Source organism: Lissotriton vulgaris, chromosome 11 (assembly GCF_964263255.1).
Source record: "Lissotriton vulgaris chromosome 11, aLisVul1.2, whole genome shotgun sequence".
NCBI classification, from domain to species: domain Eukaryota; kingdom Metazoa; phylum Chordata; class Amphibia; order Caudata; family Salamandridae; genus Lissotriton; species Lissotriton vulgaris.
In genome coordinates, this window is record NC_141699.1 from 380,908,742 (window position 1) to 380,980,830 (window position 72,089).

At 44.5% G+C, this 72,089-nt stretch overlaps 1 protein-coding gene across 2 annotated transcripts; it reads left to right on the plus strand.

Annotated features, from left to right (window-relative positions):
• The first annotated feature begins 21,334 nt into the window (after positions 1-21,334).
• Positions 21,335-55,201, plus strand: LOC147679819 (uncharacterized). 2 transcript variants are annotated; one of them, XM_086943372.1, is made up of 4 exons: positions 21,335-21,590; positions 44,683-44,820; positions 53,277-54,331; positions 54,453-55,201. In XM_086943372.1, exons 1-3 carry the CDS (start codon positions 21,588-21,590, stop codon positions 53,523-53,525), a joined length of 390 nt encoding a protein of 129 aa, XP_086799498.1. In that variant the 5' UTR covers positions 21,335-21,587; the 3' UTR covers positions 53,526-54,331; positions 54,453-55,201. The 2 variants fall into 2 exon arrangements, with proteins under 2 accessions (XP_086799498.1, XP_086799499.1); XM_086943373.1 differs by having other exon boundaries at positions 21,342-21,590; positions 54,458-54,665.
• Positions 55,202-72,089: the final 16,888 nt, after the last annotated feature.

The following is a 72,089-nucleotide window of genomic DNA, read 5'->3' on the forward strand; positions in this document are numbered from 1 at the left end:
AAGATTGGGAAAAGCTACAACAAGTACTCGCTGGACAAGGACAGACCCAAGGGGCTGCTATGGACAAACTTACCACAGTCCTAGGACAACAAAGAGGCCCTACAACCCTACCATCGGTTGTACTACAACGATACGTAGCTGGAGAAGATCCTGATTTCTTTTTCAGTAATTTTGAATGCATGGCAAGTGCAGCCTCATGGCCCGCAGACAAATGGGGTCAGTATTTGGGACCACTGTTATCAGGAGACCTACAAGCCGCCTACCAAGCTGCCACCCTCCAAGGAACAGTTCTCTATGCAGAGATAAAAAAATGTATTCTAGAAAGACTGGGAATAGACGATGAAACCTATAGAATAAAATTAAGGCAAATGAAAGAAGGCCCTCAGGAGACGCCGCGCGCCCTGTACTTTAGGGTAAAGGACATGGCGGACCGTTGGTTAAAACCTGGCGCTACAGATATGGATGGGATCATGGCAAAAATCTATCTTGAACAATACCTGACATCCCTTCATCCCCCCATTCAACGTTGGGTCCGACAGCAGGCTAACCTTACCCTAGAAACAGCAGTAGAAATAGCTAGTGCTTATAGCAGGGCACAGGACTTTCAAAAGGGAAGAGAAGAAAATGCAGGGAAAACCGGGGGACACCCACTCCATAGGCCGTCAAGACCTCCTGTATTCAAGAAACCTGAACCACTTGCTCTTGTTCCCAGTGCCCCTTTGCCTAATATTCCGTTCATCAGACCCCCTGTGACGGGACCCCAGTGTTTCCAATGTGGAGGGATGGGACATATAGTTAGATTTTGCCAACAAAGAGAAGATCCTATGGAAATAGGGATGGCTCGCAATTACTTTTGTTCTCTCCCTGACAATAAACTCCCCCCCTTACAAATGCACGGGGTGTTTGCATAGTGTAGTCAGGCCTCAAGACTTAGGCAACAGTATAGGTCCCATAGAAGGTATGTAACCATTAAATGTGTACATGGGGACACCAAACCGTACCCCACTGCTAGGGTGCTCATTCAACATCTTCAGGATCAAGGTACATCCCTAACTGTAGGCCTGATACCCCGACTACCAGAACAAGCCATTCTAGGTAATGATTACGCTACGCTACCCCAGTTGCTGCAGGAGTCAGTTTCGACGGAAGAGGACGAATGGTTAGCCACAGCTTCTTTTTCTAAAGACACGGAAAAAGAGTGGCTGTTTACTAAACCCCGGAAAAGCCGAAGACAGAGAAGGGCTGAAAAAGGGATAAACCCCCTGGTAATGTCAGTCGTTCCAATAGAAAACCCATGGGAAACAGACCGTAACTTTCATGCTGCCCAACGAGAGTACCCTGTACTTCAGGAGGCATGGAAAAAAGCGCTTGAGGAAGAAGACCCACAACATGTAGGTCCCTATTTTTTTACTAAGAATGGATTATTGTATCGGAAAGGCAGTCCTGATCAAAAAGCCCAGTTGTTAGTCCCCGAAACCTTTCGAGAAAAGGTATTATATCATGCACATAGTCACCTTTTAGGGGGTCATTTTGGTGCTGATAAAACCGAGAAAACTATTGTAGAGAACTTTTACTGGCCAGGGATATATCAGCAAGTAAAGAAATACCGCAGGGAATGTCCTATTTGTCAGCGGCACAGATGTTATCATCCTCTTAGGGCCCCGTTGCTACCACTTCCCATTATCAATGACCTTTTTAGTCGAGTAGGCATGGATATTATTGGACCCCTGTTACCTTCTAGAAGTGGGTATAGATACGTACTGGTTATGGTTGATTATGCTACTATATTCCCTGAGGCAATACCACTAAGCCGACCTGACACCGCTAATATAGCCAAAGCCATGATTGGAGTCTTTTCCCGGGTAGGATTTCCCAAAGAGATCCTAACTGATCAGGGAACTCCTTTTGTCTCCAACATGATGAAAGACATAAGTAAGCAGTTAGGGATAAAACAAATTAGAACAGCCGCCTATCATCCACAAACGGATGGATTGGTGGAAAGATATAATACCACCATCAAAGCCACCCTAAAAAAAACTGTTGGATATAGAGTCACGAAGGTGGGAAGACATCCTTCCCTTGGCTCTCTTTGTCATCGGGTGTAAGGAACAGAAAAGTACTGGATACTCTCCCTTCGAGTTACTATACGGGCATAAACCCCGTACCCTCTTAGATATGGCTCGAGAACAGTGGGAAGCAGGACAAGACGATACCACACCCTTACCTGAGTATGTCTCGAATCTAAAAACACATTTAAGACAAATTCGAGACATAGTCAGAACCAATTTAGAAGATGCACAGAACGCCCAAAAGATCCAGTATGACAAAGGGGCCAAACTGAGAACTTTTCAGGTGGGGGACCTCATGTTACTCATGATGTCCTCTTCGGATCAAAGATTTTTGGGGCAGTGGCAGGGACCCTACACAGTACTCCAACAAGTCACCCCTGTAACCTACCGTATAGAAGTAGACAGTAACAAAAGAATCTTGCAGGTTTATCATGTGAATCTGTTAAAGAAATGGGAGGGACCGGCTCCGGTAGCTATTCATAGCATAGAAACTCAGGAGCCACTGTTTCATCAATGCATTGATCCAGAATTGCCCAAGACTTTAAAAGAGGGATTGATCCAGGTGTTACAACCTCTTGATTTGGTCTTTTCCACTAGTCCAGGGGTGACCAACCTTATTGAGCACACAATAAAAACTACACCTGGTAAACAGGTTAGACTAAGACCATATTGCATACCTGAAGCCAGGCGACAAACAATAAGGGAGGAAGTGAAGAAGATGTTGCAGATGGGAATTATAGAACCATCTAAGAGCGTATGGAATGCTCCCATTGTGCTCGTGCCTAAGCCAGATGGGTTGATTCGATTCTGTATTGACTTTAGGGAAGTGAACAAGATTTCAGAATTCGACATCTATCCTCTTCCTCGAGTGGATGAAATGGTGGAGAGAATAGGGAAAGCAAAATACTTCAGCACCCTAGATCTGTGTAAAGGTTATTGACAGATACCTTTAAAAGAAGAGGACAAAGAAAAAACAGCCTTTTCCACACCCGACGGGTTGTATCAATTTAGAATGTTGCCTTTTGGTTTACATGGGGCACCTGCAACATTTCAGAGAGCCATGAATACAATTCTAAGGCCTTATGATGATTTTGCTGGGGCTTACATTGATGATATCGTGATATATAGCGACACATGGGAACAGCACTTAACCCATCTCACCACAATCATCCAAACCTTAGGCGCACAGGGGTTAAAAATCAACCCAGCCAAAAGTCATCTGGCTAGCCAAACAGTTAAGTACTTAGGATACCTATTGGGGGAAGGCGTCATAAGACCACAGCCGTCGAAATTATCGGCCATTTCCCTTATACCGTTTCCCAAAACAAAAAAAGATTTGAGAGCGTTCCTGGGTTTACTAGGTTACTATAGAAGATTTATCCCTAAGTTTTCCCAAATGGCAGCTCCATTGACTGATCTTCTACAGAAGAACAGCAAAACTGAACAGATATTGCAATCCCCTCCTAGTGAAGTAAAACGTTCCTTTGAGACCTTGAAAAAGACTCTGACATCGGAGTCTGTCCTGGTTAGTCCAGATTATTCTCGTCCCTTTGTCCTGCAAACAGACGCCTCCAATCAGGAGTTAGGAGCGGTCCTTTCGCAAGAGACACCCCAGGGAGAGAAACCAATTTCGTACATTAGCCGTAAGCTCTTCCCTCGAGAGAAAAATTATGCAACAATCGAAAAGGAGGCCCTCACCATCAAATGGGCAATAGCAACCTTATGTTATTATCTGGAAGGAAGAGAATTCACTCTGTTCACAGACCATGCACCGTTAGAAGGGTTATCTAGGAACAAGGGCCACAATGAGAGGGTTTTGAGGTGGTTTCTATCGTTACAACCTTATAGATTCCACACCGACATAGAAAAGGGCGAGACCAAGGGAACGCTGACTATCTGTCTAGATATCCACAGTAGTCTCCACACCCTAGAAGAAAGACAGCAAGGGAAAGGGGATATGAGGAAGATGCCTTGCGGATCAAAACCCTTACCGAAGGAACAACAAGGGGAGGTCCACATTCATGGGTGATGGTTCCACAGAAATCAACAGAACCACGACATCCAGACACCTCTGCTCTATTTCCACAGGGACGCGGTCAGAGTCATGCCCCGGAAGTACCGCCCCCACAAACCGGAAGAAGAAGCCCGGGGCCAATAACAGGAGAGGAGAGTCAGTGTGAGGAGAGAGAGGAAGAACGCTGGAGAGGGATCGTCGAGAGAGAAGACGCGGGACCCGACCTACGGAAAGAAGACGCGGGACCTGACTTACAGAGAGAAGACGCGGGACCCGACTTGGTGAGAGAAGACGCAGGACCCAACGTGTTGAAGACTTGGATGCCAGGTAATCCCGAGGATGGTGAAGAAAGCTGGTCCGAGGACTGGTGGTGTCCGGAGGAGGCTGGGGAGTGGCCGTGACTCAGGAGAGTTACGGTGGAGCCAGGGGAGTGTTTGTGGCTCCGGGGTAACAGGGAGAGGGGCGGGGAATACCAGGGAAGGAGCGTAAACTGGAGGGTAGTCAATCCTGAAAGTGGTGGATCTCTTTTGTGAAATACACGCCTTATCAACAAGAGAACTTTGCTATAAGTCGCATGATTGTGCACCCTTCTTCTTTTCATCCTAAGCACATAATCCTAACTCCTACTACAGAGTTCACCGTTTTCTTTTCCCCGTCTTCATTTCCCTTATCTCCTTTGTTTTTCCCTTGGCTTTTGGTACTCAAGACTTTAGACTAGGCACACCAAAGAATCTAGCGCACCAGGGTGTGGTGATGGGAGTATACCCTAATTCGTGCCATACAACATTCTGACAGCTCCTTTTCCTCTCTTTATCCTCCTATGAGCCTCCGGGGTGACCACCGCGGTCAAGGGGAACCAGAAAGCGGAGCAACACCTTTATCCTCATCAGACCCTTCCAGCTCACGGGAATCATCGGAGAAAGAAGGAGACCGTCCAGGGACCCCATCTCAACAGTCTACAGTTCCCTCTTTTGTCAATAAATCATCTTTCAAACCTATACTTAAGCCTCCACGCCTGATAATCAAGCCTGCCCTCCCACACCCTGTTTCTGCTTTTTTGGCCAATTTTGTTTTTTGGTCTTGGGCTGATCGTCCTTCTCTGACTTCGGCCCTTGGGGTTGCTTTTTCTCCTTAGTGGAAAAAGGCTTGAGACCAACGCTATTGCGGCCCACGGTTTTATAAGCCGCCACAATAATCCTCAGTAACTGTCTGGGTTTGTTGGCATCGGGAACCGCCTGTAATGCATTGGACACCTGAAAGGTCACCGCATCCCCCCTGACATTCGCAAGTATGAGATCGGAAACGACATCAAAGGAGCCACATAGGCGCATACCCAATTCAACCGCTGCCTCAGGCCCTTGCTCATTTTGAACACGCTTTATGACCGTAGGAAGGACAGTCATGGATGGAGTGCCAAAGCACCTCGCATAAACTGCCGCAAAGATCTTTCCCCACGACTCACAGTCACCAATTTCTGGGGTCAAGTCCTTAGGCATGCTAATTGTTAGAATCCTGTGTTTTTCACCAGGAGTCGTGGTAGGAAATACTGCTTCCAGCTGGTCAAACTTCTCAGCAAGCCAGAAAGTAAATTCATCCTTATCCTGGGGGCGCTTGCCCATCACTGCGTTGACTATTACAGGGCTAAGTTTCATTCTGCCCTGTCCAGCAGGAAGCGCCGCACCTCCTGGGGCCCCGCCCGGGAGATTGCGGGTAATGTACTGCGCTAACGACCTACTTACCAGTATGTAACTGCCACAAATCAGCAACGCCATGTCGCAGGGATTCTGCTCCTATACAGAACTGTGCATAGAGACTTAGAACCTCAGTAAATTAGGGTGTGCCAAAACTCACCTTAGTATCCAAAATCCCCTACCAGACTAGCAATCAGTGTCTCATTGGAACTTACAAAACCCCAATGATTTAGACAACCCAGAACATGGACTTAGAACACCTCAGGTAACGTGGAACACATGAACACTCTTTCGTTATACTAACATATCAATCCAGAACCAGGAGTCAATGAGGACACGTGCGAGTTTGAAATGTTTGTTTCTAATGCAGAGTTCTCAAACGCAGTATCTTAGCTAATACAAGCAAACATATCATAAAGATCAAAACAGGTCTAAATAGAACCTCAGTTTACCCTCCCTAGCTAGTAATAATATATTATATCTACAGAAGGTCTCTTTGGGTTTAGAAGGGCTGGCCCATACCTTTAGGTTCAGTGGAAATGGATCACATCATCTCCTACACCAACACTCTGCATATGGATATTCATCAAGAGAGTGTCTCCTGCCTTGCGCAGTGCAATATCATTTGCGCCTAAAACCAAAGTTGGCCACAGCTGCATCCATATTATGTCGACTCTGTGCGCTGATCAACCCAAACAATAGGCGCTGTGTTGATATAACCTTGAAGGCCACGGCACTCACTGTACAGACATAGCTTACCAAGCAAGACTGACATTTATAAGCAAACATGTTATTCTCGTGTATAGCAAAATACCTAACTAGGCGAAAAGCATTAATAACAAAATTTGTCGTGTGCAGAGGCAGCAGGAAAGGAAAAATTACGTTTAAAACTCTAACACATGCCAACTTAACACAGTGCAAAGGTGAAACTAATACATAAGACACTTCATCCTTGGATTGTGGACTATTGCTGTACTTTTATGTTCATAGTTTAATGCATTGGTTGTGTTATTCTTCTGTTTGATAGGGAAGTGATAATGTAGTATTCTGATGTTATGTTTTTTCTCCTATGGTATATCCTATGTTATCTTATCCCTGGCTGCTCAGCCTGTGTGAGTGTTCTGAGTGGAATGTTGGTGTGTGAGCTATATGTGGAATGCCTGTGTTACTGGATGAGTGATAACAGTTGGTGAGAGGGGCTGAGCAGCTGGCAGGCTGCTCCTGGTGGGGCTGTTAATGATGACTTACAGGCTGTCCTACAGCATACATCCACCTGTTGATATGGACTGATGAAGATTTAGACTACCTGTGTACTTACCTGAAAAAACCTACTGGGATTACAACTTACCAGCGTGTCCTAATTACTACAAATAGTAAACAAAGTAAGATTGAAATCTCTAGTCCCAGAATGCATTTTGCTACTGGTAAAATACAGGGATATATTTGAAGGCAATGGGGCCTTTTTGGAGTAGTGAGAATACAAAGCCAATGGCTCTGAGAGCGACGGTGTAATTGGTGTACAGTTTACATGACTGTGGTGAGATGCTAAATCTTGTGATGAATTCTTGTGTGGAATGTTTATATGCACATGGCATTTGTATGGCTCGGAACTAGACAAAAGGCAATGGAGTAATGTACAATGTCAAAGGCAAGCATAGAGTCAAGAAGTAGTAGTAGAGGTAACTGGGGTCTGGAAGCAGAAGTGGTGTAGTGAGAATATAATCTCTCTCTACCAAGCTAAGGATTTTCTACCAGTATTAGACATTTAGTCAACTGGGAGAATAAGCTCAACTATTGCATCCGATGGCATGAGGAAATAATGTGTATCTAGCTTTGAAGGAGACACCTCACAGGAGTAGCCAACGGGTTCACAACTAAGCAAGTCACTGTGTCCCAGGCTTCCCATCAACTGTGCTGTCCCATAATGAAGGGGCCACGTTCTCCATCAGATTGGAATCATAATGGCGTAGCCCGCCCATTGACTCCGACTGCTGCTGGTAGAATTAGACAGCCTGCCTACCCACCCCTAACACTTGAATGGTTTCTTATAACTGTGGGTAGTTCTGTAACCCTAACTGTGTGGGCTCTAAAGCGTGCAAGAAAATGAGTAGAATCAAAAATGTCTCTAGGAAGCACTTAATTGTGTTATTAATGATGTGTCACTTAGCACATACTAAAAAACAGAATAGTGTGTAGACCTTACTAAAGTGTGGTCTGCATGTTTCACTGCCTAACTGAACTGGGCAGAATGTTAAGGCCCTGAGGATTTTAATATGAAATTAGGCGTCTGATGAAGTTAGAGAGCATGGTGTGTGTACCAAAGTCTAAAGCCACTTTGATAGGATATACGTTTGATTTCATTTAGAATGTTAGGCAGCAGCAGCAGGGAGCTCGTGTAAGGGCTCCATCTACCCCCGAACTGTCCCCATCCTGTAGCCCCCACTCCACTCCACACACCAAACATCTATTAGTTCATTCAATCTCAGCACTCCAGACCCCACCTAGGGCCGGACTGGCTACAGCGGGCGCCGGGTGTTTCCCCGGTGGGTCGCTAGGGTGGGGGCCGGTATTGGCCCTCTGGGGGACCGTTTTTGTTACAGGGGGCCTGCAATATCGGCCGCCTGTAACAAAATCGGTGAAACCGGATCGAGCAAACAGCTCGGCTGCACCCCCTCCACCCCCAGGGGGCCCGGCCGAGCAGTTTTCCAGGGCCGGTTTTGGTGTCCAGTCCTTCCTTGACCCCACCTCAGACAACAGGGGAACAGGGACACACAGGATACTACAGTGTCTTCGGGGGCACTTCTCTTGACCTATGTTCTCTGCATCTTGAGAAACAAATGATACAATGCCACCTAAATGTGACACTGAAATAACTGCTTATTTTTATCTACTGCTCTAAAAAGGGAATGCACCCAGAAACTTGCAATCAAGTGCCTTCCCGAAGTATCTTAAATAAAAAATGTGTGAAAAACATTGTGATTTCTGACAACCAATAAAGCTATGCCATTCTGTCATAATAAACATAATGTTGAAACTGTGCTCAGGTTTTTTGCTTTTATTCAGGCATAGTGTGGTTCACCCACGTATGCACTTGGTGTAATTTTTCTTACACTAACTACTAAACGAACACAATGCTGAATCTTTGGTCAGGATTATATGTTACCAATCTGGCTTAATTTGATTTATAATACAGACCCTCAGTGCAATAGTGTGACTTGTTGACCCAAAGTCAAATTTCCGCACAGATATTAGGCTGCTGCTCATGAGTCTACTTCAGTCTATGCTGCAAATACAGAAATAAAGGCTTCCAAGTGGCTCCTTACCTTGCATGCCACCTTCAACCATTCCTGGCTTTTTAGCCAACTACACTTTGCATAGTGAGACTATTAACACAATAATAACAATGGGAACATCAAAACTTTGAGTCCCAGAATGCATTGTGCCACTGAATTTAATATTACTCAATGGGATAAAGTCCCCGCCTCAGAGATCTATCTGCAGGTAGCCTCCATTCCACAGGGTAAAATCCCGGTCTAGCTAATTCAGCCTGTCCTCCTACTATTAGGTTGATCAAATGAACCATTTGTGTTTGGGATATTTCTCTTATAAGGTCATAAACAACTAGGTGACTTGCAATACCTTTTTTAAGTATGGCAGAGGGTATTTTATTCCTTATAACACATGGCCATACAATCAACTTTCCCTCAAACTACTTAAAGCCTTAGTATAGTGCTCTTTTCCTCGTTGTTGCAGACACAAAGAATAAAGCTGAATATATACTGCAAAATTAAACACACCAAAAAGCAATTAGTAACTTTTGCCAAAAGATATCAGAATCAGTTTTATGTAAATTGAATTAAAAATGCTGTTGCCCAGATTGTGTTGAAACATGCAGAAATTCTATCTTTCCTGTAATGACCTGTAACTTGGAGAGAAAATAAACATTGCCATATATATTTCCTTTCAGTTGATCGCTTTTCAATTTAAAAAACACAGATCATCAGATGGAAATGCAGTTCCTGTTTTGTTTAAACAGCAGCTGTAAGTAGTGTCCATGTCCTGCCCTATTCCTTGGCTGCTAGCAGCAACCATTGGACCAAGAGAACTCAACTGTAATAACTTATTAGCGGTTTTTATTTTTATACATGATTTTTATTGATTTCAATCAAGTAACATCAAGAACTTTTGAATGATGATTCAATCTGGCATTGTCATTACACAATAGCAATAAATTGAAATGGCAGTGGTGAGGATATAGGGAAACACTCATTTAGGAGACACAGAAGTCCACATTACTGGCTGGCATGCCGCCACACTCCGCAGCGCCGCATAACTAAAAAAACAGTCAATTAGATCAGGATTATCAAATAATGAGTCAGCCATCGTTCCCCAAAACACTTACACCTCTCAGTTACATACAACTGCAAGATAAGTTCGAACCTGAACAAAAGGAACACAGGAAAAAGAGATAGAAAGGGGGGTTATAAAAGAAATGGGAGGAAGAGAATGAAGGATAAGAAAAGGAAATTAAAACTGATCTCTTTGTGGAATCGCAGTTGCAGGTGTGTCTGGCAAATAAGTGTAGCAATGAGTAACATATATGTGGTTGCAGAGACGAGTTCGGTCATGCACTAATGTATATGCCAAGGGTAAGGGGAGTGATGGTGCGGGGGCCGGGAGAAGGAGGAGAGCGACGGGAGGAGGGATAGACAGTTGGAACGAGTCTAGGAGGGAGGGGGATGTACAGATAATTTAGACTCAATCACATTCATAAACTCCTGCCATTGCATAAGGATCTGTCTGTCGCGGGGTGCTGACGCATGTGCGGTAGTCTCTAGCTGATGTGTGTGCTCAGAGACCAATGCCCTACGAAGATCAAGCATCCATGCATTGACATTGGGGCACATTTGTGCTTTCCAGTCCATAGCAATCTTACATTTGGCCAGGCTTAGAGCAAGGTCCAGGAATTTGTTCAGGCCCTTGCGAGACGAGCTACGTCTTGTGACTCCCAATGAAAAGTGAAGGGGTTCCACAGCCACATGCCCCTTGCCTCTGCGAATTCAGTGGCTACCTCAAACCAGTATGTTTCAGTAACATTACAATTCCATACCATGTGTTTGAATGCAGCTTCTTGATCATGACATCTAGGGCATATGTCTATGGTGGTAGGAAACATGTGTGCCGATCTGTGGGGAGAGAGGTACGTGTGGTGCAAATAATTGAACTGGGTGTATTTTAGTCTGGAGTTGGCAGAAATAATCTTCGGGTGGTTAAGGCATTGTAGCCACTGTTTGTCTGAAAGGGTGGTGGACAGTTTGCCATGCCAGATCCCCCGTAGCGCTGTCAATGCGGGCGGGTTGTCTAATCTGAAGGAAATGTATATGGCTGTTACGGCATGGCAGCCGCAGCCGTGTGTGAGCAGTGTTTGTAATAGATGCAATTTGGTAGGTTCTGTCGGGTCATTATCCCACACTTGCCTGGATTGGCGCGTCAACAATGCATGCAGTAAAAAGGACCCTGCGGCACTCTATAAGTGTCTCCCAAGTCTTCAAATGATAGCAGTTGCGAGTCTGCGTCCATGTTGCCCCATGTATCCAACCCACTCTCTCTCCACTCCCCCAACCCCGGTCGACCATGGCAGGAGTACGGGCCTGGAAGGAGCTCTAGAGGCAGGCTGGGAGCGTAAGGCGCCAGGCGGGTCACGGACATCACATATCTGAACCAGTGCCGTCTTGCTGCTTCCATTAATATGTTGCCTCGCTGTGTTCGTTCCCGAAATCCATTCCAGTCACGTCGGAAGATCCCAAGTCATGGATCCTGTGGTCACTTCAGCGAGGTTGCTTTTACCAAGCCATCGCATTGGCCATTGTAATTGAGCTGCTGCATAATATCGCTCATAATTTGGGGCGCCCAGGCCGCCCTCTGACAATGGAGGATATATTTTATGTAGAGCCACTCTAGCTCTTGAGGCTCCCCAAATCAGGGAGACCAGTAACGATTCCAACTCCGAAAGATTCTCCGAGGTAGATGGTAGGGAAGTGTATATGTGTGCAGAGTGCAATGGTCAGTGTTTTGCGGGCACTGTGTGTGGTCTTAGTAGCATGTCCTCAGAGGACAGTCTTAAAGGCATCCCACTCCACTCCTGTTGATGAGGCAGTGCCCTCATTCTCCGTGAAATAGGAGGTGATAGAGGTTAGGAGGGCGACCCAGTAGGAAGAATCAGTGAGTGCGGCGCCAGGTTGAGATCACAGGGTGCTGCTCGCCCCAGACCAAGGTCCATTGTAACAGGGAGTGATCAGAAAGCGCATGCGCTAAATAGTCCGCGTGTACTACACTGTGGAGGGCGTTTTCGGAGCAAAATACTGCTTCTATCCGAGTATATAAGTCATGTAATGGCGAATAATGTGAATAGAAGCGCATAAGGGAATGCAGCCTGCGCCATACATTGTGAATCTGCCTATTGGACAACCATTCCAACGTGTTGTGCTAGTTTAATAGATTGCGCTCCAAGGAGAGGAGTTTTGTACAAAGGACGGAAGTGAACACCCTTCAACCTGGTTGGGATTGGGGTAGCAAATCATATACAAAAACCAATATCCCAACTGGTATTATTTTTGGACAAGTAAAAAGGATATCTATACAGTTTTATCCATCAAAGATCAAGGAAACTCTTTTTGATTTTCATATGTGCCTGAGGCATCATTTTATCAGCATTTATCCGCAAAGAATAGGGCAATTGTGGTTATAGTTAATATCAGCACTGTAATTAATAAATAACAAGTGACAGTCCAAATGGTGTACAAGGTGCACGTGTGCAAAAATTGAGTGACACTACGGCGCCACAAGTGACAGTGAAAACAGCGTGAACGGCGCAAGGTGTCAGGTGAAAAGTTATGAACAATGATTAAAAACAAAGTGGTTTATCATACAGTTCAATTCTGTTTTGCAATTTAAACAATTTTTACAAAAACCACTAAGGGGCGCCTAATGTCTTGCTGGTGAGTCGATGGCATTTCAAACCATATGAGTGAGGATCATCATCAGGACTGGGGGGCTGTAAACAGTGCGTTTGAAATTGCTGTTAGGAAGCAAGGATGAGGTTCAGGCGGTGGGTGAAGTCTCAAGGGACGCCACAGGGCTGGTTAAGTATTGTGCCTGAAAAAGTCGTTCAGATGCTTGGGAGCGCGGGGTAAATTCAAGGTAGTCCAGATCCGGGCAGGGTAAGTAAACGGTCCCAGTGACACAGAAGTTGAATAAATCTGTTCTTGAACAAAGGAGCGTTGTCCAGGGGGTTCAGTAATGTTCGGGACCTCGATGGGGTAAAGATGCTGGTCTCGGAAGGGGAAAAGGCAAATAAATCTGTCCTCACGTTTTCGGTGAGGGAAGCGTTGTCCGGGATGCGAATGAAGCACAGTCCGGGAGTCCGCGTGTACTACACTGTGGAGGGCGTTTTCGGAGCAAAATACTGCTTCTATCCGAGTATATAAGTCATGTAATGTTGAATAATGTGAATAGAAGCACATAAGGGAATGCAGCCTGCGCCATACATTGTGAATCTGCCTATTGGACAACCATTCCAATGTGTTGTGCTAGTTTAATAGATTGCGCTCCAAGGAGAGGAGGGCGGGAACGGTCCAAGTCAAGGTCCCGCACTCCATTGAAATCACTGCTCCAATACGTGGGGGCTGTTGATTCCGCCAGCAAGGAAGGTGTGAGTGTTCTTAAAAAGTTAGACTGCCCCGTGTTCGGGGCGTATAGGGAGACCAGTGCCAGGGGAGACCCATTTAGAAGACCCTCCATGGTGATGAAGCGGCCCTGCGTGTCCACCCTGGAATGTGTAATTTGCAGTGGAGTCCCCGGTGCAGCCCATATGAGCGCTCCCCGGGCATATTCAGAGTACATAGTGCCCAGAATTGTGCCCCTCCATCGCTTGCGGAGTGATGCAAGTGTTAGTGCCGTGAGATGCGTCTCCTGTAGCAGCACAAATGTAATCCTGTGACTGTGCAGGTATTGATATACTTTGTGTCTCTTAGCGCACCCCGCTAGGCCCCTCACATGCCAGGTTAGTAAAGTATATTTCCCAAGTGCCACCTGCAAGGTAGTATGATGTAAATATGGTATATAGCACGCACCCCCTCTTGCGCCTCATCGCCTCTATGGAATGGGACCCAAACGTGGTGCAGTTTCAGTCCCCATTGTCTGCAGACACACAAAGAGATACACAAAAAAATCCTAGATTTTCAACTCCCCACCCCAGGCCTGTTTGCCAGCGGGCAATGGGCCATTTGCACTATATTGTGGGTCAATCAAAACAACAATTATAACATAAAACAAACTAATACAAGTGATGTGCTAAATCAGCTACATATTGCACGTTGTGGAGGGCGTGGCCCAATCTGCGTGTATCGACCATGTCCCCTTCCGTAGCTCAGGTTGGCACTCAGTGAGCGTGTGTTGACGGTCTGGTCACTCTAATGGAAAACATCTCAAAGTCCGGAGGTATCAACCCAGTGCATTCACAGTTTGCGGGGTAAGGGCCAGGCCGTACCCTGACAGTGCTTCAAGTTGCGAGTCCGTAACATGTAGTGTTAGGACCATGGTTTTGTCAGAGTCTGAATCCTATTGAGGGGAAGAATCGGAAGATCCCAAGTGTTCCACCTACTTAATCAATCAATCAATCAGAGTACTTGTAGAGCGCGCTACTTACCCGTGAGGGTCTCAAGGCGCTGAGGAGAGGGGGGGGGGGTGCTGCTACTGCTCGAGGAGCCAGATCTTGAGGAGTCTTCTGAAGGCGAGTAGGTCTTGGGTCTGCTGTATGTGGGTAGCGAGGGTGTTCCAGGTTTTGGCAGTGAGGTAGGAGAAGGATCTGCCACCGGAGGTCGTTCGTTGGATGCGAGGGACAGCGGCGAGGACGAGGCTGGCGGAGCGGAGCTGGCGGGTGGGGGTGTAGAAGCTGAGTCTACTGTTAAGGTAGGCTGGTCTGGCGTTGTGGAGTGCTTTGTGTGCATGGGTGAGGAGCTTGAAGGTGATCCTCTTGTCGACGGGGAGCCAGTGTAGATCTCTCAGGTGGAGGGTGATGTGGCTGTGGCGGGGGACATTGATGATCAGTCAGGCGGAGACATTTTGGTTGCATTGTAGTTCTCGTAGGTGTTTGGCGGGGATTCCTGCGTGGAGTGCGTTGCTGTAGTCCAGTCAGCTGCTGACGATGGCCTGTGTCACCATTCTTCTTGTTTCTGTCGGGATCCACTTGTAGATCCTGCGGAGCATGCGGAGGGTTTTGTAGCAGGAGGAGGAGACGGCGTTGACCTGTTTAGCCATGGAGAGGGAAGAGTCGAGGATGAATCCTAGGTTGCGTGCATGGTCGGTGGGTGTGGGTGCTGTTCCCAGTGTGGCCAGCCACCAGGAGTCGTCCCAGGCTGAGGGTCCGAGGATGAGTACCTCTGTCTTGTCCGAGTTCAGCTTCAGACGGTTTCTCCTCATCCAGTCAGCGACGGCCTTCATTCCCTCGTGGAGGTTGGTTTTGGCTGTGTGTGGGTCCTTGGTGAGGGAGAGGATGAGCTGGGTGTCATCGGCGTCGGAGATGATGTTGAGGTCATGCTGGCGGGCTACTTGTGCGAGGGGGGTCATGTAGATGTTGGAACAGCATTGGGCTGAGGGATGACCCATAGGGGACGCCGCAGATGATGTCGGTGGCTTCGAATCGGAAGGGAGGGAGGCAGATGCTCTGGGTTCTGCCGGAGAGGAAGGATTAGATCCAGTCAAGGGCCTTCTCTTGGATTCCGGCTTCTAGGAGGTGTGTCTTTACAGACCCCCCAGGATATAGCGGCATGGATTAGCAAATTTAGCGGCACAAAAATGGAAATTTTGCGGCACAAATATGGAAATTTAGCGGCAATTTAGAGGCATTTTATTTGGCGGTTTTTCCTACAACAAACACATATCATCGTTTTTTTTGTTGTTTAACAACATGAAACTATGTATTTTTGGTTTATTTACAATGTAGACACTTTGTTTGGCTTCAAGGCTGCATATAGGACATAAACAAATGAATAAATGCCCCAAAGCAATCCCCCCTGGGCCCGCCGCTGAAAAGGGCCCTCTCTCAGTATAATTTTAGGTTTGTGAATAGGGGAAAAACAAACCATCAAACAAATATATACATTCATGCTTAACCTATCTATTTAATGAAGGTAGTCAATCCACAACGAGCACTGACCCAACTAAAGCATTTTAATTGCTTGTTAATAAATCCTTTTCAATTTCATACATTTTATAGTTTCATTCTTTTTTATACATTGTGCTTCAAAAACAATCCAACTTTACTTATCTATACACCCCAAAACTGGGTGATTTAGACAAAACAACTGCGATCATAAATACAGAATGATCGAACAACCACCCCATTTTCACTGACCCTCATTCATACAGGTCACCTCCTCTTATGCTCGCTCAAAACAAACATAACCCAAATTGATGGAATTTAATTGGCAATCCAGCATGGGGATCACTGCTTCAACATCTCCAATGTTGTGTCCAAGTCGGGGGACTCCCTACAACCTCCGCCAATGCACATTTCAGTGGAAATAGAGATTTCTTAACCACCTTCTTCAAGAGCTGTAACTATATAGCAATTCCGCCAAACACAGGAAGGGGGTACATTCTAATGGAAATAAAAAACCTTACAACGAGGGTCAGGATTCTACAATACATTTTTACACCTCATTTTATAAAACCTGTCTTATACTAAGAAAGCCCAGACTCCACCAAGTCACCACTATCATACCACAAATATCTGAGTAACACCAAGATTGTACCATAAAAGTAACAATGGATAACCACTGTCGCTAGCAATCCCATGACCAGTAGATCTTCACAGGATTATTAACAAAAAGATTTGCCATCACCAGGGTAACATCCAGTGGTGAACACTGTTATATTTGTTTGATGATTCAGTTAATTTTGTTAAAATCTTAAGATTATTGAGCGGATGTTGAATATTATGTGGCAAGGTTGGCAAATTGATAACAATTCGGAAATTGTAGTTATTGCAGAATCTCATAATTCCAGTGGCTCTACCTCCGACTGATAAAGTTGCATCTTTATGTGAATAATACTCTATCTAGTATTAATACTGGTTTGGTTGTCAAGCTAACTTGTATGTTATGGCAGAGGTCTTCAAACGTTTTGATCCCGAGACCCCCTTGTAAAACCTTTTTAGGCGTAAGGACCCCCTTCCGACAAAAGTTTCTAGAAACTGGTACTCCTCATCATCAACTTTTGACAACCATAAATGTGTCTGTTAGACCTCATCACATCCCTCCATCATTCATCCACCCACACTTTCAAACATCCATCCATCCACCTTTTCATCCTTCCATCCATACATCCATCCACCCTTTCATCCTCCCATCCATCCATACATACATCCATCCTTCATCCATCCACCCTTTCATCCTCCCATCCATACATCCATCCATCCATCCATCCATCCATCCATCCATCCACCCTTTCATCCATCCATCCACCCACCCTTTCATCCATCCACCCATCATTCATCCCCCCACCTTTTCACACATCCATCCATGCATCATTCATCCATGCAGCCTTTTATCCATCCATACATCCATCCACCCTTTCATCCTCCCATCCATCCATCCATGCATACATCCATCCTTCATCCATCCACCCTTTCATCCTCCCATCCATACATACATCCATCCTTCATCCATCCGCCCTTTCATCCTCCCATCCATACATCCATCCTTCATCCATCCACCCTTTCATCCATCCATTCACCCATCATTCATCCACCCATTTTTTTACATATCCATCCATCCATCATTCATCCATCCACCCTTTCATCCATCCTTCATCCGTCCACCCTTTCATTCTTCCATCCATACATTTATACTTCACCATGTGGTCAAGGAGGAGTAAACTCATACTGATGGGAATCATTTCACAGAGGGTGGTTTGTGTCCTCCGAGTAAAAGCACATAAGTTAAAGTTGGAGTGCTGTAGGTGACAATGAGCATAAGTAACTAGGCAACAGAGAACATCTTCAGAGAACATCAAAAGATGCATTTCTAATTATCTAAAAAGCAGACAAACAATACATATGAATGAAGAATATAACATAACTCTATTGTCATAGCCATCTTTCTGATGCCCATGCTGTGAGGCAGCATTCTTGGAAAACGTAGCATCTCCCGTTGAAGATTTCTATCGTTTTCGGTTAGTCTTCTAAGGCATGCATTTTGTCTCTAATCTTGTCTCAATAATGGAAATGCATATAATACAATTTTTTTTTGTTAAAGGCATTTTTTATACTGCGGAGAAGTTACTAATACCTTGCTCGCGCGTTTGTTGTCTTGGTGAGGCTCGGTTGTAAAAAGAGACCTGGTGTCAACCCTCATTAACTGAGATCTGATATTATTTGCATGGTTTGTTCAATAGAAGATTTCGTAAATTTAATCTGTATAGTTTGTGCTCTGTAGTGCAGTTGTATTGTTGGTTAACAGTCCGTTTCCCTCTTTTCAGAGTCGGGGAAGATAAGGCTCCAAGAGTTGTGGCTTACATCGACTGTCCTGATCGCCCGTGGTTAATTATTCCAGCCCTAGGCAGAGAGGTCAAAGAAAGGGTGAAACACAAAGACTCATTAACAAGTGAAAGGTCTTTTAAAGACCTATTAAGTACTTGGCTGCGGGTGGCAGCTAAAAAACTGACTGTCTGTGTGTCCCCGGGAAGCTGCTGGCACACACGAGTGGGGAGGGGCGCACAGCCAATTGCTGTCTCCTGCCGGTAGAGACACTTTTTTCTAAATATCGCGGCCAAAATGGTTATTATCGCGGCCATCGCGGTAGTCTGCCGATTTCGTGATTTTTTCGTGAATCGCGAAATCGCGATAAACCAGAGGGTCTGTCTTTAGAGTGCGATGGCAGACCGTGTCAAAGGCCTGCTCTCCTTTCTGGGCCACATACCTCGGCTCCTGCGTGAGTCAACTGTTGTCCATGCTTGAGGGGGGGCCCTTCGATGGTGTGGGGGGTTTATGAGCCAGGCCCTGTTGATTGATCTAGGTCCACACCTCGTTGGGGGTATTGCAGAAAACCGTGCCCACCTTATGACGGATGCGGAGACATGCAGGGAATTGGAATATTGAACCTCATGGTCCCTCAGACATTTCTTGACCTCCAGGTATGAGGAGCGGCGACATTTTACAGCCAGGCTGTAATTGTAATCCGGGTAGATGTGAACGGTGGCGTTGTCGATTTGCCAGGGACCCCTGACACGGTTGACTTGCAGCATGTGGTCCCTGTCACAGTAGTTGAAGAACCTAGCCACCACCGGTCTAGGTAAAGCACCTGGGCGTGGAAGACCCCCCTGTACTCTGTGCGCCTGCTCAATGGAGAAAAACTTTGACACCTTACCCGGCAGGATGTCTCGTGAGAACCACTCTTCCAGGAAAAGCTCCATGTTGGGGCCTTCCGCCCGTTCAGGAAGTCCCACAATGCGCACATTATTGTGGCGCAAGCGCCCCTCCTGGTCCTCCACGCGTAACTTGAGGAGGTCCACCTCTTGTTGAAGGGTTTGCAGTTGGGTGGCCATCTCCTGGACAGTGGGCCTTAGCGATGCCAAGGCAGACTCAGTGTTGTCCATCCGGCCTTTCAGCTTCTTGTGGTCCACCCGTAAGTACCCCATGTCGATGCTGAGGGAGTCAATCTTTGTTCCTAGGGTGGTCTTAATGTCTAGTATTACCTCCAGTAATTCATCAAAGAGATGGGAGTGGTCGCTACGATCCCCCTGAGCAGGGGGTCGTGAGGAGTCCACACTCCTGGACTCTGGGGGTGCTGATTCCACTTCCGGTGGTTCTGTCTGTGGCCGCTTTGTTCTGGGTTTACCCATTTCGTCGTCTGTGGGAAGTGGCAGGCCAAGTGTAAGTTCATGCCTCCCGTGGTGCGTAAGAGACAGCCAATGGTCGCAGATTGGGGTCTCCGTGTGGCAAAGGTGGAAGTGAACAAGTCGGGCTGGGAATATGTGGCCTGGTCAGGCTCTGTAGGCCTCTCCAACACCAGCCAATGGGACTGTGTATTATCTCAGGTATCCTTCCCAGCGTGTTGTGGATGATCAGTGGTTCACCAGGGGGGCACACCGCCCGCATATATTCCCGCAAGGGAGGGTCCCGGTCTCCCTGCACCCCGCTCACTCCCAAAAGTCACTCAGGGGGAGGGGGCCAGACATGCCTCCACCTCACACAGGAGAAGTACCCTAGGAATTAATCAGGCTCTCACGGGCTCCCCCGGGCTCAGAGTAGGCCGCCACTGGTGTCGGGCGCAATTGCAGGTGGATACGTTCTTGGTACAAAATGGTGGCCAGAGAGCCAAGGGACGCAGGCTTAAGGGTTCAGTCTCGGCCCACAGCGGTCCCACCAGCATACGGCGAGGATCAAGGGCCCAGGCGCTCACTCACCGCATTGCAGGGGAGAGTCCACAGTGGTTCGGCAGGCCTCCGCTGTCCTCAATGTTCTCTCTGCCCCAGAGCCAGCCGCTGCTGGTCATTCTTCGCTACTTAACTACCCCAGTTGCGCAATCACTGTAGATTGGAGGTCGCGGGCACTCCGGCGGCCTCAGTCTCTGGCAGCGGAAAGCACCGGAACAGGCAAGGCAAGTTTCAGGCTTGGAGGAGCCGGGAAGCGACCTGCGCTGAGTCGTCTCAATAGCTCCCGAGAGCCTCGGGCTTCAATGGTAGTGGAGCACCGTCAGCACGATCAGAGGTCGAAGCCCACAACGGTACCGTGGTTCTTCCCAAAACTTCTAATCAGCTTGGGATGGTGTAGCTGGCTGTCCGATGTTATATCCGTGCAAGATATGGGGCCAGGCCAGGGGGAATCAGATTTATTTTGGCAGATGCAGAGCAGAGCTTAGAGCTCAACGACCGCTCTTGCCTCCATCTTGGCTGCGCCCCCGTAACTTATTAGAGTTGAGTAGCCACATCATTTCTTTTAGGTGACAAGATATGTCACAAATCACCTATAAGAAGGAAATTTCAGATGGGCTTTTATATTGAGATTGCAGGCTCCCATGTATTATAAATATATATCCTGTGTGATGTTTGCTCCTTTCTGTACAGTGTTCCAGATGTTTGAAGTAGCTAATCCATTCAGGGCTTTAGTTTGCATACTGGGACCTGTAGCCCTAAATTAACAATTGAATAAACAATGCTACAAACATCAGAATGCAAAGATAAACGCCTGTCCTGGGTGAGCTGCTAATGCATGGATCTGAGAATTTTCAGAGCTCTGTTTTATTATGGGCACTGGGTTGACTAACCCCAAATCTCACCATCTTCCTGGGTCTCCACCCACCCTGCATCTTTTCAGTCACCTGCGGAGCAGCTGAGATTGCAAAGCAGGTTCCCAGCTATCGTAGGCGCGTGGGAATAGGGCCAGGATCCCATGATAAGCAAATAACTCTGGCAGGCAAGCATTAAAAAGAGCCTCCCAGCTCTCTGACCTCATTCTTCCTCGCCCCGCCCACCTGTTGCCTCTACAGGTGTTTTCATTTCCTTGTCGAACGAGCCCGGGCACAGGAGAGACCGGTAGAGGAGGAGGTGAGCAGCGGCTAGAAGCGTATCAAACCCAGGGGGAGAGCGGAAGGACGGACTGGCCCAACCGGACTAACGGGAAACTTGTTTGCCGTCTAGGGTCGGCTGCAAAGTGGGACTTCAACTACTAAAGACAACTAGGCCGAGGAAGAGCGTGAGCTTTCCAGCCGTGAGTGGACGTTCCTGAAGGGGAGGCGTAATCCGGCGGACAAAATGGTAAGGACAGGCATAGCTGACAACCGATCTGACGTCACTAGCGTGACGTGTCCCGGGTGTTTCACTCAACATTACTTGCATGTAGATATATGTGTACCTTTGCCGAATTTTGCTACAGTTATTGACGTCGTTCCCTTGATTTTAAGTTCACTAACTTCGGTTTCATATCTGGACAGTAACTTAAGTGCTTTAACGACAATGTTAGCGCTTTGGTATGCAAAGCAGCAAAGGGAAAAGAAACGAAAGGGCTCAGCCTTCTTTGTCGTCGTTGCAGTTAGGGCGCTGCAATGACCTTATCAATTTATTTTTAAAAGTCTTCGCGTTATTATGACTGCATTTAAGTGTGGAAAGTTAAATGTAACGCACCCGAATACCTCAGAGGCTGCACTTCTTCCCAGTGGCGTGAAGTAGGCCGCCGCGGTGTGGGGGGCACGGGGCTCCAGGGGGCCTTCTGAGCACGGTACCTTGGCCTGGAAGCCCCTGACTGACTCCGAAGCCCTCCCTGTACGTGACTCCGGAGGGGGGTACTTTGCAGGAGCCCCCTCAAGTTTCGTTACGCCACTGTTTTCATATTAGATGTGTCTAGATCTAGAACCACTGTACAGCGTCATTTTAAAAGTTACACCATCCGCAGCGATAGGAAGTGGTCTGCTTACTTGAGCGCTTTAGAAAAGAGAAACTCTTTCCATAGAAGAGTGAATAGAAGCGCCAGAAATGTCTTCATGGTGCATCGAATTTGCACGTTAGGTGAGGAAACATGTGTGTCTACTTAATAACGTTGTAATGTGTTTATGCAGATCTGGCTGTAGTGTATGGTACTGATACAAAAGGGGGTGGTGATGGACGGAGCATCTGAACCAATCAAACACTCACACCCAGTCAACAGATCTGGGTTGAATCCACCATCGTTCTTTAGCTCACTTCGCCACCCCAGTTCAGACATGGCCATATGCAAATCAGTCTGACCCTGTGCCTCATGGGAACAGTCAAGCCCGAACTGCAAAGCCATGCCATCCCTGGACCGGAAACAAGCATCCGAGGACCGGTTTCTGGCATTTCAGCCGTCTTCAGTCCGGCTTGCTTGAATCCAGTGGCAAAGTGAGCAAGGGACTCACGTCTGAGCATACCCTGTCAACTTATGGCGAACAAAGTGGTACAAAAGTGGGCTAAAGAACGGTGATGGATTAAACCCAGATCAGTTGACTGGGGGTGAGTGCTTGTATTGTCAACGCTCCTTCCATCATTTCCTTTGGTTTTTCTGTGTATAGTACTGATGTCAGCAGAAATGGCACTTTCCTCGTCCCAAGATTCTGTGCAAAATACTGTTCATCCCATCGTTACTCGTTTAATCGAGCCCCAAAAGAAGCAAAGGGTGGTTTCGCAGAAGTTGCAGACCTACGCACCGGAATTCACATCAGAGGCATTTACTGCAATCAGGGCTATAAGTGGGGAGTGGGGGCTGTGGGGGGCTGAGTAGGGTGACCAACTGGCATTGGTGCAAATTCAGGACGGTGAGTGTAAAAATTCAGGACAAGGGGTCAAAATTCAGGACACAAATTCAGGACAGGAGGTCAAAATTCAGGACAAAACTTCAGGACAATAGGTACGTTTTACAGACACATCAGAGGTCGCGCAATAGTATATAAGTAAGGCCAGCCATTTCCAAACATATTCAACCATTTGCAAACCTATCCATTATGTATCCTTCCATCTATCATTTCACTCATCCATCCCTTCATCCATCCCCTCATCCATCCTTTCACTCATCCTCCATTATCCATCCATCCACCCTTTCACCCTATCCATCTGTACACTTATCCATCCACTCTTCATCCCATCCATCCATTCACTCATCCATTCAGCCATTTACCCTTTCACTAATCCAGCCATCCTTTCACTTACTAATCCTTCCACTCATCCACTATTTTAGTCATCCATCCATCCTCCCTTTCTCTCTCCATCGACCCTTTCACTTAGCCATCCTTCCTTCCATCCATCCATCCATCCACCCACCCATCCATCCATCTACTTATCCACTCATGAATCCATCCATTGACCCTATCACTCATCCATCTATCATTTCACTCCTTCAAACATCTATTCATCCTTTTGTCCATCTACCCTCCCTTTCACTCACTCATCCATCCTTACATCCACCCTTTCACTCATACGTCCATTCATTCACCCTTGCACTTATCAATCCATCAATCCATCCATCATTTCACTCATCCACCTACACACCCATCATCCACCCAACCATCCACCCACCCACCTTCCACCCACCCACCCACTCGTCCATCCTTTCACCCACCCACCATCCAATCCACTGATCCATCTTTTCACCCACCATCCACCCACCCACTCATCCATCCATCCTTTCACCCACCCACTCATCATCCATCCATCCTTTCACCCACCGACTCTCCATCCATCCATCCTTTCACCCAGCCATCATCCATCCATCCATCCATCCTTCTCCTCATCCATCCATCCTTCCCCTCCATCCATCCATCCTTCCCCTCATCCACCCATCCTTCCCCTCCATCCATCCATCCTTCCCCTCATCCATCCATCCTTTCCCTCCATCCATCCATCCTTCCCCTCCATCCATCCATCCATCCTTCTCCTCATCCATCATCCTTCCCCTCATCCATCTTTCCCCTCATCCATCATCCAGCTACCCTTCCACCCATACATCCAGCTATTTACATTTTCTCTCCATCCTTCCCCTCACTCATCAATCCATCCATCCTCTCTCATTATACATTTATTCAATCTTTCATTCATCCATTCACCCTTTCACTAATTCATCCAGCCATTCACCCATCCCTTCACTTACTTACTCGCCGACCTTTCCATATAAATTTTGAGCTGAGCCCTTTTGAGAAGAGGCCCATCAAGAACTTCACCCTCGCGGCAGAGGCCGTTCCAGGACTGGGACAGAAGCCACCCAGGGCGGAGACAGGATTCATCACAGGCAGGGGGGGGGGGATGCTGGAGTCATCACATGGGGGGGTAGGAGCCATCACAGAAGGGGGAACATGATCCACCAGGGTGGGCACAGGGGTGGGCATGCAGTATTCTAGTATCATCTTGGGGTCCTCGCCCCCTCCTGCACAAGACAACGAGAAGACAGGCTCTCTGTCCAAAATGCCATCCCCCACTGTGATGTACAGTACTCGAAGGAGATGCTCTAAGAGAACTGATTGTCCTCCATACTTTGTTAATCAGTGTGGGTGCGATTGTGCCATTTCTTTATTTTCTTATATTATAGACTGCATGTTTGAAAAACCGAGGTTTGCTTACAATTTAGTGACAGTAAATACGCTCTGTGAAGAGAACCACGTGCTGCCTCGGTGTAATCAGGGGTGTAATCTGGCTGAGTCTCGGATGTTTGGGGCCCTGGGTAGAAATGGAACGTGTGAGCCCCTCTCTAAATAGCAGAGACATGACACATTCAGGGCTGTTTGCATGTGAATGGATGTCGCTGCTCCTGAAGCTGCAGCCCCTCCCTCTCAGTCACCTTCGAAGCACCTCTTAACAGGTCATCAAAGGCTGGAGGTGTGAGGGTTGCCATCCCGCTGTGCCTCTCCATTGCTGCGGGGCATCTGAGGAGCTTTGGTGCAGCATCGAAGTGAAGAAAAGAGGTGGGTGCAAGCTGTGCCGGCTTTAGGGTGAGGCAACCGGCGCCCTGTTAAAATGACGGACAAATGGCGTCCGTTAGAGATTCCTTCACGGACAACGGACAGACGGCCGAAATTACGGACTGTCCGTGAAATTTACGGACGGTTGGTCACCCTAGGGCTGAGTAAACCCCAGTTTTTCGGGGGGGCTCGAAAGGGGGCTCTAGGGGGCTCTATTTTCAGGCCTCAAAGGTCAAAGGTAGGGTGAGCAGATGTCCAGATTTTTGTTTGGTGTTACTAGTGTGGGTAACATGTCTTGATAGTGAAATACTGCCAATTTTGTTTTTCACAATTGAAAGGCTATCTTGCCCATAGGACAACAGGGGGAATGCTGTGTGACATTTTTACCTGCATATCTTCCCATAACGGCAAGATATACGTATAGAATCTGGTATCACTGAACTCAGAATTTAATAACACATCCTTTAGTGCAGATGGTTTTTAAATTCTAAGTTTGGAAATAGCACTTTTAGAAAGTGGCTATTTTCCTGTTCAGCCTTTCTGTCTGCCTCTGCCTGGTTTTGTATTGACTGTCTGGTTTGTGAGTGACAGGGGCTGGGGTGGCTCGAGGAGGCTGGCTGAGTCAGCACAAGACTGAATAGACCCATCTGCATGTAGAGTGGTGGGAAGAGTAGCACCTGGGTCTCAATAGTGCTGTGCCTGCCTGCCACAATGCTGGCTCCACCTCCTGTGGTGTGTCTGATGGCCCTGGCTCACACTCACAAAGGAAGAAGAGGTGCACTGGCAGAATGCACCCAGAACTGGTTTAGATTGGGTCCAAGACCCCTCACACAAGAAGAACAAAGACTTTTGGGGTATAAAAGTAGGACTGCAGCCCCAGTAAAAATAGATTAGGAAACTTTGTGATCAAGAGGGAATCCGTGCTGAGTGTCTGGGAGCTGACCTACAGTTGCTGTGATTGCTGAGGAAGGGACTATCTGCTGGGGGCTGTGTCCTCCTAACGTGAAGAGGAGCTGTGCTGTGTGCTTTGCCCCTCTGAAGCCTGTCTGTCTCCAAGGGCCTAAGAAGAGCTGGGAACTCAGGGATACAAAAGTTCTCCAGCACCCACCCTTCCAGCTGCTGTGTGGCTCTCTGCGCTGTGCCTTCCTGAAGCTGCCCCCCTGTGAAATCTGTCTCGGTGTGCTCATCGGCATACAGCTGGGGCATAAGGTTGTGAGGCCTGCTCTGCCTCAAACGTGATCTGCCCCAGGATTGAGTCCCTCGCGCTCTCTGTGTGCGGATTAATGCACCGCTGAGGAACTTTGGAGCGCCTACTTTGCCTCTGGGGCAGTGAGATAAATAACGGTGATGGATCAAGCCCTGATCTTTGGACTGGGTAAGAGTGGTCTGCTCAATTCAGACACTCTGTTCATCACCACCCCCTTTTGTAAATCGATTTTGGCCACTATAGGTGTGGCAGGGTATACTCAGACATGAGTCCCTTTCTCACTGCTCCATCAGGATTCAAGCAAGCCGGGCCGAAGAGGCTGAAATGCCAGAAACCGGTCCCCGGTAGCTTGTCTCCTTTCTGGTAAAGAATTGGCTTGGTAGTTTAGTCTGCCCTGTTCCCATGATGCACTGGGCCAGGGACAGACTGATTTGCATATAGCCAGGTTCTGAGCTGGGATGGGGCAGTGAGATAAATAACGGTGATGGATCAAGCCCTGATCTTTGGACTGGGTAAGAGTGGTCTGCTCAATTCAGACACTCTGTTCATCACCACCCCCTTTTGTAAATCGATTTTGGCCACTATAGGTGTGGCAGGGTATACTCAGACATGAGTCCCTTTCTCACTGCTCCATCAGGATTCAAGCAAGCCGGGCCGAAGAGGCTGAAATGCCAGAAACCGGTCCCCGGTAGCTTGTCTCCTTTCTGGTAAAGAATTGGCTTGGTAGTTTAGTCTGCCCTGTTCCCATGATGCACTGGGCCAGGGACAGACTGATTTGCATATAGCCAGGTTCTGAGCTGGGATGGGGCAGTGAGATAAATAACGGTGATGGATCAAGCCCTGATCTTTGGACTGGGTAAGAGTGGTCTGCTCAATTCAGACACTCTGTTCATCACCACCCCCTTTTGTAAATCGATTTTGGCCACTATAGGTGTGGCAGGGTATACTCAGACATGAGTCCCTTTCTCACTGCTCCATCAGGATTCAAGCAAGCCGGGCCGAAGAGGCTGAAATGCCAGAAACCGGTCCCCGGTAGCTTGTCTCCTTTCTGGTAAAGAATTGGCTTGGTAGTTTAGTCTGCCCTGTTCCCATGATGCACTGGGCCAGGGACAGACTGATTTGCATATAGCCAGGTTCTGAGCTGGGATGGGGCAGTGAGATAAATAACGGTGATGGATCAAGCCCTGATCTTTGGACTGGGTAAGAGTGGTCTGCTCAATTCAGACACTCTGTTCATCACCACCCCCTTTTGTAAATCGATTTTGGCCACTATAGGTGTGGCAGGGTATACTCAGACATGAGTCCCTTTCTCACTGCTCCATCAGGATTCAAGCAAGCCGGGCCGAAGAGGCTGAAATGCCAGAAACCGGTCCCCGGTAGCTTGTCTCCTTTCTGGTAAAGAATTGGCTTGGTAGTTTAGTCTGCCCTGTTCCCATGATGCACTGGGCCAGGGACAGACTGATTTGCATATAGCCAGGTTCTGAGCTGGGATGGGGCAGTGAGATAAATAACGGTGATGGATCAAGCCCTGATCTTTGGACTGGGTAAGAGTGGTCTGCTCAATTCAGACACTCTGTTCATCACCACCCCCTTTTGTAAATCGATTTTGGCCACTATAGGTGTGGCAGGGTATACTCAGACATGAGTCCCTTTCTCACTGCTCCATCAGGATTCAAGCAAGCCGGGCCGAAGAGGCTGAAATGCCAGAAACCGGTCCCCGGTAGCTTGTCTCCTTTCTGGTAAAGAATTGGCTTGGTAGTTTAGTCTGCCCTGTTCCCATGATGCACTGGGCCAGGGACAGACTGATTTGCATATAGCCAGGTTCTGAGCTGGGATGGGGCAGTGAGATAAATAACGGTGATGGATCAAGCCCTGATCTTTGGACTGGGTAAGAGTGGTCTGCTCAATTCAGACACTCTGTTCATCACCACCCCCTTTTGTAAATCGATTTTGGCCACTATAGGTGTGGCAGGGTATACTCAGACATGAGTCCCTTTCTCACTGCTCCATCAGGATTCAAGCAAGCCGGGCCGAAGAGGCTGAAATGCCAGAAACCGGTCCCCGGTAGCTTGTCTCCTTTCTGGTAAAGAATTGGCTTGGTAGTTTAGTCTGCCCTGTTCCCATGATGCACTGGGCCAGGGACAGACTGATTTGCATATAGCCAGGTTCTGAGCTGGGATGGGGCAGTGAGATAAATAACGGTGATGGATCAAGCCCTGATCTTTGGACTGGGTAAGAGTGGTCTGCTCAATTCAGACACTCTGTTCATCACCACCCCCTTTTGTAAATCGATTTTGGCCACTATAGGTGTGGCAGGGTATACTCAGACATGAGTCCCTTTCTCACTGCTCCATCAGGATTCAAGCAAGCCGGGCCGAAGAGGCTGAAATGCCAGAAACCGGTCCCCGGTAGCTTGTCTCCTTTCTGGTAAAGAATTGGCTTGGTAGTTTAGTCTGCCCTGTTCCCATGATGCACTGGGCCAGGGACAGACTGATTTGCATATAGCCAGGTTCTGAGCTGGGATGGGGCAGTGAGATAAATAACGGTGATGGATCAAGCCCTGATCTTTGGACTGGGTAAGAGTGGTCTGCTCAATTCAGACACTCTGTTCATCACCACCCCCTTTTGTAAATCGATTTTGGCCACTATAGGTGTGGCAGGGTATACTCAGACATGAGTCCCTTTCTCACTGCTCCATCAGGATTCAAGCAAGCCGGGCCGAAGAGGCTGAAATGCCAGAAACCGGTCCCCGGTAGCTTGTCTCCTTTCTGGTAAAGAATTGGCTTGGTAGTTTAGTCTGCCCTGTTCCCATGATGCACTGGGCCAGGGACAGACTGATTTGCATATAGCCAGGTTCTGAGCTGGGATGGGGCAGTGAGATAAATAACGGTGATGGATCAAGCCCTGATCTTTGGACTGGGTAAGAGTGGTCTGCTCAATTCAGACACTCTGTTCATCACCACCCCCTTTTGTAAATCGATTTTGGCCACTATAGGTGTGGCAGGGTATACTCAGACATGAGTCCCTTTCTCACTGCTCCATCAGGATTCAAGCAAGCCGGGCCGAAGAGGCTGAAATGCCAGAAACCGGTCCCCGGTAGCTTGTCTCCTTTCTGGTAAAGAATTGGCTTGGTAGTTTAGTCTGCCCTGTTCCCATGATGCACTGGGCCAGGGACAGACTGATTTGCATATAGCCAGGTTCTGAGCTGGGATGGGGCAGTGAGATAAATAACGGTGATGGATCAAGCCCTGATCTTTGGACTGGGTAAGAGTGGTCTGCTCAATTCAGACACTCTGTTCATCACCACCCCCTTTTGTAAATCGATTTTGGCCACTATAGGTGTGGCAGGGTATACTCAGACATGAGTCCCTTTCTCACTGCTCCATCAGGATTCAAGCAAGCCGGGCCGAAGAGGCTGAAATGCCAGAAACCGGTCCCCGGTAGCTTGTCTCCTTTCTGGTAAAGAATTGGCTTGGTAGTTTAGTCTGCCCTGTTCCCATGATGCACTGGGCCAGGGACAGACTGATTTGCATTTAGCCAGGTTCTGAGCTGGGATGGGGCAGTGAGATAAATAACGGTGATGGATCAAGCCCTGATCTTTGGACTGGGTAAGAGTGGTCTGCTCAATTCAGACACTCTGTTCATCACCACCCCCTTTTGTAAATTGCTTTGCCTCTGAGCGCTGTGTGCTTGAAAACACCCTGCCAGTATTCACCACCACCGGCCCGGGATATTCATTTTCGAGGCGCACTCAGATTGGTCACAGCAGCAAGGATTTCCCCCAGCAAAGCCAAGGTTCGTCAGGCAGAGCTACGTTGCGTCTGGAGAGGCGCAAGGCGTCCCCTAGCAACCGGGGTTCCCTTGCGCCTGTCATCGAGGAAAGGAGCTGCCTGAACCTGAGGCTGAGGCGCGTCCCACCGGCGAAAGCGACTTCACCGAAGATCAGCGCGGACCGCAGAGCCCCCTTCACATCCTAAGGTAACCGGAGTATGCACAGGGGGGAGATTATGATCATGGGTGCTGTCGGCGGGCCTGCCTTCTCTTTACAGGTTGATCTGTTGCTACTTACGTGTCAGTGGCGTAACAAAACTTGTAAATCTTTTGGCAGTAAATATTGCCCCATGTTATCTCGGAACAATCCATATTTGTTGTGTAGATTTCACAGTTCTCTACATATTCCTATATTTGCATACATTTATAAGTAGAAAGTGTGCCTTAGTATCAGATTGAGTCAGAGTGATGATTATTTGGAATGCTGATTTATTGTATCATAGAGTTAATTCATGCAGGAATTTCACCCAACCTGATTCCTTCAGTAATCCAGTGAAGGCTCCTAACCCTTAGTACTGGGTGATAGGCATGTGTGCGCTCTCAATCCCTCTCACTCACTGGGTCTGAGACCTATCATGACAGAGGGATGAGGTCTCGAGATGTGTTGCCGATTGCGAGCGAGGTTTCAGCACAATGAACTTAATTGCTAGTCCAACAAGGGCCTCTCTTCTTGTATAGACCATTTCTTCATGCTTATGGCTAAACCTCAATGGTCCTCCATTTGAAACATTTGACGCAAAGCTGTATGTAAAGAGTTGGCTGGCAAAAGGTAGAAGGTCTGCTGAAGAAAATTGTTATGAGAAACCCCAGCAAAATAAACACAGTGACTATCTTCAAGGGTTTTGGGAAATCCTGCAATAGATTTCTAAGTAATGTAAATAATTTTTACATGTTTTTTTTAAAGTGTTTGGTATTTTATGGCTTATACTTAATATACTTTTTTGCCTATTTTATTATCCTTTGTTGGATGCGGCTTCATGATTTTACTAAGCACACAATTCTAGTTATCTTGATTTAGACCACGCCCCTACTCGGATAGGCCACACCCTTTAAGAAATTTGCCCCCCCCCTTTTAGAGCACCCCCAGTTTTTTCCCCACTTAAAGCCCTGACTACAATAAAATGGAGAACAGTAGCATTTGGCAAAGGCAGCTAACACGTCTGTTTGGCCTGCAAAATGGAATAGGCACAGAGTGGCGCAACAATTCCATGCATGCTTCAGTGTGAACCAGAAATGTATCTGTAGCTCTTAGTGCCAATATAGGCAACTTACCCAACAAGAACATAGCATGCACATCAATAAATAAACACACAAGACATGTTTGTTGGGAAACATTTTGCTGCAGGATTTATTTCATACCAGAAATATGCCAACATGGTGTCACCTACCCAGCCGGACTTTGGACAAACTTTCCCTTCGTCTCTCCGCTGTATCTATACACTACCCCTTTTGCCCTCACCCCCTTTCCATTCCTCACCCCATTTTCCTTTTCTTCTATGCTCCTAAAAAGTTTTTTCTGGTATCTTTTGTAATTATTTTTCCCTCGTCTCTACGTCCTTTCTTCCTCCTATCCCCTTTACCTTCCTGCTCCATTCACCTTGTTCCCCTATGTTCTTTAAATGCTTTTGTTGATACTTATGTAACTTTTAACTGATGTAATTTGCAACATTATTGTCCCTCATATAAAGCGCTCTGATTACATTGGGTCTACCCATCGCTATATAATAACTAATTCATTAAATTTGTTCCCATTTAGTACTCTTTCTCCCTTTGTCTACCTCCCTAGCTCCTATCCTCTCTCCCCTGAATCTCTCACCTTACCTGCTAGTCTGCCTAACCCCCTGTCCTTTGTGCCCTTTGACTAATCATTCTTTCTCCCCTTGTTGGGGAAAGATCCAACATTTATACTCTGGAGTCTCAGCGTACCCGCTGAGAGAGTTCACTGCGCCAAGGGAGCCCCTCGCAGCTGAGGTATGGTATGGCACCCCTTGCCAAAGCACTCCCTCTCCCCTTTTTGGGGAAGGATCTAGTATGTAGGCCTGGAGTCTCAGAGACCCCTCTGAGAGAGGCCACTGCGTAAAGGGAGCCTCCTGCAACAGATAAAGGGAAGTGATACCACTTCTCCTGGGATCACAGCTTACTGGACTTTGGACGTTGCTTTGACTCGTCTACCGGTTTGTGTCCCCTTCGCCCTTCCCCTCCTCTTTCCTTGCGATGTCCTTCACCCTCCCCTATTCTTTCCCGCCTTCATTACCTATCTACTTCCCCAGCTCCTTCCCCCTCCCCTGAATCTTTCCGCTTGCTTGCTTTTCCCCTTTGGTATCTGTGCTTATTGTTTATCTTGACCTTACAAGTAACTATGTTGCCATGCTCTAATAACTGTGTAACCTTTGTAACGATGTAACCTGTAACTACGATCTGATACTCATGTAAAGCGCTCTGATACCTCTGGGTCTAGTCAGCGCTATATAAAACCTTTAAAATAAAATAAATAAAAATAAAATAAAGGACTAACTTAAGCTGCCCTGCCCGCCTGATGAGCCAACTGCCCTGTGGCCAACCCAGTCAGTGCTACCATTTTGTGGGGATTATCCCCCTTAAATACAGTGGACCACCAGTCCATCCATGTACTCGTGCCTTTTTAGGGGCAGAGCCTGTCCAGTCAAGCCCCTGGTTGCTCAGGCTTACAACTGCTCGAAGAACGAGTGAGGTGCTGATGTTTTTCTCAAGGGTCCTGCCGTAAAGACTCCTTGGGTTTTTTGGCTTCTGCACCCCTATTGTGCTCCTAAGAGGCTACCCCTATGTGCCATTCAGCCTCCGGATGGCCCTGTAACTCCGCCTGCAACACAAATTAACAAGTTAGTTCCTACCCTAGCTACGCACCCCAGCCAACAAGCCGGGTATGCGGCAGGGAGGGAGACGGCGTGACCAGAAGGCCCAAAAGGAAAGCCAGATGGGCAGGGGCAGGTATAAGTAGCTTGCCCCCCACCCTCTGATGTGCCGGAAGTGACACGTGGCCAGCGCCAGACTTTGGGGACTCCCAAAGGGTCCCAACACCTAGACATGTTGTTGTGGCTAATTTGGCACTAGGGTGGCCACCCTCCTGAGTGGTCACACTGCGTGTGCCGCAGGCAGCCTCTTTCGCCACAACATAATATTTTTCAAAGATCTGTGTAAACATCCAGGATATGCAGTGGCTCTGTATCTGCAGTATGGATCTAATTAGTATTACAAAAGACAGCAAAACTGCCTGCAGTCCTGCACTAAACAAACATTGGTAAATGCATTAGGTTTTGCCTATGTGATTATTAATAAGCTGTTTTTTGTTGTAAGCTGTAGCTTGCTGAGTAGTTGTACAATATACGTTACAGAAAGACTGTTAAAGTGTTATGACTTGTTTAAGTACAAAAAGGCAATATATAGTGCTGTTACTAGTGGTGCAGTGCGAGTAAGTAATAGCAACATTTAGAACAAGCATTTACAATGCAACGGTTTCGCCTTTGGAAAAGTTTGAGCTATTGGCATTGTGAATGACAAACTTTTTATTTATGTGTTTGTTTTGAAAACAGATAAATAAATGGCATGGTCATTTACAATGTCAATAGCTTAATCTCTCGCAAATGCGATTTGTATTGCAACTATTTCAGTTATCATTTTGCACTATGATGAAAACTGGCTTGTGCATTTACTCCTGCAGAAGAGTCTTAAGAGGAGAGTCAGCAGGCGTTCCTGTAGGAGGTAGTGTATTCAAGACTGTGCAATACAATATATGCTCCCTTCCCAACTCACTTGGTCTCAAACGCCCAGTCATACACTGCACCATCATACATTGAGACACAAATCTGGACATACATGAAAACGAAAAACCGCCTGTTTGTCTATAGTGGATTGCACTCGGTGGCCTTGAGAGCATAAGAAATACTATAGAGATGTGCAGATCTGTTCAAAGCTACCAGCATACTGAACTATAAAACGGCGCATCTGTCTCTCACACTTCATCATACACCACACTGCTATATGCTGCGTCAATAACACAATAACCGTACCCCTGTGGTTAATAAAGGGAATGGAAATACTTCGCACAAAAGATCAAAACAAAGTTTACATCCTTCCAGCCACACACACACACACACTGCTGTGTAGCGATATAAATGCTGCAGTACAATCACTAACCAACCCCTAACTGTGCGCCTCCATTTGAAGACCAAAGGGAAAAACCATCTTCAAACTAGTTCACAGTATCACAAGAGATCATGCGTCACCCCATCACTAGCTCCATTTTACTACAATACATAGGTAAGGGCTTTCATGGCCTACCACCTTACGCTGTTCATCACTTTACCTTCAAAAATTTGGATTCTGGGTAAATACTCCCCTCCCCCATCAAATGCAAATAAGACTTGCGAGTACGAGAGCTGCAACCCAAGACCTATATTATAATGTTCACTTTACAGAACACTTGGTCCGTCAGAAATATAACTAATCACATTAGTCAAATTCACAAACTCACAACCATAGTGACCTCAACCTACTGACATGCAGAGAAATACATTTGACACCTCGACTTCGGCACTAGAACTCCTGCGACATTAAAGCACTGAAAAACAGTTTCACTCATCCTTAAGTCGAAGGAAAAACCCAACCATGAGTTATCTTGAGAACTACAAACATGCCCTTCAGCAACCAAATCATCATGCCTCGACCCATCATGTTAACATATCCTTTTATACTTTCCACACAGACATTTAACGTCCACTACTACACATCTGCACCATTTTGTTTCATCTCGAAAAAAAATATCGCCAGCTTGACTGCGCATGTCTGTGCAGTCTTTCGCAGGCCGAGACCTAAAAACTGTAGGTGCTCAGCAATGGTGAGACCCGGTCCACTTCAAGCCCTGCTCAGAGGTCACCTGGGACTAGCAGAGTTCCTTAAGCACAAAAAGGCTGCGCTCCTTGGTAATCTATAGGGAAATTCAGCTGCCTTTGGCAAAATGCAACCATACACAACAATGGCCATTGAACACAATATCAGAACAATTATGTGTCTCCTAAGGTCGGAGCGACTACCGGTAGCTGCTGTCACAGGGCTCCCTTAGAAGAGCGCATGCTTTCATGCCATTGAGGGGTACAAGAATTGGAACATATTTTCAATAAATGTCAGGCACTTGTGCAATACCGATCTAAATATTCGTATATTAGTTCGTCCGGCGTGTATACTGTAAAGACATTTTGCCTCTATTGCCAGCTCTGGTAAATGAAAGGCTATGCTATAATATTCGTTCATTTTTTAAAATATATTTATTAGGATTGGGAGTTTTTTCTTTCGTGTTGGGTGGGTCATGCAGTTGTATATAGCAGGAGATCTCTCTGAATGATGTCATTTTTACTGTGAATGCATTGTTTCGTTTGCAGGGGACTACTAAGCAGCTGCACTCCTACACAGTTAGCCTGACGCACAAATCCCTCTTTCTATAACGAGCGGGGCATACGTTGACCTGCAATCACCTGGTAAAAGCCCAACTCTTGGCGCCCAGGACGTGCACTCCTGCACCAAGGTTTCCCAGTTAACAATCGGCTCCATTCGCGGAAAGAGAAGGCAGATTGGTGCATACATATTAAATAGCCACCCGCACAGAGTGCATTCCAGCGGACTGTTTACTGGTTCCGGTCCGGAACTCTAACAAAACTTGAAGGGGGCAGCAGGACACATACACTACCACACAGTCCTGCTGTGAAATGCAGTCATCGCTTGGCAGCTGTTTACGGAATCATAGTCAGGCCAAAGCATGCAATCTTGGTGTAAGAGCGTGCGTAGTGAGACGGAGGGAGGGGGAGGGTGCATTGCGATTCGTGTTACCCATGTGGAATCTCTCAGGCCTTCGGGGAGGGGGTGCGGGGGGGTGGGCACACGCAGTCCCAATCAGATAAGATGGCTCTTAATGGACGTCACAAGCTGTTCAGTGCACAATGCGCCAGATCAGGAATCTTCTGCTGTGGAACTAGTACTACACACAGCGAGACGGAGAGGCCGCCGAAAGGGGAGTGCTTAATTGTAAAGTTTCATTTCAATATGTTTTTCCAGTAATCTGGCTCCGGAATCCTATGAGTTTTTGGGAAGATTTTAATTAACCTATTTGCAGTGACAAAAGTTAGTGTTTTACCTCGAGGGGGAGGAGAGACGCTGACTCCGGGAACGGGCACACGGACAGCGGGAGGGGGTGGGGGGGGCGGGAAAGGGGAGGGGAGACGCTGACGACGGGCACACGGACAGCGGGGGGGGAAGGGGGAGGAGAGACGCTGACGGCAGGAACGGGAACGGCACACGGACAGCGGGAAGGGGGGGGCGCAGGAACGGGCACTCACCTGGACTTCTTCCGGCGGCGTTCGGCCTGGAATGAAGAAAGAAACATTAAAAAAAAAAAAACAACGCGCCCACCGCCGAGATGACGAGCACAGAGGGGCGGAGAGAGAACAAATTGCAGGAACGCCCACGAATCTGGTCCGGCCATGACGGACAGATCTCTGTTCCAATGGCTAGCCTTCATTAATGGAGCTAGCCAATGGAACAGAGGGCGGGACTAAGAGTACACTGTAAGAGACATAAGATTTCTCTGGGGGCGGAGCTAAAGTTCCGTGCCCCAGGCGAAACCTAAAAACGAAAGTGGGAAATAATAGGATTAATTGATGTAATAGCAATATTATGTGTTTAGAGTTCTGACAACTTATGGGCCCGGTGCCACTGCGCCTGCTGTACCATTCAAATCAGTCCCCTTTTAACTACAACATAACTGCAATTGTGTCTGCCAGAATAGTAGTCAATTATAGCAATATTAGGTGTTTAGAGGAGTTCTGACAACTTTTGGGCCTGGTGCCACTGCACCTGCTGCACCATTCAAATCATGACCCTGTTGTCTGCAAGGTAACTACGCTTGTGACTGCCTGTCTAGTAGTAAAATATAGCAATATTAGGTGTTTAGTGGGGTGCCTAGATATTTTAGTCCTGATGCTACTGCACCTGCTGCACTATTGACATCATAACCCTTGTGCTTGCTAGATAACTGCACTTGTGATTGCCTATTTAGTTGTAAAATATAGCAATATGTTTTGATTAGAGGACTCCTGATTTTTTTTATTTGCCTGGTACCACTGCACCTGCTGCACCAATCAAATCATGACCCTAGTGCCTGAAAGATGACTGCACTTGTGACTGTCTGTTTAGTTGTAAAATATAGCAATAATCAGTATTTAGTAGGGTGCCTGGAGCTTTTGGTCCTGGTGCCGTTGCACCTGCTGTACCATTCAAATAATCACCATGTTGCCTGCAAAATAACTTCACTTGTGACTGTCTGTAAAGTAGTAAAATATAGCAAATATTTGGTGGTTTATTTGAGTTCTGAAACCTTTTGGGTCCGGTGCCGCTGCACCTTTCAAATCATCACCTTGTTGTCTGCAAGGTAACTGCACTTGTGACTGCCTGTTTATTTTAAAATGTTAGCAATAATCTGGGTTTATTGAGGACCCTAGATCTTTTCGCTCCAGTGCCACTACACTAAGTATGGGCGAATTTTGTGGATCTGCGGTCCGCATATTCACGCGAAATTGCAAAATCTGCGAATTTGCGGCTTTTCCCACGGAATCGCAGATTTTTTTGCGATTTGCACCATACTTAACTGGAGTACTTTCTACTGACTAATCAGTAAGTGCTACCTCGTCGGGTAAATGTATAGTGCTTTTCCTACACTGCAGCTGCGTAAAGTTCCAGATGATTTGTCCCCAGTGACCATGTGTGCCTGTAAGTTTGCCACCGCGCCAAAAGGCGCTGAGGTCCCTTGAGTGAGCTGTCCATCATAGTTGGGAAAGGGCGGGAAAAACGTTTGATACTGCTAGTGTGTGGTGTGGGGTTTCTATGTGTGTGCACATGCCTCTTGTGTAAAGGGTCAGAGAGCAAGCAGGGCAGCAGGTGAGGAGAAAGCAGCCTCCTGGCCACAGGAACTACAAGGGGATCGCGCTCGAGAATCTAATGGATGCAAAGCCCTCCCTTGAGTATTACAGCTAATTTTCGACGGCAGATATGGGGTTAATGCACACTTGCCCAGCCTCGACCGTGCTCACTAATGTTTTGGGCTGATTAAAAACGTTACTGAATTTGTACTTCAACTCGAGCACCAGCTATATCTGTAAGTGCTTCCTGTTGAGGTTCAATTTTTGTGACAAGAGCCTCAGGCCAGAATGAATCCTGCCCTGCATAGTTATCCATGAAGATGCCACCGTTTTGTGCCATACCTCTACTCAACTGGACTACTGGCTAATCAGTAAGTGCTACCTCGTTGTGTAAATGTTTAGTGCTTTTCCTACACTGCAGCTGCGTAAAGGGCCAGAAGATTTGTCCCCAGTGACCATGTGTGCCTGTAAGTTTTCCAAAGCGCCAAAAGGCGCTGAGGTCCCTTGTGTGAGCTGTCCATCATAGTTGGGAAAGGGCGGGAAAAACGTTTGATACTGCTAGTGTGTGGTGTGGGGCTTCTATGCGTGTGCACTGTGCACATGCCTCTTGTGTAAGGGTCAGAGAGCGAGCAGGGCAGTAGGTAAGGAGAAAGCAGCCTCCTGGCTACAGGAACTACAAGGGGATCGCGCTCGAGAAACTCATAGATGCAAAGACCTCCCTCGAGTATTACAGCTAATTTCCGATGGCAGGGATGGGTTTAAAGCACACTTGCCCAGCCTTGACCGTGCTCACTAATGTTTTGGGCTGATTAAAAACGTTACTGAAATTGAACTTCAACTCGGGCACCTGCTTTATTTATCTGTCAGTGCTTCCTGTTGAGGTTTAATTTTTGTGACAGGAGCCTTGTGCCATACTTGTAACTATTCTCTGACCTTGCTTCGAGGGTCAGAGCAGGGTCAGAGAATAGTTGCAAGTAGGAAACGAGGCGCCGCTCAGGAAGCACTTACAGCATTACAGCAGGTGCCCAAGTTGAAGTTAATTTCGATGTAACCATTTTGTAAATGGTTACAAAGAAATTAGCTTCAACTTGGGCACCTGCTGTAACCCTGTAAGTGCTTCCTGGAAAAAAATATTCCCGCTCGCGGATTCGCAGATTTTTCTGCAATTTCTCGAGATTCGAGGATCGCGAAATTGCGGAAAATCTGCAAATTCCGCGAGCGGAACGAATTTTCGGTCCATGGTTACATTACACCTGCTGCACCATTCAAATCAAGTCCCTTTTGACTGCAAGGTAACTGCCTGTTGTAGTAGTCAAATATAGCAATATTATGTGTTTAGAGTAGTTCTGACAACGTGTGGGCTCGGTGCTACTGCACCTGCTCCACCATTCAAATCATGGCCCCGTTTTCTGCAAGGTAACTGCACTTGTGGCTGCCTGTTTAGTAGTAAAATATAGCATAACTCTTGTATTTTAACTTTATTTGTAACGTGAAATGTTTATAACAATATTTAGAATTTGATCATAAGGACAAAATAGATTAAATTGAAAACATCAATGCAATAATGAATACAAAGTGCAAAGCAAGGCACTGAGGCATGAATAAGAAATGCCACAAACGTTCAAAGGCAAAAGCATCTACTTTACACAACTAAGTAATAAAAAAATCAAGCATTCCAGCATACTTTTAGAAGCTGTCTGCCTTTTCCATGGGAAGAGATCTTATCTTGACAGTGAATGGGGCTTAAACCGTGTGAACCGCTTTAGTAGAAGTATCGTAAATGCATGCAGCCTGGGGAAGTTAACAAAAAAGAGTTCCACACAATAGCTAATGAACACATTAATTCAGCTATGGGAAGGGATAAGAACTCCCTTTTAAGATATATTAAATACCAGAGATTTCACAGGCGCAACACAAGCGCTGTGAAGGCAAAACCTAAAGAGAGAGTGCGCTGGTAGAGCTCCAGTGGCTCCGCATTGAACAACGGGTGCAGTTCAAGGCCTTTTCTATTGCTCATCAGGCCTATTAAAAATAAAGGGTTTCAGTAATAACAATCCTTAGTGCAGCCCCATACCCTTAGTAGGGTCCTCAGGTTGGCAAACGCGTAACTCAAGGCAGTTCAGAAAATTCCCATAGCAAAATAGGGAGGTCACTCCTCTTATCTGGCTCATATGTTATGGAACTCCTTGCCGATTAGGTTGCACCAAATGGAGCAAGAACTTACTTTTATAAAACTACTGAAAGCTTGGCTGTTTGGGAATTAGCTGACTTCCCAATTAATACTTGGATTCAGTGTTGGATAGCTGCTGGTGGGATTACAGTGCTGGGAAGTCTTTGAGTAGCGATGCGCTTTACAAATCCGATAGGGTAGAATAGAGGAAAATGCTTCAAAAATAGACACCCTTGGCACCTTCTATGGCCCATTTACAACCCCAGTTTTGTAGTGCTTATGTGATAAGGTGCTATAATACAGAATGATTTAGTAGTCTATGGGACAAAGATTGTGAGTTCTCAGAATTTCGTGGAAGCCTATGTGTCTCAGCCTCTTACTATGGCTTTGTTTGCAAGACTGTAATTCAGAGGTCTTGACAGAATGCTAGAATGTATCAATACTTTTCTGATGTATCTAATGTTTGTCTGAGTTCTCAGTGGGTTTGGATTCAGTGAAAAGAAGCGATGACAATAACAGTGGGTTTGAGCCGGAGAACCTAACAGGAGGGCCACAAAGCACCAGCACCATCAGCTGCCATTTTTAAAAGAGACTTAAACACTTTTCTGTTTGACTCTGAATAACTCTTATGGTAGTTTCCCTCTGATACCAGTCTTTGTAGCCTTTGGATGCCGGGGCGCTTTGGAAGGAAGCAGCCCTGCGCTTTACAAATGCCTTTGCTTGATTGATTGAAAGCACACAGATATTTTAACCGCCCTTAAATCCACCCCCGAAGTGAAATTACGTTCATTCCTAGCGAAAAATTCCGTTTTTACAGTGCCCAAAGAGACTAGCCTGGAGTTTGTGCCTAGTTTGAGTGTCTTTTGGCGGACCAGTGTTCGGTGAGGGGCAGCATTGAACATAGTTCAGTGGGTTACTAGCTGCTGCTCCACCTTGCCTCAAAATGAAAAGTTTATGTAGGGGGGCACTGAGCAGTAACTGAAAGGACACCCACATTTGCTCCCCACCCTAATGGTATCACATTTTAGGGGTTTGTTTCTTGTGAACAATTGGTCTTGATAACAAATGTCTGGGTAGTCGGGCCCCAGGGATCTGGGCATCCACCAGTTCCTTTATGTAACTGGGGTTTCAAAATTGTGGTCAAGATACACTTTTAAATGTCGATGTGTCCTGAACTGCAAATGGCACATAGATGATTAAAATGATGGAAAAAAATTCAAGCTCTAAGGTGAAAGGGAAATGTGCAGTGCTAAAATAGGGTTATTTAGGCTGTTGCAAAGTCTGGTAGGGTGAAGGAGCTGCCATTGTGAGAGCACACTTGACCACATTGCAGTGCTTTGGCAGCTAGGTTGGTTTATGTTCCAGGTTGCCTTTACAGTTTTGATTCCTGTATATGGTGTTGAAGTATTATTCTGGGTCCCCATTCCAAAGAAATTCCAGTTGAAACTGCTCACCCTCGCCTACAAGGCTCTCCACAACGGCGGACCCTTCTACATCAACCACCTCCTGACATTTCACCAACCGACCAGACAACTCCAATCCACTGCGCCCATCCTCGCCCACGTTGCCCACATCCAACGGAGCCATAGTGGAGGCCGCTCTTTCTCCTACCTCGCTGCCAAATCCTGAAATGACCTCCAATTCCAACTCCGAACTGCCCCCTCTCTCACCGACTTCAGGAAGGGACTCGAGACCTGGCTCTTCGATTGAGGCTCACCGTACCCCAGTGCCTGGATACTTCTCGAGGTGATAAGCTGTGTTTAACAAATATTGATTGATTGTTTTCCTGCTCTTGCTCTGGAATTTGCAGGACAATAGGCCGATTATTTTCTTCTGCCAGGAATTACCAACTTTTTTGATGATGTTGATGATGGTTACCTGGTATGGGCGCAAAAGTTAACTTGCTTTGTGTAGCTAGAATAATACCTTGGTTGAGTTTGTGAATGATGGTGGTATTATTGATTTTATCCTGTTTTTTTGCAGGTAGTAACATGGCAGCAGTCCCATACACCTATGCATTGCCAATACACTTTTTAGCAATTATCGCAGATTATAGGAACATGTTCATGGTGTACCAATGTCGCTCCCATCAAGCAATTCAGGGCTTATTAGACACTTTGCTTAAACTGTACAGTTCATAACCTTTTAAACCATTGCTTATGCCCACTCCAATGCACTCCCAATGTTCCACCCACTATACCACTCTCCTCCTCATCTCAGACCCTAAAACCAGATCGATCACCCCGGGATAAAGCTGATTGTTCAACATGCTTTGGGTGCTAATTAGTAACAGCCGTCAGGGACTGTGGTCCACATCCCCTCCCCAGTCCTCTTTTGGGTGATTCTGCTATGTTCATGTCCCTGCCTTGGCATTTCCCATCACAAATGACGTCAGTACTTCCAGCCAAAGACCTGCTTTGATCATCCTGCAGAGCCCCCTCTGCTCCTCTTTCTTGAGAACTACCCCTTCTGCTATTGCCCATTTCTCCACAATTCTCTTCCACCTGCAATTTGGCAGTCAGTATGTTGATTTACAATGTAATGCGATTTCCTTTCTGGCTATTGTAAGGACTGGGTCTAAGAATTTATTGCCCACTTTATTTTCTGGTCTGTGCCAATATTATCCTAGCAGGCAGACACTTATTGTAATGTATGTGGTCTTGTAAAGCGCACTGCTGCCCTGAGGCGTCGTGGCGCTGTAGACCGCTGGGGAACCCATCCTGGCTATCCCTGTGAGATGGTCCCTACTGGGTATCTCCAAGGTGAAACCAGGCATCCCCGGCGAATGTGGGGGGCCATTGTAGAGATGAGGCAAGCTAATGCCCAGAGTTGCCGAGTGTGATCCTTGGTTAGAGTAGGCACCGAGGCGAGAATTATCGAGTCCACTGACCCTGGTCCACGACCCTGCCGCGTCGGGAATTGAACCCTGGTCCCGGGCCGTTCTCTGCTTCCGGGTCTGCCGCCTCTAACCAGTGAGCCACATCACTTATTGTGAGTATTTTTTGTCTGTTGAGCGTGCGCTCAATGTCCTCTTCCACTGTGGCCCAAAATTGTTCCACTATTGAGCAGCTCCATTACAGGTGCATTAAGTCAGCATCCAAATTCTGAGCAACAGCTCATAGCGTCAATTTTTTAAATAACATTTACTCTGAGGGGTGAAGTATGTCATGTGCAGGTAGTTACATTTCATATATTTGTATCTAGTGTTTTGGGAAATCTTGTGTATGTGTTCCAGTGACTGTTCCCACTCCTATGCCATGAATACCCTATCCAACTAGTCTCGCAGTTGTCGGTATGTCAGCAGTTGTCACGAGTAAGGGCATTTTATAAAACTAGGAAATGAATTTGTTTCACCCTCCAAATGTGAGCAGTCTGGAGTACATCCTGGATCTGCATGTCCGAGGGGTGATGTCCCCACACCTGGGACTGCGGGCGCCACAGCAGGGTATATGTCAGGAATTGCATCTGGAGTAAGCCATCCTCCCCAACCAAGGCATCCATCATGTGTATTCTTCTGCCCCTCCTCATGGGTCTCCCATTGTTTTGATTCACGCTCTCGTCCACTCCTCCAATCTCCGTTCTGTAATGCCTCTCCCACTTAGAGTGGGCAGGCCTCTGAGTGGGAGAGCAGGAGCCTAAAGACTGTGCCATTGACTACTGTTTTTCGGCAGCAAGACGCTATGGTGAACAAGGTGGACCATCGTGCCAGTTTCAGCTTAACTCCCAACAGCACTGCCAATATGACCCCCTGTGTTGAGGGTTCCCTATATCCCCCACTTCTTCCCTACTGTTGCCTGCCAACCAGCGGGCTTGCCATTGTAACTGAGATTACAGCTCAAAGTCCGGGGCCCCTCAATGTAATTGATTTTATCCCTGATTCTAATTTCAGCTACTTGAGGGATTGGAGAATGTAGGCGATATACATGAATTTGGGCATTTTATAAATTCCCCAGCAGCCACTGCTCCAGTAAACTCTATATCTGTTTTTTTTTGGGTTATCCTAAGTAAATGCATGGCCTTCAGCACTAGCTGAGGCTATCAGGTTTCTTTGTGTCTCTAACATGAGTGGAGATATCCAGATTCATCGAGTCCTCTGCCGGTGATTGATAAGAGGCCATAGAGTCTGATGAGTGCATTGAAAGTTTCTGGCAGGTGGTAATAGGGTCTGGTTTCATCACTGACTATTCACATTCCTGTGCCATGCACATCACATCATTAGTGATTTGGCTGGGCTCCAGGAGTCTGTGAAGTGTGTGCTATTGTTTATTCTTTTTTCTTTATCTTTCTTTCATGTTAGGGTGACCAGCGCGTGCGGGGGCTCCAGCAGGAAGTGGACGAGATTGGCAACTTACTGGTTGGCACTGTCCAGCAGGTCAACGAGAGGACTGAGCAGGTGCCCGAAATGATGGATCGATTAGAGAGCCTTACAGCCGATGTGAGTACATGGATCATGCTGGCTCTTAAGTTATTGTCTACGTTCTGCTAAAAGGTGGCACCTAACTTTGTGCAAAGGTAATGTCTGAGGGAAACTCCAAACCTATGCAGTACGGTTAGCCAGGTGGCAAGAGGGCACCTGAAAACGCAGAGATCCTAGTGGCAATAATACGATTACAAATGCTGCCATATGCGTTTGTGTGCAACATTTGTATCTTTTGCTTTTGCATAATTGCGTGGAATTTCAGCGAAAGTATGCGACATTATGTCAAATGCAAATCTGTTGTTTAGTGCTATATTTTAGCGCAATAGGAGTCAATTTCAGAATTGAGGACTCATTTAGCTTGAAAAAAGTGCACAAAACAAAAGCCCCTTCCCATGCATTTGCAGTAACTTTTGAATGGGAATGTCAGGTTTGTGGTAAATTTTCCTCGCAAATGACAATTAATTACACTTAATTGTTTATGCACAATCTAAACTGCGTATTTAATAGTGCACATGACCTCCAAATATATGCTCTGCTTTTCTTCTAACATATAGCAAATTCAGAAAAACATAACCTCCTTAGAAATTGCAAGCTTATGCCCTACTTTAGGGCAGGGATGGCCGGACAAAACCACACTCTCTTGGCCACCTGTCAGAGCACCCACACATAGATGCTGCTGTAGCTTCCCTACCTTACCAGTAGTATGGTAAAAAAAAATACACCTCTTTCTCGCGGGTCTATACAGCACACCCTTTTCATTAGGTTTGCATTGCCTTACAGCCTACTGTGTAGTCCCCAACAGCACAGAGATCTTTTCCTTTTGATTCTCAATTAACCATGTTTGCAACTTGTCCAAATAGAGCTCTTTCCTCTTGATCCCTAGTTCCTAGTTCTATTTTCTGCAACTTTTGCAACTTTTGATTGGAATATCATGACTTCACAGCTGCCCCTTCTCCAATACATAGGATTTTCAAAACTGAGGTGAAGTAAAGTTTAAATTTATCCTGCAAACCTATTACCCATACATAAATGATGGGTCAAGACCTCTGAGGCACTTTACGGGGTATGATTGCACAATAGGTGGTGGCAGTAGGTCTTGGGTGGGGCCACAAAACTATGCAGCACACCACAGGGCCTATTCTTCCATGCACCCTTAATCTCACAAGTACTCCACAATGTGTATAGGTAGTGCCACTCAGGGTCTCAACATCTGCACATCTTTGTCACAAGTGCTCTACTATGTGTATGGCTAGCATCACTCCTTCTGCTCACCCTTAATGTCACAAGCGCACCACTATGTGTATGGCTAGCATCACTCCCTCTGCTCACCCTTAATGTCACAAGCGCACCACTATGTGTATGGCTAGCATCACTCCCTCTGCTCACCCTTAATGTCACAAGCGCACCACTATGTGTATGGCTAGCATCACTCCTTCTGCTCGCCCTTAATGTCACAAGCGCCCCACTATGTGTATGGCTAGCATCACTCCATCCGCTCACCCTTAATGTCACAAGCGCACCACTATGTGTATGGCTAGCATCACTCCCTCTGCTCACCCTTAATGTCACAAGCGCACCACTATGTGTATGGCTAGCATCACTCCTTCTGCTCGCCCTTAATGTCACAAGCGCCCCACTATGTGTATGGCTAGCATCACTCCATCCGCTCACCCTTAATGTCACAAGCGCACCACTATGTGTATGGCTAGCATCACTCCCTCCGCTCACCCTTAATGTCACAAGCGCACCACTATGTGTATGGCTAGCATCACTCCTCCTGCTCACCCTTAATGTCACAAGCGCACCACTATGTGTATGGCTAGCATCACTCCCTCTGCTCACCCTTAATGTCACAAGCGCACCACTATGTGTATGGCTAGCATCACTCCCTCCGCTCACCCTTAATGTCACAAGCGCACCACTATGTGTATGATTAGCGTTACTCGGGTGCTCTCCGTCCACAAAATCCTTTATGTCACAAGTTTACATTTTCACAAGAATGGGCCAAATAGTGTAGTGTGCTCTTCTTAGAAGAAGGCTGGATAAATGAAAGAATTGCAGGGTGGTAATGTTCTCCACTCCCAACAGTGCAATTTCTTTACCTGCAATCCATTCACTCTGAATGAGCTGTGTAATAATCACTGTTGCCCATTTCTTTAATTCACATTTATTATAACCCTTTAAAATTTAGTAAGGTTTAATCAGTTTTCTGTTTGTGTCACAGTTTTTAGCTGTGTTGTTTTCATCTTTTGTAACCTATATTTATAAAAAGGAAAAAGTGATTGTAAATGACGGAACCCTACTCCATTAAAAACACTTATATTCCTATTGTCTGGGGCAAGGCTAGGCACAGGCTGGCGCTTGTGAAATTATACCTGCCGATGGATCGGGGAGGCCTGGCTGCTCCTTGTTTTGAACACTACTATCTGGCCGCTCAGCTGCAATGGTTTGCTCGCTGGCTGGCGGATAGGGGCAGGGATGATACAGCCACAACAATGCCGCCATACTCGCTAGAACAAATAACCAGCCTTTTCCATCCTCTTGCTACAGTTACGCGGCCGATGCCACTCCTCTTAGCTGTGGCATACAAGTGCTACCGAAGGGCCCTATATCTCACTCGCAATGCTGTCCCTTACGCACCGGCCATACCTCTGGAGGGTTCCCGTAGCGGTGGAGGGGTGCTTATGGCTCCTGCGCTTGTGGAATGGTGGGAGGCCGATGTTCGTACGCTTGGAGATCTATACCGGGGTGGTGATCTCATACCATACGAGACCCTGGTGGCAGAGTTGGGGCTCCCACCAGGGTTTTTTTTGGCACACCGCTCCCTGATGGCGAGATTGACTGCCAAATGGGGGGACCTGACCACGGAGCCCAACCAGCATCTTACTATGCAACACCTACACGTCCTGTGCAGAGGCAGGCACCTGGTTCGCGGCATCGCCGAGGGAACATGCAGCTCTCAGCTTGGGCCCGCTTCAATGCAAATGGGAACTGGACCTGGGGAGGCCACCTGGTGGATAAGGAGTGGGAAAGGATACTTAAAAGTCCTGAGCGTATTCCCAGAAACATGCGGTTTCGCCAAATCCAGTTATTCATTGTCCACAGGGCTTATCTCATATCAGAGCTGATCAACAGGTATTTTCATCGTAACGATGCACTGTGCCCTAGGTGTAATGAGCTGGGGGCGGGGTTCTTGCACATGCTGTGGAGCTGCCCTGGGTTGGGCATCTTGTGGCGGGCGATTAGTGGGCTGCTACAGGGTAGCACAGGTCGTACCATACCTTTTGACTGGCCCGAGAACATCTTGCACCACTTTAAGAGGTCCCCTAAAGACAAGGCAATGTCCTGATTCTCGGATCTGGAGCTCGTGGTAGCAAAGTGCCTCCTTACAAGGAGATGGAAGGAGCATGACCCGCCGCACACACAGGCATGGAGTTCCTCATTTCAGGCATGGGCTAGGGCAGAGGGGACTGCCATCCAAAGGAAGGAAACTCTGGGGTTGCGGACGAGCCTATAGCGGCCCACTGGGAACAGATGCTTTGTGCGTTACAGCGGCTGGAAAGGGAGGGCCACATGAGACACATGGAGGAAGCAGGTAATGACCACGCAGGCGGAGGCATGACACAGGCCGCTGTACTGACGGGATAGTATGCTCCCACTTTCTCCTACTCTACTCTGGCACGAGTGCAACTACACCAGCGCGGTTATAGCTGAGGAGCACACTAGTGACCCCGGGGGGGGGGGGGGGGGGCAAAGGTAAGGGGCGAGGAGTTCAGAATGTACAAATGGTTTACGCTGCCATTGTTGTTATTGTTCCTTTGCTTTGTAAGTAAATCATCTCTTTCATTGATCGAGCTGAACGATCAGTATTGGACCACACGAGTAACTGGGAGGTTGATACACTGCTTTTCTACTGCAACTTAGAGACTGCATCAGAACTGTCAGAACGCAGTACAGCTAGCTCCTGGGTGAGCATTCATTGTCTCATTCGCAGTAAAGTTTGAACGCATGTTAAACTAATGTGGCCACACGCCCATGTACTGATAAACACTCTATGCATGATTGCAAACTTCTGTATGCAATGCCTGTTATCCCTGAGTGTAATCTTAAAACAATAAAAACAGATTTGACAAAAACACTTATATTCCTAAATTTCTTTTTGTTTTGTAAAACGTTTTAAAAATGGATATGTCTATTGCCTACATTGTTTGTTGTAACATTTGATCTGAAAGAGCTAGATTTTTTTGTTTTTTTTTGTTTGCCTCTTCTGAAATCTACATACAAGATGACGAATTAAGGGGTAAAACTCGAACTATGCAATTTTTGCTGCAGAGTCACAATTCTCTTTATCCTCTGTATGATCAACCATCTGTAAATCTGTGGTCCAAATGAGGCAACTTTTGAAATCTCTGCTTCTACTGGCCACCCTGTCCAGGTAGTAGAACACCCACTTCAATTACAGTTTAGGTTGCAAATGGCTGCTCGGCTCCCTCTAAATAGTGATTTGCAAAAGGAAAGTCTTGGACTGGAAACATTGTGCATGGAGACTTTGGGCAGACATAGGCTGGGGGACAGCAGTGGCAGAATGAGGCTATAGTGAGAGCTACCTCTGGTCATGAAAGACCCTATTTAGCTAATACCAAATGTTATCACTTTAAAAAAACTGACCATGTCTGTCAAAATTAAACTAGTGAACACCATAATTTAGTTTATCATTAGTGACCACCTCAGCATTTCTGGCAAGCAAAAGAGCTTTAACTGTGTTTTTTTAGAAAAACAACCTCCTGGTTTCTCAGACTATCAGTTTCTGAAATGCAATTATTTCTTTATAAATACCACTTTCCATTTTAGGCAAACAAACTCTATTTTCCAGATGAAACAGCTTTTCTGGAAAAATGTACAACTTTTTCTTACTAACTATCAGTTTTCAATTTTAGGAAGCACAGAGTCCCCAAACATTCGCTTATCATCTTCATCAAGTATGCACATGTACAATCTCCTCACATTGACAGATTCGGCTTCCAATGTCCAGACATTACAATCATGGCCACAGATACTCATCACAATGCAATGGATGCCTCTAGTATGCCAGTAATGTCAACCATAATACCATGACCACCTCTCTGCCAAGGGTGGACAACACCATACCCAGGATGTGCACAATATGTCAGCCATGGCCATTATTATGGTTTTGATGGCTACCGGTGTTTGTCACGGATGTCTAAAATGATGCCAGACACGCTCTTATGCCAATGATCTCTTCCAGTATGCCACAATCGGACAACAAATGCCCAAAATATATCAAGGAAGACTATTATTATTCAACTTAGCAACATCACAAAATAAAATGAAGGACGGAATGTTGAAACTTTTTAAACACTCACCCCCTTGTCACAGATCTGGGTTTAATCCAACATTATTTTGCTCACTACATCACCCCAGTTTGGACTTAGCCATGTGCAAATCAGCCTTGACCCAGCTCTTCATGGGAACGGTCCAGCCCCAACTGCCAAGCCAGGTCCTCCCTGGACCGGAAACAAGCATCATGGGACCAGTTTCGGGGTATCACCCCTCATTATCAGGCTGTCTTGAATCCAGTGGTGTAGTGAGCAAGGGACCAACATCTGGGCATAACCATACACATATAGGGTGCACATAGCAACGTCATAAAATAAAATGAAGGACTGAGTGCTGCAGCTTTTCATACACTGACCCTGAGTTACAGATCTAGGTTTAATCCAAAATTATTTTGCTCGCTTCGTCACCCCAGTTTGGACCCAGCCAAAACTGGAACGGTATGGTGGGCAAAGAAATACACAGATTTAGGCCAAGATCTCTGTACTGGGGATGAATGTTTGACATTGTTCAGCATTCTGTTCATCAATTGTTCTATTTGTGTTTGTCACCCCAAGTGGGATGGGTGTGCCCAGATGTGGGTCCCGTGCTCACCATGTCACTGGACTCAAGCTAATCTGGCTAATGAGGGGTGATGCCCCAAAACCGGTCCAAGGATTCTTGTTTCCGGTCTAGGGAGGACCTGGCCTGGCAGTTCAGGCTGGTCTGTTCCCATAAGCAGCAAGACTGATTTGCATATGGCTGGGGTTAAACTGGAATGGCATGGTAGGCAAACACATGATGGATTTAACCCAGTGCTCTGTACTGGGGGTGACTGTTTGACATTCTTTAGCATTCTATCCATCAAGTGCTCTTTTTGTATTCTTATTCCACTATTGTTTCATGAATGAATACAATTGTGCCAGAGATGTACCCCTTGATTGGCGATATTTAACCTCTCTAATAAAAGAGAGATGGACCCCAAGGCCAAAGGGACGGGGTTCCGTGAACGACTATAAGTCAAAAAGGAAATTCCCTTTGGACGAATGAACATAGAACAACTAGTTCTTACGGACCAAACAAATAGAAATACATCAATACATAACACATGGACAAGCAGGAAGCAATGTCAACAGAATTAAAAACAAGTGAAAACACTCTAGTAAAATTAATCTAAACAATTTATTAATATACACTATATTTGTTAAAAATGGGAAACAGACAAGACGGAAATCATATACAGTCAATCAGTGAAACATTCCAGTAAAAAAAAGGAGGTACAGGTTGAGGACTAAATTCACACACTGATACAGAATTTTCCTCTATTTCTTGACCATGTATTACTCCTTATGCATCGACGCGTTTCGGTGGTGAGAAAGAAGTTTTACCACCTTCATCAGGAAAGTTGAGATAGTAGTTTCCCAAAAATTCTAAAATTCAAAACAGAACCATTCTTAGTTACAATTACTATTCAAGGCAACATAATCTAGTTCTTCTTAAAAAATATAGTGTAAACGGATATTGCTACCTTAACAGATAATCTAACAACACTGCTTCCATGAACAAAAAAAACAAACAAAAAAAAAAAAAACAGACATTCATGGAAGCAGTGTTGTAAGATTATCTGTTAAGGTACCAAAATCCGTTTACACTATATTTTTTAAGAAGAACTATATTATGTTGCCATGAATAGTAATTGTAACTAAGAATGGTTCTGTTTTAAATTTTAGAATTTTTGGGAAACTACTATCTCAACTTTCCTGATGAAGGTGGTAAAACTTCTTTCTCACCACCGAAACACGTCGATGCATAAGGAGTAATAGATGGTCAAGAAATAGAGGAAAATTCTGTATCATTGTGTGAATTTAGTCCTCAACCTGTACCTCCTTTTTTTACTGGAATGTTTCACTGATTGACTGTATATGATTTCCGTCTTGTCTGTTTCCCATTTTTTAACAAATATAGTGTATATTAATAAATTGTTTAGATTAATTTTACTAGAGTGTTTTCACTTGTTTTTAATTCTGTTGGCATTGCTTCCTGCTTGTCCATGTGTTATGTATTGATGTATTTATATTTGTTTGGTCCGTAAGAACTAGTTGTTCTATGTTCATTCGTCCAAAGGGAATTTCCTTTTTGACTTATTGGCGATATTTAACACCAGGAATAGCTTCCAGGCATTTCTTACTGAGGCACACAATAGAAGAGACACACAAGCACACATAAATATGCACACATGCATACACATACTACCACACGGACGTGAGACTCTTAAATGCCTCAGCTCTGGATCTAGACCCTGCTCTCCTCCCCTTCTGAGCTAATCTTCCACCTAACTCACTCATTTTCCCCTTGGCTCCTGTAAGCCCACAATTTAGTGAGGCCACAGTGGTTACTGCTCTAGCTACTGCTGGCCGTCTTCTGTCCTTGCCCTTGATGCACACATAATGTGACTGATAAAGCAACGCCTACAGCATGTTAAGACAGATGATCATGTAGCATACCACATAGGCTCACACAGTGTCTGCTTGAATGTTATAATGAGACCCTACCTTTGCTTTGGCTGGCTGCCACTCTCAGGGTCTTGAGATGATCACATACCCTCTGAGTGGAGTACTGGGGTTAGCATCCTCTTAAAGAGCTACTTCTAGGGTTCTGGTGAGCTGCCAGTAGCTCCTGAGCTACTTGTTGGAGATCCTGGCCCTAAATCATACCTTGTATCTGCTATATGCTATTTCCATCAGCCACATGCACAGAGCTCAACCAATACCTGTCTTCAAAATTAATGTCAGTGAACTTTATTTTGAGAACACAGGGTCACCTCCATTAGATAATTTAAAAACCTAATGTGAGTAACAATAACTGATTGATTGATCACCTTTATGGAGCACGCTGCAAAGAAACCAAATTGTGTGCTGCCACTGTTGGTGAATAACATTGAGCAAAGTCTTACTGGAGAGAATATAATGCTTAGACGTTTACACCAGTTATACTAATTTTATCTAGTTTGTGAAATCGAAGACAGTTGTTCCACAGAATGAAAGAATTGTATCAGTGATATAATGTGATGCCTTTAAACCTAGAATGTAATTTTTTCCCTTCTTATTTAGCCTTGTGATTTGTTTGTGTTTCCGCAGTGTGAGCGATTTCATCAGAAACAGACTCCTAAGGTGACCACGATGCCTAGAACTGAGCCTAGCACAGTCACCAGCACACGCACCAGCGCTAGCACCAGGTGCAAGGTCACCGTTGGCATCTGCGTGGTCGTGGGCCTGATCATGATCATCCTCATATGTGTTGGATCCATCCATGCCAATAGAGAGGAAGGCAAAGCACCAGAAGATGCAACAGAGCCACTGGCTAACCTCACCAAACCTGGGGCCTGAAATCCTAAAGGCTTCACTCCTCACCTAGACCCTACTGCAGGCCAGGAGCACACACTGAGCACAGGCTTTCATCTCTAGATGCTCACAATATGGCAGCTGATGTGATATGAAGAATGCCTTCATTCTCCCGGTGACAGCCATTATGCTTGTGTTTAAATTGCTTATGTAGTCCACCCTGCAGAGCACAGTTGCTTTTAGACAAAGAGACATTGATGGGGCATACCTACATGGTGTGGTGTGAAGGTTGATACATGGTTCATGAATTAGTTGTGTAATTTAGTTCACAAAGTACAGGGTACATACTAGAAATGGAAATGTAAGATATACTTTACAATGTAAACATGAGGCATGTGTGACATCAAATATCTGTTTTAGAGAGGTGCGGAGGCGCTTGAAGAACACAATTATACCAGGTGGGTGTTGAGTCCCATTCTAAACGGCATCAGTGATTGGGACCCTGTAGATTTGCTTGCCCAGGTTATTCTGGAGGTGAAGGCCTGCCGCTGAGAATTGTTGGTCTTCTACATGTATTCATCTTGGTTATGAAGGTGACGTCCACATGGTCATCTGCTAAGCATTGGTATCTTGTGTGGGCTAATGCTTTTCTGCGTGAGACAAATAATTTGGAATGCGATTTGGTATCCTGCTTCAGGGTAGTTAAGCCACTGAAGTGGACCGCTACTAATTCATGTTTGGTGAGGTCAGATTTCAGAAGATTTACTTGACTCTGAAGACATTTTCCAACGTAATGCCTTACTTTAGTAGCTGGCCATTTTCGGGTGTGGTGTGTAAAACGTACCTAAAATGTACACCTTGGCTGCTAATGGTTTTCCCCTCCTGTGCTGACATTCCATGAATCCCTCTATTCATGACGAGCTCAGCTCGTCATAAGCACCGCTCAACTGTGCCTCATGACGAGCTGAGCAGCGAAGGGGTTAATCAGCAGGATCCTGGTTTTGTGCTTTATGCTATCTAAACACAGACTCATGCTTCCATATGTTTCCCAGTGAGGTTCTGTCAGGAATCCAACCTTTGCCATCATTGTCCAGACATCTCCTACTGTGTAGCATTCATTAGTCCAAGGATTTACGTAATCTGTGCTTTGACTTAGGTGTCCTGATGCCTCCTATTAAAGCACCCGACTTATATGAATTTTGCTCTATTTTTAGATGTCACCTGATGTGGTATTCTAAGTTACCATAACTTTACATACTGTCCCTAAATGCCTGCAGGTGTGTTTATTAACTAACCTGAGATTTACTCCTTATCTCGAGACATCTGATCGTACAGTCACTTCTTATTTAAGCCTTGCCCAAATCTGTAGGTGTACTCTGGTGGTGTGTATGACGGAATTATTTGCTCCGTTGTAACGCATGCCATCAAAACGCAAATGTAATTACCAAGCATAACCTTTACCACGCATTATTTTACAATCACCATGCATGCCATTACAACAAATTTCATTTTAAAAGCATGAATGGTAAAGGCATATGTGTGATAAAGGTTTCACAAGTAAATATAAGTATTTTACAGGTAAGTATAAACCATATACACAAATTGTTTATTTACCTGTAAAATACTTATATTTTTGTGGTAAAAGGTTGCATCACAAAGGCATACGCTGTGTCAAAAATGTACAGGTAGGTATAGCCACTTTATGTGTGTGTGTGTATATGTATATATATATACATATATGTATATAGTAAATAAAAGTGTGTGTTTTATATAAATCAACTTAAAATCTCACAGCCCCTCAACCAATACCCACCTAAACCCTAAAATAACTCTTGCCATCCTCAACCCATACCCACCCTATAATTTTGTTGAAACTGGTTACACTGATTTTTCCATCATGAATATTTTTGGGAAATACTAGCATGCATCAACACATTTTAATAAATGATGCATCAAAGAAATGATAACTAAAATTATACAGTAGTTTAGCAATACATGTATTTTCTAGTTACATTTTTTTAATGAACATTTTATTTTGAAAGCAAAGAATCGTCAATCTTGCTTTCAAGCTTTTGCATATATTTGATTCTAATCAGAGAGCATCCTGAAAGCATTGTACGTAGCTTCAAATTCTTAAACTTTGCAAACATGTGTAGACATTTTTATACTGGAACCACTGTCAGTAGTGCAGTCTGAATGTACAACATTTCCTTAGAGCAGTCACCCTAATAATAAAGGCTTTGTATTGATGAACCATAAATACAACTTCCAACAGCAATAACACACGGAAATAAATATTAGCTTAACTGCAGACAATGCCCTTCCCCATTCATCACTTGATATTTTAATCTGGCAGCCAAGAGGTCTGTACTGCAGGGGGTTGGGCCTACTTGTCCCAAAGACAAATGAAACATGAAAACGTGTTGTGCTTGACCCCAAACAATATGTCCTGGCATCCCTGCTGTACCTGTGTTGTAACAGCTGGGCTGCAATTGCTGTTTCCCCCTCTGGTGTAATTCTTTAAGTCAACAAAACCGTATTTTTTGTCTTCAGACATCTCTGGGGACTGTGAACTATGTCAACTCTTCCCAGATGTCTTCTAGAGTTACGTTTCAAATGCTTGAGGTAGTTACCTAGTCTTCAGACCTCTTCATTCTTTTCCTCCAGACCTTTTCCTTTTTATTCTCAGGAATTCTCCCTGTAGAAAGAAGAGCTTTTCATGGTCTCTGGAAGTGTCCTCATGTGGTACCGACAGCGATTCAAGATTTGTTTTGTATCACTAGACCACTTCACAGCACTGTAGTGAAAGGAGGAGATTTTATAGTATGGGGTGCATACTTGAGACCGTAACAGCAAAGTGCTTTCAGTGCAGGGCGGCACACTTCAAAATGCTATAGGAGACATATGAAAAATAATTAATGTGAGCATATCCGAGCTAGTAACAATAACGTATCGCAGTCCTACAGGTAACATGTCATAGAATTTACAAGAAAACTGGCAATCAGTGGCAGTTAGACAGGATAAATTACAGTCCTTGTATGCTGGGCTCGCAGGATGAATATCAGAAATACTGTGTGATGGTAAATCAAAACCTCTTTTCGTAAGGGGTAGGGCTTGAGCTAGTATGTATTAGCCATATTTTCATTTGTGGGTAGCATCAGAGGCACTGCATTTTCATACATGGTATTCTTATATAGGAGATTGGAGGGATCATGCCACCATCAGTTGAGCTCGAGTAGGGAGCATCGAGCACACTTTGAGAATACCATCAGAAATCAAAGTGGGTTCATCAGAAATCAAAGTGGGTTCATCATATCCGGGGAAATTAAAGTTGGCAGAAAGTATATCTCGGAGCATGTTATAGAAATGACTTGCAAATCCAATGACCGCTCCAGGCTAATGAAAAGATGTATCTTTCTGAGGTCCGTTCATATCAAGGTTTAAAAATGTAGAGGTAGGGAAATCCTTGCCACTGAAGGTTAATATAGATGCTTTGGAATTGGCAAAGAATTATAGAGATACATTATTTTATAACATGGGCTGTCATTGGCTTACAATAGGACGAGCGTGTTGTAGCTTGGATTGTCCGAGGATTCTGGACTAAAACCTATATATCAATAACATGCCTTGGATTAGAAAGTTAGTCTAAATGAGCTGGGCATTACACCATGCACAGTACATAGGCATTTGTGAGAAGTATGGATAGCCTTGAGAGTAACAATTTGTAGTGTGTATCAGAGTAATATTCAAATGTGTTCCCCAATTTCTATTTCTTTGTTCAAGCTATGGTTTCATGAGAAAAGACTTGTGTAGTTTAATTCTACTAAAATCTTTGTTTTCAATTGTTTAATCTATTTTAGCTGTAAATAAATGATGTAATGTTATTTAGCAACACATTGTTCTCAACAAGCTGAATTGCATGGTTTGCATTATAGAGAGAACTCTGCTTAGGGGATGTTACTGTATATTTAATTGAGTTAGTATTTCCTCTATTGCTACTTTTCTAACCGTTTATTCAGAATAAGTACATTTTGATTACTATTACATCAAGAACCGAACTCGCATATATTATTTTACTCAGACTGTTATTACAGAACAGATATTCTTTGTACTAAGTTAACTACTTAGGGATCTGGGCTGGACAGGACTTTTATTCCACTGGGTATTTCCCCAGTGGGCCGGTGCCAATTGAGGCCAGTTCTGAAAGCACAGAGCAGCTTCAGACACTTTCCCCAGTTCTCTGAGAGTAGTTGCAGCAGGCACTAGAAGCTTCAAAAGCGACAGAGAGAAGGAAGGCAGAGAGAAAGTGATCAGAGAGGGAAAAGAGAAAGGAGAGAGTTGTAATGGATGAATGAAAAGAGTGGTTGTGGGAGGAGACAAAGGGGCGGACAGATTTGAGCAGTATTACCAGAGCCGCTTTTAATTACCCAGGCATGCCCGATAGAGATCAAGAGACCATGACATCTGTAGCAACCTCCCCCAGCCTGAATTGTTGAACCGTGACTGGTTCCTACAAGGGATTATACCAAAAATGATAACACAGTTTGTATTTGTGCTTTTCTGACTCCCATATTGTAAGTTCACCTCATTCTGAAAGGCCATTTCGGAAAAAAAACGTTATTCCCCAAAGTCCTCTTTTTGCCCCAGAAGTGTCCTGCTCAATCGGTTTGTTTTTTTAAATGTATATGTATGTAGTGTTGTGTTGCAATGTTTCCATCTTTCCATAAAATGCTTAAAGAGACCTTTTCCCCCAATGCCACTTCTGCCATAAATATTTCCATCTGTTCTATCTGCCTCCTAATAACTCATGTTAAACTAGCTGGTCTTGTCACTGCCTATGAGTGGTGCCCCCCACACCTTTACCATCGCCCCTTGTCTTTTCAAAGCACATCGTATTTGTCTTTACTTGAAATGCTACTTCCACTTAATTAATATAATGCTTAAAGAAATTAAAAAATATTAAACTTTTATAGTTCAAAATATTTAAAAAATGAATACATGTTTTTATTGTTACATTGTCCATCACAAAACCTTTTACAGAAAGTATCTAGTACTTAATTGGGCTTAATAAATGTGGAAAGCTGTTAAAACAGGGATATCCTTTTGAGTTGATTGTATAACTCGGTCTAAGTGCATTCATTGATTCCACAACTGTTGACTTTAAAATTAAATTGGAATCAAATAATGGTGCTACTCTATGATTCTCTATGCACACGTGTTTGCCAGTTGTAGCTGCTTTTCCATCTGTGACTGCATGCTAGTGTTCTATGATCTGTCACCAAAAGCGTAACTTACCTAGATATAAGTAATCTTTTAAAATATTTCTTTTAACTTCTGTTATAAAATACTACACTGTCCAATGATTGGTTAGGAAGTCATTTTTATCCAAGATGCAGAAATGTGCCTTTGAACAACCAGTGAAACCCAATTTGAAATGAATTAGTTATCTGATTGAGAACATAAATACCCCTAGAAAGATCTCTTTCTTCATTTGGCACATCTTTCCTTTCATGCATTGGAAACGTCAAGAATATGATTAATTATGTCATGGGTGTACCTTTGGCACACACTGGTTTGGTAATTAAACCTGATGTGTGCCGGCTATATTACTTGTTTAAACATCAAACTAATCTGAAGGCACCAAAATATTTAACCAGACTGAGTGGCGTGCTCTGAGAAACTTACTGAAACCTTTATAAACCTTTATGCTGTTTATTTAATTATGATTTATTTTTACAATAACATCATACTACCCTGGGTTCTCTATTTGCACCTACGATTCCTAACTTGATGATTAACATTTTTTGAGGACCCACCTGTCCTCAACCAAAGATAAAATACATAATCCTGATCCGAAATATTCATGATCTGTTATTCTTATCTAGTTTCTCTGTCCGACTATATTTAAAAACAAAATAGCAATCTATGTGCTTTCAAATATGCATATAAATGCAACAGTTCTTAGTAGAATGTTTGGAACTTAAGTGCATACTGAGAGACAACATTTAAAAACCTTTTATATAAAACTCAGTCATAATTGCTGCATGCTTGTAATCTCCATCCTAAAAGTATCATCCAGAATATGCCCCATTAGGTTGCTCCATGCTAAGTGGAACTTTAGTGAGCAATTGAAATGCAAGTGTGGGTATTGCAAAGAGATTCTACTCTATTCCAAGGACACCACTTGTGAGAATCAGATACGAAAGCTAGATGTGAGGGACTGAAAGTTCATGCAAAAACTGCTGATCATAATCAACTGTTTAACAAACCATCAGATTCGGTAATCTGAGTGAGAGGTTCCACAGAGTAGAGAACACTGTCACATTTCTTTACTGGATGATACTCTAAAATCAAATCTTACAGATATCTTGATTGCTCTTGCAAAAGTATTCAATGCAGCCATCGTCTTTTGCTTCTCCCCTGTAAACAAACATGACTATCGAAGTTATTTTTTAACACAGGAACAATTACATCTGAGAATGGTTAAATGCTGATCTCTGACTGATTTCAGTGACAGAATCTTTCATTTAGATTAAATAGTTATCAATTGTTATATCACATTTTTAACATTCTTTGTCATATCCCTTACACTTTGGTAAGCAAGAAAGCATCAGTATGCAAATAAAATAGAGACCGACAGAACATTTGAATGCCATTAGAAAGACTGATGTAGTGTATCTGCTAGCTCTTCACATCATACATAACACTACCAGCAATCGTAATGTATTGAAATACATTTGCAACTACAATGTAAATGGGCATCCCTGGAGGGACAAGCATGAGCTAGAATTAGGTCAGATGTCTTCCAAAATAAACAATATGTGGTGTACTAAAATGCACAAAGGACTTAATATTGAAGAAAGATTATCTATAAAAAGTGTAGCTGTATGTTACAGTGATTTAAGGCCTGTTTACAAATTTGTTGGACAGGGTAATCCCATCTACTAAATTACAATTCCATTATATCATATGGAACTTGTAATACAGTGGACTGGATATCTGCCAGTTTTGTGACAGAGTATCCCATCCGCCAAGATCGGAATCAGGCCCTTTGTCTGTTTAAGTATTTATGTATCATGAACCTAGCACCAATGCAACCGTCTTGTATAATAGGTGGGGAGTGAGATGTAGAGACGGGTATAATAAAAAAAGTGTTCATTAATTGCAGTGTTCAGTTGCTGGCCCAGTGCTATATTAAAAGTTTTGGTTTATTAATGTCTAATAATGTATGCTTACATAGATGTTAGTCATAGAACAGCATTGTCTACAGCTTATATTGAGCCAACTAAAGTGAGAATTGTATTATGTAACATTATTAGAGAAAATGTCTGTTCTTATACTCTTTTTCTTTAAAATAACCTACTGTGAATTTAGTCTAATTCTGACAAATAGATGTTCTCTATGGATGGAGAAACTAAATCGATGACATAAAGAATGGGAAATCTTTCTATTCTGGTTTTTAGATGTGGTAACTTCCATTGGACACATGTTTTACTCTTATTTCTATGCCAATTGTGTGAAAACATCCTATCACTTGTAAATTAAATTATTTTTTAAAGCACCTTAGTGTTATTTGTTTTCTTGAAAGAGGCTTTGGAGTCAGGTGAAATGGGTTGTTTAGTGTATTGAAGAATAAATGACCTTTGCTCTGTGCACTGGAACTGCTTGGTAAACGTGCAATGGACATTTACCAATCATGAACGCTCTCCATTAACCTGCTTTGGTCAGGAGATGTGTGAATTTATTGACTGAGCTGTGTGAACCCGGTTTGGTTTCAGTATAATAAAACAATATGCAGAAAAATATTTTTTAAAGGTTAATTAAATCCTTGTTTTTGTCATTCTTCATCTTGAGTGCTTTTTTTCGGTCTCACCATTTATGGAACTTGAAATGTTTTGACTGAATAATGTGCCAAAATTGCTGATCGTGTCCTGCATCAAACAAACACATGTTCTGAACCCCATTAACATATGCAGAATTTCATTTTACTGTGACAATAAAGTACTTAAGATAAGAACTGGGAATTATTGAACCTGGGTGTTGATTGTTGAGTTCTTGGTGTCCGCCCACTGTACTGCCACCCTGAGAAGCCTTTGGCTGCTCCCCCCCAACATCCTTAGAGTCAAGTACAAAAAGGGAGTACCTAGCCCAGTTTGCAACATTTTAGTAAGCAGACCCCAGGACATCAGTGGCAAATGATCCCGATCACCACAGCTGTTTCCCAGTAGGCCCATCCTGCCTCCTGGCTGTCTGAATGGGGTCTTATAAGTTGTGATCATAACTGGTGTGAGAACCCATATGTTGAGGTATTTATGGGCGAGCTATGCATCTGCATCAGTAAGCGTGCTCACAAATGGGATTTGCTTGAAACACTTGGCATTAAGAAGAGGCTCTTAGCAGGGGTGTCCTCTTATCACTTCAAATATTTGCAATGAAAGCAGAAACGTTGGCTATTAAGATCATGCTTAGTGAGAAGATTATGGGTGCGATTTTCATGTCCGACACCCATAAGATGAATGTATTTGCTGACAATATACTTTTGAGAATAAATAGGAATCCTCTTTCCCAGAGATAGTGGGTATGTTGATTGCTTTTCATAAATTCTCCATCTTTAATGTAAATTATGGGAAATCAGAAATGTGATACCTCACAATGGAAGAGGACACGAGGCGTTAATGGACTGATTATTGCCTTTTTATGGGTACAAAGAAAATAAAGTGGCCGCAGTATATCTAACCCTCAATACTCGCAGATTCTATAGGGCTAACTTTCCAACCTTTCCAGATTTAATTAAGACATATCTTAGGGAAAGAAGCCTCTGTTTATATTCTGACTTCCACAGTTGCCTAAAAAATTAATCGTTTCCCCAGGGTTAAATAAAAGATCAAGGGCCAGATGTAGGTAAATCACATTTACAGATTTTGAAATACCGAATATTACCGAATTTTACCGATTCGGTATTTCAAAATCGGTAAATGGGATGTAGGTACCAACATCTGGATTTTTTACTGTTTCCTTAAAAATTCGGTATTTACCGATTCTGTAAATACCCAATCGGTATTTGCTATTGAATCCTATGGGCCTTGAAGCCCATAGGATTCAATTCAAATACCGATTTGGTATTTACCGAATCGGTAAATACCGAATTTGTCAAGGGTGCAGGGGGTGTCACTTTGACACCCTCTAGCACCCCCAAAACGGGCATGTGTGCAATGTGGCACACAGACATGCCCTAAGGGCACGTCTGTCTGTCACATGGCACATGTGTACATGCACAGATGTGCATGTACACAGGAATCGGTATTTTACCATGGATTTGTATTCCATGGTAAAATACCGATTCTGAAAGCCATGTGCCAATGGAAAATTGGCTTCCCACATTTCGATATTGCATTTTTGGTAAAATTACCGAATCGGTAAAATTACCGATTCGGTAAAATTACCGAAAATGCAACATTTAAGGGCCCCTACATGTCAATGGCCATTTACCGGTCGGTAACGGCCGAATTCGGCCGTTACCGATCGGTAAATGGCTATTTTCGGCCACCTACATCTGGCCCCCAGTTCTTATTGGTGTCCATGATGCCCAGGACAATGAAAGACACACAACGCATGAGAGGAGAAGATCCCCAGACTGTCCAAGAAATTACTGAGCTTGGGATGTAACAGAGTGGGACTTAGCATGCCTGAATTTGCAAATCACTACAGGACAGCACCATGAAGGATAGTATTCAAGAGTTCCCTCTGTGTGTCCGAATAACATTGGATGCACCCGGAACAGGGAATTGCTAGTGGGCCTATCTGGCTGCCTCAATGGGACAGAACAAAAACATATATATCTTCCAAGTTTGCCCAAAAAGGAGGACGCACTCCACAGCAATATGATCCATGCTGGGCTCTTTATTCACCACGTGTGAACCGTCATATACATACAGAACACTGTTGTGCCTGACATGTTTCGGGCCTCCCAGCCCTTGTTCACAGGCTGTCAGCGAAGGCACAAAGCATCAGCTTCCCAGGCCACCTTTTCGCTGCATGCTTTTTTTGTTTGTAGCCTTCCGTTAAGGCCTCTCAGGTGAGTCATTAGTTTTTTGCATGCTGGAATTTGTAGTCTCTAGGTGCTCACTAACACCCTCCAATGGGTGTGTTTTGTCTTCCTCCTAAAATGTTATATTATTTTCATGGAAATCAGGAGGTTGCAGAACACTAGCAAATATGTTACAGGCAGGGAAAATGTATGTTCTTTGAGGAGTGTAAGAGGCAATTTGTCCTGAGTGAGATGGAGAGGATGGGAGATCTTCATGTCAGACCCTAGGTCAGAGGTCTTAAAAAATGTTTGCTCCGCCCTTACCCCCCCCCCCCCCCACCCTCCAAGCAAAATGTTTTGAGGTTGTACCCCCCCTCTAAAACCTTATGGAAAGGATTGTGGGGTGGGGGCGGAAGGGGCCAGGCTTAGCTTAAGGGGTGGGGCTTATGAGATCATTTCAGGGGTACTTTTGTATAGCTCATAAGCCATATTAAATGTGAGACTCATAAACAAGCAAATGCATCATACAAAATCAGAAACAAGCAGAAACCACTGCTACCCATAACTGGGGTGCATTTGCCCCTTGCGCTCCTCGGTCCCAATGTAACTGCACTTGGTGCACTAATGATAGCTGTGGCTTTGAGTAGAAGGTTGTCTCCTGTGCCTCTTTCTTCCTTTTCCCACCATGCCTGGTCCGCTCTTTGTAGCAAGGGTGCCTTTGGCCTTATGTAAAAAATGCCTCTCTTTGTCATGAACAACCCCAAGTTTTGGACTGATACTGCTGGTTTTTCAACTATGAGATTGCACAGAGGCCTTCTAACCAGACCTTACTGCCAGTGCATTTTGCCCTTAAAAGGGTTATGGTAAATTGGCTTACTTATAAGGCTCTTGTATTTGGTACCAGGGGAACCCTGGGCCAGTAAGGTAAAGGGTCCCCCATGGCATGCAGCTCTTGTTCTGCCACTCTGAGTGGGACAAGGTAAAACGTGTCTCCCAGCTTGTCACTGCAGAGTTGTAGAGCAGTTTAAAAACTGCTAATTCAACTGTGCCATTTAAAATCATGCCCAAACCTTCCCTTTAAGTCAGCCCTACAGCAGGCCTATCAAGTCCAAAAGCAGGGAGCAGCACATTATAAAGCAGAACATGCGGTTTACATGCTGTAGCGGTAAATACTCGCAATTAGCATTTTTATGGGAGAGCGCCTAGTAACCCCAGTTGAGAATGCAGGGTTGTGCTAACCTCTGAAAGAGCGTACTAAAGTTGATACTTCAAGGTATCAAACAATTCGTTACATTCTGCCCAACATGATGCCCAAGTCAAAATTAATGTAACATGCTGCTACATGCAACTTTGAGAAAATTTCCACTCAGTTGCTCATGTTTTCTAGTTATCATTTGCAGACGCTGGTCACAAGACAGTCTTGAGCCCACCTGGATCGGTGTGTAAACTGCTCCCAGGAAAGACAACACTAGAAGCCTACTGCTGGAGGAGCTGTCAGCCCAAAAGTTGAAATTCAAAGGAGAAACAGTCTTTGAAGGGAAAATGATGACCTCACTTGAGATGGGCTGCTATTTTGTCTAAGAAGACAGGTTGGGGTTGGGGACAGAGAAGGATAAACACTATATAACAGTTTTTTCCATGGGCATGTGGGCATGCAGTCCCCAGGTAGCCACACCTCTAGGGCAGGCTACCAAGCGCCACACACCAAAAGAGAGGTTCAGTGATCTTAGGATAGGCCAGAATAGATCACTCTGGGATAACTAGATGCCACACTTCAGAGAAAGTTTTCATGAAGCGGAAGAGAACCGGGTAGCCCATTGGCTAGTGGCCACAACCTCACCTAAGGGCACTTTCTGGGCATTAAAGGGGCACCCCGGGCAAACCAGAACTCAGATCTTGCTTAAACTGGAGAAGAGGACAAAAGAAGGACAAAGAAAATAGAGTGGTGACTGGAGTTTTGTTGAATCAGCAAGGACTTCAAGGCACGTCAACCTCTGCTGCAAAAGTCCTCCCATCTGTGAAGAAAATAGAAACTTTCTCTGGGGTTTCACTGATACACCTCCAACAAAGAAGAGATTGGCACAGAAGCTGTAATATCAAAAAACATATTTTAATAACCTTCGATGAGGGAGACTATGTCACTCAGTACCCTCAGGAACTGTAGGAGGCATTCTAAGGAGTACAGAAAACAGGGGCCTTATATATGCTTAGGTTACATCAGTCAGCATAAAAGCATGGGGAGGTCCTGGCACATGTAAGCATGCAAAATGACTAATATGGGTATACAAGATTTGCTTGCTCAACAAAGTGGGAGGAGAGTTATTTCTCCTTACATCAGCAAGAATGGCCTGACAGTTATAACATAAGTGCAGGTGCATTCTCCTGGCTAGGCCCCTCTGAGCATGTGGAAGGCTCTGGAAGAGGGAAAAAGCACATGGCGAGCACATGGCTAACTAAAATGGCTGCCAAGTACAAAATGGCTTTCAGCTCATGCTAACAGATCCCTGCAATCTCCAACAGATGATCCTTTTAGCATGAGCTAAAGACATTCCTATGATCCATTACGGACATAGAAAATATTTGCACATTAATTTTCAAAAACGTATTAATATCCAAATTCAGTGCTAGGTGGGCATTTTTGATTCTAAACATTTCAGTAAGCGGGTATATATAAGGTATAAGCAGGAGTTCAAAGGGAACAAAGCATTGGGTCATAATTAACATACATATAGCAGTAGGAGAGAGTAATTAATATTATCACAAACATAATTATCATTTTTTTAACCCTAAGCAAAAGCAAATCCTAGAACCATCTAGTAAAAACATTTCTAGGGCTCCTATGCATTTCAGTGACCATCCATTTCAATTTCAGAATAGCCAACAGCACTATCTAATAAAAACATTTTCACTAGACTTTTCTAGTGTTTCCTTTATGAGGGCTAGAACATATACTATTAACTATTAATCTGAAGACCCTGAAGAAAAAAGGAAATGTTGTACACTTTTACTTATAGATTTTACATTACTTGTACAGGACTGCAGACACTTCTAAAATGATTTCTCGTAATAAAGCACCTACATTGTAAGCTTAGGAGCATGCTCTTAAATTATAGGAGCAGCAGGAAAATCTAAAACTGCTAATTTAACAGGGATTACATTTTCTCCAGCAGAACATGTTGTGACAAACAAACTCCTATAAAACAATATTTCCTTCAAAAATGTTTGCTAAGGATCACATGGGTATCTTCCCTACGTTCTACTTTTCACAATCCAAACTATGCAACATCAGCTCTAATAAGGACTGTCATCTCATTTACACAGACTAGCTAATAAAAAACTACAAATGCCCTTGCTAAACTATGTAGCATGACAATAACAAACAATAATGGTGTTATCACCTGAGAATTGTAGAACAAAAACTACCCACATCTAGTTCCCCTTAAAGATTAAATAAGGGAACAGCAATCTAGAATACTCATCCTTTCATAATTTCATCAAACAGGATGGGCAGTAACCTAACATGTATTTTATTCATTTTATTAATGCTAACAATGTTTAAAACAGTATTACTGAATAGCCAATTAAATGTCTCATGGCTATTTCATAGACAGTTTAGAGAGGCTAAGAAAATGAGAAATAGAGAGAGAAAACATACATTTGCCTACCCTTAATTTGTAGAGGAGCTAGCCTCCTTCCGCCATTTTGACAGTAGTAAACCTGAAACAGGTTTTACTTCTGTCAACACTATCAATCTCTGTTTGTAGCAACTGGGTATAAACAAATTCTGAGGGGGTAAATAGTACATTGAGAGCTAACGAACATGAATAACCAACTACCAATCCCTTTAGTAAGTATACTAGTTGTAACATGAGGGCACATGAAGTCAAACTAAATCCCATTGCCTCAGCCCTTGTACAGTAATCTCCAAACTAAAAGCATTAGTGCTGTATATATGACAAAGCTATCCGTTAATCAGAACTCACATATACAATTATATTGCCGTTTATTCATATCAGTGCATCACTGTGAAAAGTTTCAGATGTCAAAATGTCAAAGCAAACCTTGCTGGGAGCCCTGCTAGGCTTCTAAATGTAGAACTCGACCTTTACCCTTTACCAGCTGTCCAATGTTGTGTGTAAGGGTTTCCATGCGGTTCTCCCAATTCAAAGTGACTATGAAGATCACAGCTGAAAGGCAGTCCTGTTATTCCTATTTTCCAGTAATTTAGAGGTAAGAGAATAACTTCTGCTGGTTTTATATTTATTTTAAATTGTAAGCCTTGTGCGGTATACTTTTCTAGGAGTAGAGAGGTCAGCTGTTCGTGTTATACTTAAATATGTGCATTTACTAAAGCCTGAGAGCAGTTTAAAAGCTGCTCTGATTGGCAGAATTGTTTTTAAATAATGAAGTTAGCCCAATTTCGACTTTGATGTTTGGAGCACTTGAAAATGAATATCCTACAATATTTCTGCATAATAGGCATCCCCAGAGTGTTCTCTAGATAGCCCAGGAATGGGGAATCAGAAATGTATAACGTATAGTCTTATAAAAATTAGTTTGTATGCCTGCGCAGAGTGACATTTCACATTCAAATTTTCTCATATTGCGGTACCCCGCTCTTTAAATTAAATTGTGATGCTATGAGTTCACAGTATGATTATTAGGCTTTATAAAGATTAAAAACTAATTTAAAAGCACTTATTTTCAATAATATTTTTTTCTCCTATAAATAAAAATATATATATATTTTAATAAAACCAATCATTTTGATAATTCCACATATGAAAAGCAAGCATCATCCCTTGCCTATCATATTTAGACGTTTCCTTTAGAAAACTAAGCACAGAAGCCTAACTGAAACATGAAAAATTTTGCGCCACTTTTTAAAGGACAGTCATTATTTAACATCAGAACCACGGATGTGCTTATGTAAAACGGCAATAAGAAAGGAAAATCCCTACTTGTAATCTGTTCTCTGTTATCCAAAATAATGAAACTGTATTTCTAACTTTTAAAACAGTAGGGTGAAATGCAGGGTTTTACCTCGTGTTTTCACTGACTTGAGATTTAGTTGACTTCAGCTTTCTTTTCTGTGGCCATGCGAGCAAAAATAGCCTTGGGCTATTTATGGACCTGTTGGTTGAGCAGCAGGGGTTCGAATTCCCATGCCTTTCTCAGGAGAGAAAATTATTTTTCTGTATTTCTAATGTCTTGACAAAGTGTAATATCCATTGGCTGTGTCAGACAGCTTTTCTCAGTGAGACAGTTAAAACACAACTATTGGAAAGCTTCTCTCTGGTGCTGAAAGTAAGCTCATCACAATCTATTTAAAAACTGAGGCATTTCAATGCAGTTAAATCTATTGGTCTATAATGTGTGTTTAGTTCAGCAACAATCAAATTCACTCAGATAATGTGATTGCCTGTTAATATCTAATACAATGTATCTAAGGAAAATGCTGTACCATTTTATATGTTAGTCATAATCATTACCAAATACACAATTTCGTTTTTGAGGCCTATTTTATTCCTATTGAATGTGAATTCTAATTTTATCTTTAGCATTGTGGCAGTTTGCACACATATGTAGTGTCTTACTCTGTCAAATTAATAGTAGCACGCAGCTATTTAGCATATGTTACATAATTTATTTCTGGATTTTTATTTAATATTAATTAAATGACATTTTGCATAACAGAGTGATGACAGCAAACAAAACACATTGAGCTCATTCCAGACATTTACAGAAGGGGGTCATAAACTTAGAACACACAATACAGCGAGCTTAAGGCTAGCCTTTCTTACACAAAAAGCGCAATCGCTATTTACTCACACAAGTACCACCAATGTGAAACCACAAACCACATAGACATTTAAACTCACGATTAACCCATAGATCAACACTTAGGACAGAAACAAAGGACAGCCCTTAGACTGTACTTAAACCAAACCATTTGTAAATACTAGTTGTAAGTCATATTTACAAGAAGAGCTTCTCAATAGTATTCCAAAAGACTGCACAAAACAGCCAAACAGATTGTTCCATTTTCAAGAAGCTAAAATACACTCAATTCACTAGCTTTGGCTGGCAGAGCACCAAAAATCACTCTGCATATTTCCACTCATAAAAATGTGCAGAATAGGATCCTTTTTTTTTGCACATTTTAATTCCATGGGGTACTTTGTCACCAAGGAAGAAATATGTTTTTTATACCTAAACCTATTTAGGTATCCCCTCTAAGGGAGCCGGCTAATTCAATTCACATCACATTATGGTACCTTCAAAAAGCAACACATTCTTCGACGTGTGCTTGAAACAGACATGCCAAAAATATTGTAAAATATACAATACTATACACAAAGTAGCACTTAAGTAATGTGCCATTCAAATTTTAATGAAAGTAGAGAAAAGTCTCCTCATTACCTGCCTATACAAATTGCAGTTCATATATTTCCATATTCCATAATTTTGGCCAATTCCATTTCCTTATCACTATATATCACTGTATCACTTTGTATCACTTTATATTGCTCTATATCACTTTTTATGTCCCACATTATTTCTTATGTTATATCACTTTACATCTCACTTTTATATCACTTTATATCTCACTTTGTAGTATTTCACTTTTCTATATATTTCACTTTCTCACTTTATCTGTGCAGCCGGCACACTTCTCTCACTATCTCACAAATGACCTTACCGAGCATAGGTCTCCAGATTCTAACTGCCAAGTTCTGAATGACCTAACAGTCGTTTTTAGAATACTCACGCCAAAAATTTTCTAAGTCAGGAGCGGTAAACATTTGGAGGATCAAACCAGGAAGACCAGAAATATACTGGGCTGCAGAGACAGAGAATCCCTAGAATCTCCATGCACAGAGTACCTCCTTAGTAGAGTCCTGTCCTGTCCTCCTCAGTAGATTCTCGTCTCCTGTCAAGATCACTCCCTTGGATAGCCGCTTCTCTGATGAGGTCCACATTGAGCGCCATTTAAAGAAAATAGAAACCTTCTCAGGGGTCTCACTGATACACCTCCAACAAAGAAGAGATTGGCACAGAAGCTGTAATATCAAAAAACATATTTTAATAACCTCAGATGAGGGAGACTACGTCAAACAGTACCCTCAGGAACTGTAAGAGGCATTCTAAGGAGTACAGAAAACAGGGGCCTTATATATTCTTAGGTTACATTAGTCAGCATAAAACCAAGGGGAGGTCCTGGCACATGTAAGCATGCAAAATGACTAAATTGGGTATACAAGATTTGCTTGCTTAACAAAGTGGGAGAGTTATTTCTCCTTACATCAGCAAGAATAGCCTGACAGTTATAACATAAGAGCAGGTGCCTTCTACTGGCTAGGCCCCTCTGAGCATGTGCAAGACTCTGGAAGAGGGAAACAGCACATTGCGAACACATGGCTAACTAAAATGGTTGCCAAGTACAAAATGGCTTTCAGCTCATGCTAACAGATCCCTGCAATCTTCAACACCTGGACTGTGCATTGAGGAGTAGGCCTAGAAAGACACTTGTTGATCACACAGCATGTTCATCATCCTTAGGCATCTTCAGCTTCCTGTAATCCTCACATCAGGACCACTCCATAGAAGTCAATGACAAGTCGCCATTCATGCTGGGGCTAGACTGGAGACTGCTTCCTAGTGAAGGTAACTGTTTCTTCAGACCTTGTTGGTCCCCTTGACTGGCTTTCCACTGGAGATGGCAGCTCAAAATACATTCTTGAATTAACATTTTGCTGACAAGGTATCTAGGCATCAAATTTGCTGAATTTGACAATGATTGCTTGCGGTGGAGAGAAAAGTCTTGATTAATTTTTCTGGTCAAATCTCGATCTCTGGAGCCTTCTGGTGGATCTTTTTCATTTTGGTGTCCAAAAATACAACCTATTTTTATAAATTGGTGTTGGATTTCTTCAATTGTTTTGATGCTGTTTAATGCTTTACACTTGTCCTTCATTGTAGCCTGACTGCTCGAAGCCACAGATATCCATGGTTGAGCTAAGGTTTGACAAATGAACCCCGACTTGTCCTAAAAGGGTTGGAAGAGTGTGAGACAGTGAGGTCTCACAACCACACCATATAATACACCATATCCTAACACCCAAACACTAGTGAGGAAAATGAGCAGCTGTGTCCCTTTTGTAAAATGAGACATTCATAACTGTGATATAGTGGGCCCCTCATACCACTAAACTCCAGTGCCACTGCATCTGTTTCACTAATGATACCTACCGCATTACAAAGCAGGCTGCCGCCTCTGCTGTTTTTGCAAACCTGGGCCGCCATTGAACCCCAAACACTCCCCATCATCTCTCTGAGCCCAAGCTAAGTCTCCTCTGCTTCAATTTTCCCCTACTTTGGGCCATTGCCCTGAGGGTGCCCTAGGCCCTAATGTAAGCAAGAAAAGATACTAAAACTTCCATAATTGGGATTTAGTTGGCCCCTCACAACACTGAACTCTGGTGCCATTGCACCTTCAGCACCAATAACAGCGACATCCTTGTCTCATCTGCCCACTCCACTGAGCCATCACCCCAACCCATGAGGCCCACCGAAGGCTG

Bases quoted from the DNA above. Each gene is read 5' to 3' on its own strand.
- LOC147679819 (XM_086943372.1), top strand. The intron at 44,821-53,276 runs GTGAGTACATGG...GTGTTTCCGCAG, and splicing joins TAGAGAGCCTTACAGCCGAT to TGTGAGCGATTTCATCAGAA.